At 33.8% G+C, this 71,089-nt stretch overlaps 7 protein-coding genes and 1 long non-coding RNA gene across 15 annotated transcripts; 4 read left to right on the forward strand and 4 right to left on the reverse strand.

The window, feature by feature from the left end:
• Positions 1–2,648: 2,648 nt before the first annotated feature.
• On the forward strand, positions 2,649–8,384 carry LOC141717735 (two-component response regulator-like APRR1). Its single transcript, XM_074519923.1, has 6 exons — positions 2,649–3,622; positions 4,156–4,317; positions 4,431–4,564; positions 5,214–5,375; positions 5,973–6,072; positions 6,773–8,384. Exons 1-6 carry the CDS (start codon positions 3,454–3,456, stop codon positions 7,654–7,656), a joined length of 1,611 nt encoding a protein of 536 aa, XP_074376024.1. The 5' UTR covers positions 2,649–3,453; the 3' UTR covers positions 7,657–8,384.
• A 118-nt stretch (positions 8,385–8,502) lies between these two features.
• On the reverse strand, positions 8,503–11,807 carry LOC141717736 (vesicle transport v-SNARE 13-like). The gene is made up of 6 exons (XM_074519924.1): positions 11,653–11,807; positions 11,325–11,435; positions 10,778–10,836; positions 10,506–10,691; positions 9,139–9,309; positions 8,503–8,892 (listed from the first exon to the last, which is right to left on the reverse strand). Exons 2-6 carry the CDS (start codon positions 11,416–11,418, stop codon positions 8,734–8,736), a joined length of 669 nt encoding a protein of 222 aa, XP_074376025.1. The 5' UTR covers positions 11,419–11,435; positions 11,653–11,807; the 3' UTR covers positions 8,503–8,733.
• Positions 11,808–13,767: 1,960 nt separating this feature from the next.
• LOC141717737 (putative xyloglucan 6-xylosyltransferase 5) lies at positions 13,768–17,075 on the forward strand. Its single transcript, XM_074519925.1, has 2 exons — positions 13,768–15,467; positions 16,732–17,075. The coding sequence occupies exon 1, from the start codon at positions 14,071–14,073 to the stop codon at positions 15,430–15,432; it is 1,362 nt and encodes a 453-aa protein (XP_074376026.1). The 5' UTR covers positions 13,768–14,070; the 3' UTR covers positions 15,433–15,467; positions 16,732–17,075.
• Positions 16,730–17,879, reverse strand: LOC141717738 (uncharacterized). Its single transcript, XR_012573744.1, has 2 exons — positions 17,382–17,879; positions 16,730–17,271 (listed from the first exon to the last, which is right to left on the reverse strand). It is a non-coding gene; the product is annotated as an uncharacterized LOC141717738 (long non-coding RNA).
• A 1,465-nt stretch (positions 17,880–19,344) lies between these two features.
• On the forward strand, positions 19,345–26,612 carry LOC141716650 (tRNA(His) guanylyltransferase 1-like). 7 transcript variants are annotated; one of them, XR_012573279.1, is made up of 11 exons: positions 19,345–19,594; positions 19,702–19,746; positions 21,489–21,658; positions 21,807–21,892; positions 23,600–23,853; positions 24,513–24,644; positions 25,008–25,177; positions 25,600–25,685; positions 25,774–25,881; positions 26,028–26,115; positions 26,308–26,612. XR_012573279.1 is itself a non-coding variant. In XM_074518841.1 (9 exons), the coding sequence occupies exons 6-9, from the start codon at positions 24,970–24,972 to the stop codon at positions 26,479–26,481; spliced, it is 576 nt and encodes a 191-aa protein (XP_074374942.1). In that variant the 5' UTR covers positions 19,345–19,594; positions 19,702–19,746; positions 21,489–21,658; positions 21,807–21,892; positions 23,600–23,853; positions 24,513–24,969; the 3' UTR covers positions 26,482–26,612. The 7 variants fall into 7 exon arrangements, 4 of the variants coding, with proteins under 4 accessions (XP_074374942.1, XP_074374943.1, XP_074374944.1 ...); XR_012573280.1 differs by having other exon boundaries at positions 24,584–24,644; XR_012573278.1 differs by having other exon boundaries at positions 24,513–25,177.
• Positions 26,613–27,026: 414 nt separating this feature from the next.
• Positions 27,027–27,733, reverse strand: LOC141717739 (copper transporter 6-like). Its single transcript, XM_074519926.1, has one exon. It carries the CDS (start codon positions 27,637–27,639, stop codon positions 27,163–27,165), a length of 477 nt encoding a protein of 158 aa, XP_074376027.1. The 5' UTR covers positions 27,640–27,733; the 3' UTR covers positions 27,027–27,162.
• A 1,264-nt stretch (positions 27,734–28,997) lies between these two features.
• On the reverse strand, positions 28,998–31,341 carry LOC141716651 (F-box/kelch-repeat protein At3g23880-like). The gene has a single exon (XM_074518845.1). The coding sequence runs from the start codon at positions 30,143–30,145 to the stop codon at positions 29,036–29,038; it is 1,110 nt and encodes a 369-aa protein (XP_074374946.1). The 5' UTR covers positions 30,146–31,341; the 3' UTR covers positions 28,998–29,035.
• Positions 31,342–34,876: 3,535 nt separating this feature from the next.
• LOC141717740 (uncharacterized) lies at positions 34,877–45,036 on the forward strand. Of its 2 annotated transcripts, XM_074519927.1 has the most exons (18): positions 34,889–35,103; positions 35,193–35,291; positions 35,908–35,990; positions 36,108–36,192; positions 36,305–36,391; positions 37,089–37,150; positions 37,905–38,086; positions 38,174–38,234; positions 38,958–39,135; positions 40,358–40,396; positions 40,495–40,556; positions 40,667–40,703; positions 41,847–41,896; positions 41,977–42,046; positions 42,413–42,488; positions 43,362–43,441; positions 43,546–43,614; positions 44,547–45,036. In XM_074519927.1, the coding sequence occupies exons 1-18, from the start codon at positions 35,047–35,049 to the stop codon at positions 44,604–44,606; spliced, it is 1,437 nt and encodes a 478-aa protein (XP_074376028.1). In that variant the 5' UTR covers positions 34,889–35,046; the 3' UTR covers positions 44,607–45,036. The 2 variants fall into 2 exon arrangements, 1 of the variants encoding a protein (XP_074376028.1); XR_012573745.1 differs by lacking the exon at positions 44,547–45,036 and having other exon boundaries at positions 34,877–35,103; positions 42,358–42,488; positions 43,546–43,603.
• The last annotated feature ends 26,053 nt before the right edge of the window (positions 45,037–71,089 follow it).

The following is a 71,089-nucleotide window of genomic DNA, read 5'->3' on the forward strand; positions in this document are numbered from 1 at the left end:
TGGCTTAAATAAACAACATTCATAGTTATGAGAGCTATGTTGTTTGGGTTTTTACAGATTAAAGAAATGGACTCTTTTAAGAGTTTGCCGGTGAAGGTGAATCTAGGGGCACCGAGACCCAAGGATGGGGAACCCTTCCTTCTAGCGCTAAATGATAATTCCTGGGTGTAGAGCTGCTCCTTCGACGCCGCGCGTGAATCCCTCATGGCGGTTACGGTGTAGCTGTTGTGGGGTTTCTGCAAAACTACACCGGAAGGGGGTTTGAGCCCCGCGATCTCCGGTGTGAGAGTAAGAACTCGCTTTGGGAAAGATGAAGATATATATGAATGCAAGGTGGCTGTATGCGTATATGAGTGTATGAGAGTGATTAACCCCAAAACCTCTCCTCATTGGGCTATTTATAGCCCAAAGGTAGGGTTTAGGGGTTGGTACCTTTGAATCGTAGTCGTTGGTTCTGGGAGCGAAGAGCACCTGGCGCGGGGGATGCCTTACACGTGTCGGGATGAGAATGGCTGAGGAATGTTCTAAGGATCCTCTAACACGTGCCCTGATTATTCTCATGATTGATCAATGACAACTGTCTCTATCACGCGTTTTGACATGTGCCTCATGTCTGGGGCTTTGAAGGATTGAGTCGCTGGGAATCACTAGTCCGGGCTAAGGGTAAGCGAGACTGGATGGAGTCAGGAGTCTGATCCCAGTCCTTCTAGGAGCCATATGTACTATCAGCCAGTACAAATAATTATTTTAATTATATCAAAAAAATATACTCATTTCCATGCTGAATCAAATACAAGCGGATAGATGATAATATTAATCAAGTTCGTATTTGATATCATACTTACACGATTTTTAATCTAAAATGCCTGCATTTCAATAAAATGAAAATATTTAAAATTTTAAAAAATCAGTTTTCAAATAAAAACAATATATTCTTAGAGATAGAAATTCTATATAAAACATTTATGAAAAAAGTGCATTTTCTTCAAAAATGGGGAAAAAAGACTTTGAATCATAAGAGAAGTTAAAATATAGAATGGCCTCAATTATTGAAATGGGAAGGACTGAAAGAAGCCCAAAAGAGGGTCTCAAGTTGGGGCTAGACCCACGTGGCTGGGTTAAAGACAAATAAAAATCATAAAGTAAATACAGGTAGCCTTGTACTTTTACACTTTTTATGTAATGAGATTTTTATTTTGGGGTGACGTGGGCTTCTCTCCATCTCTAACCAAACTATCTGCCCCCCCCCCCACCCCCACCCCCACTATCTTGCGCCGCTACCCCACCCCCAAATGGTCACATATCCCGGGCCATTTCTAATGGAGATATAGATACCGATATTTTTATGACCTTTCAAATTTTTTTTGGCTACTCGAGAATATAAATTTATATTATTTAAGTCATCCAAGTTTTTCAAATTTATAATTCAAACCTCCTGTTATCGCAAGATAACAAGTATGTTCAAATCTAATCCAAATTTAGTGTTGTTTACTCTTAGCAAGTACCGTAATATGACAAATTTCGTCTTCAACTTTTTTTAAGAATTTTATAAACTTTAAATATTTGATATTTTTGACTTACAAGAGAAGTTCGTTAAAATAAAAGTTCAATACAATGTTAAAAAATATTATGATAAAATGTCTATTTTTAACCTTATTTCGGCCGATTCAAATCGATTTTTTTTAACCTGATAGATATTTGGGTTGAAAAAATGTTAACCTGATTTAATTGGTTTGGATATGGGTTTCGATATTTTTAAACCGATGCAATCCAACCCGATTAAAAATATACTTACACGTTAATTTATTAATTTTATATCTGTGAAAATGTTCAAACCTAATCGATACGCTCATTCATCCGTAACTTATAACATCGATACTGAATGTTTAAAGAATATGCCACTATTTTCGTTTATCGAGTTCAATATTTAAAAAATATTTAAAGGCTAAGTATTGTATTATCACTATCTTTTGGATGTTTAAGCCATATCTGACATAGATTATTGTCATATTTTATTGAACTATTTGCAAGTGTTTTAGATTTTGAGACTTTTCGCTTTATTTTATAATTGAGAGAATTGCATTTTGCACCCCTTATATTTGGCCAAAACTCAATTTTGTATACCTATTTTCATAAATTGCAGTTTGCATCCCCTAACTTTGAAATTCGCTTCAACATGCATCATTTTTGCCTATTTTTTTAGCCCAAATTGCTGTCTCCGACTCATCTTTTTTCTTTAATAATAGATTATATATGTTGTTGAAGACAATAATTTGGGCAAAAAAATTGACAAAATTTGGCAAAAAGGGTGCAACTTGAAATGAATTTCAAAGTAGGGGATGCAAACTGCAATTTATGAAAATAGGTATACAAAATTGATTTTTGGCCAAATATAAGGGTGCAAAATGCAATTCTCTCTTTATAATTATTAATCTTAGCTTCGAATATTTAGTAAACCGATCAAATCAATCCAAACCGATCCAAATCGAAGTATTACAAATTTTTTTGGGTTATAAATTTAAATCATTCAGTTTGGTTTGAAATTTTAAAAACCCGAATTAATTGATTTGGGTTGATAAACTCTATCAACCCGCCTAACCCGATCAGTGTATTCTCAACTCTCCTGCAAGCGCATGTTAGTCAACACCACTATCAAAAACCAAACAACAGAAGAACCTCAACTCATAATATTTTAGTTGCTGCAAACCAATACAATAAGCTGTTTTTTCGCAAAGTGCCAAGACCCTCATCACCTTCCTCACGAAAAGCTGGACTGATTTGCTCCTTGCTATCCTGCGCTTCACCTGCAACAAAATGAAAAATATCTTATTTACAATCAGGTCCACCTTCTAATTTTCATTACTTTCTTGTTCTTATGACTTTTGTTAATTCTTGTGTTTCTGGTGCTAATTATCTTTACTTTCATTTCTTGAGAATTCACCCTCAAGTTTCAGTCTTTCTATAACCCCACCTCACAAATTTACCAAAGATTCAATCTTTTTATAATCCCATCTCACAAATTCATGAAAGATTCAATCTTTTTATAACCCCACCTCACAAATTTACCAAAGTTTGAATCTTTTCATAGCCCCAGCTCATAAATTCATGAAAGTTTCAATCTTTTTATAACCCCAGCTCACAAATTTAATAAAGTTTTAATTTTTTTATAACCCCAGCTCCTAAATATAGTAAAGTTTCAATCTTTTTACAACCCCAGCTCATATATGAAATTCTTGAGAATGATTTGTACTGGTTGATCTGCTCTTGGTTTAAGTCCAATTTTTTGGATTTGATTTTGTGAAGGGTGTAAAAGGATTGTTAAAGAATTTTAGCTATGGAAGTTTTTTAGTATTGGCTGTGTTTGATTAGTATTTAGGGGGTTTGATTCATCTTTGGTGTTGTGAGGATTTGTGTGGTTGATTGTTGAGTTTAGTTGTTAGAATTAAGGCGGTGATGGAGAGGAGTGACATGGTTTTGAGTAAAGGCGGCGGCGGTGGTGGGAATACTGGAAAGGGAGGTGAAGGTTTTATTGATAGGAGTAAAGTTAGGATCTTGCTATGTGATTCTGATCCGAAAAGATTAGATGAGGCGTTTACTCTTCTCTGCAAATGTTCATATCAAGGTATAATGTTTCCATCCATATCTGTAATTTTTTTTTTGTGTGATTGAATTTCGTTACGTTTTAGCTCTAGCTTAACTTAGGAATTTGAATGATTACACCGAGATAGAAGGCAAGTGACTTGTCCCTTCTTAATTTAGTAGTTATGTCTTGTAAATACAGAATTATGCTTCTGAATGAAAAACTAACAAGAATTAAATTTAAGCAGTTCTTTAATCTATAGCTGTAATGAAAGTTTGAAATTTAAGCTATAGACAGGTAAATGATATGCGGATATTTTCCATAAGTAGAAATGATTTATCTCTTCTGCAAGTGAAAATTATGTCCTCATAAGGTTCTCTATCACTTTCTATTCATGTGCTGTCGACCTTTTCGAAAGAAATTATTCTGCTTGTGGGGAAATGATAATGTCAGTGCTTTATTCGCTTAAATTTCTTCTTTAACGAATATGACGTAGGGGGCAGTACCCCTTTCTGGTTCAAATAGTTGTCCATGTCTTAATGAGTGATTTGGTATTAATATAATTTTCTTTGCAGTCACTTCTGTGAGATCTCCGCGACAAGTTATTGGAGCTCTGAATGCTGAGGGGCCTGACATAGATATTATTCTTTCCGAAGTTGACCTTCCCATGGCTAAAGGCCTTAAATTGCTAAAATACATAACAAGGGATACCAATTTGCGGCGCATTCCAGTAATCAGTAAGCCTATTTTTACTAAACTTCCTCGAGTCTTTCATCTGGGCACTTGATTATAATAAACCATTTGAATTTAGAGAGTGATGCTTATCGTTGTACTGTTTTTTTGTATCAAGTGATGTCTGCACAAGATGAAGTATCTGTTGTTGTAAAGTGCTTGAGACTTGGAGCAGCTGACTATCTTGTGAAGCCTTTACGCACTAATGAACTCTTGAACCTGTGGACTCACATGTGGAGAAGGCGGAGAATGGTATCTAGTGCTAATCTTGTCACACAATTCGTTTATATTATAACATGCCTATTCTTAGAGATGCGACTATATATTTCGACTATATATTTCCATGTTTTGTGCTTCTTGAAAGTTGAAACAGTTGTAACGTATGCAAAAGTTTTTATTGCAATGTCTTGAAGGATTTTATTGGGATGATACGAAGTGATAGTAGAAAACCGTAAGAACCATATCTCTAGTCTAGTGTATATGTAAAATAGTTTTATTGCTTATATGTATATGTGTGTAGAAATCTTCCTCGTCACAATTTTCTGAATTGTTAAAAGCAGAGATGTAATTTGAATTGAGTCATTAGGTATAACTGTTTTCTCCTAGTCGGGGGCTAGGCTCAAATGTCATGCTTCACCAATAATATGCAGTAGAACCTAACATACGTGCAGACTACTTCGAGTTAGACTCACTGATTCCACATGTTCATAAGATACTTACGGCTAGGCTCAAATGTCATGCTTCACCAATAATATGCAGTAGAACCTAACATATGTGCAGACTACTTGGAGTTAGACTCACTGATTCCACATGTTCATAAGATACTTAGTGAGGTATCATTGACATTATTAAGTTATTTGGAATATCTCCTGATTATTATCATTTATTCTCTTGTGAACAGCTTGGACTTCCAGAGAAGAACATAGTGAACTATGACTTCGATCCAGTGGCATCAGATCCTAGTGATGCAAACACAAATAGCACAACACTGTTTTCAGACGATACTGATGATAGGTCCCGAAAGAACCCTGAACCATGTTTGTCAGCATATCAGGAAGATAACGTGAGTATGATTTAGGAAACAGTGTTATAGTCTTTAAGTGACTTGTCAATATACAATCAGTTACCTTATAATCAACAGTACACTGATAAAGGAAGCTCTCTATCTTGTGAGATTACTCGGAACTGCTGTAAACCTCTCACGTTATTTTTCTGGCTATTAAAACATTATATTGTAGCTGACATCATGTAGAGCCTTCATATTTTAGCAAATCTTACAGAAGTAGGTAGTGATAAATCATGAATCTGTGTATTTCTAGGTGTTTGCTATGCTTTCAGTCGTCTGTTCAATGTAACTCTCTTATAGCGATCTTTATATAGTATCATGCTCTTGTGAGAGATGGAACCGTATTACATAATTGTTGGCCATTGACGTGCTGTTTATAATTCATACTGTTGACCCTGTTATACATAGTGCAGACTCGTATAGAGGTTATCAGCATCACAGTACACCTTGATTCATATGATTTATCTAAAGAGAATATACAGTACTATTTAATCACTATGGAATCATGTTGTACTTGTGTTAATTACCCGATGCGCAGCTGCTGGCAGGTTTGGTTATACTAACATTTTTTTCTGGATTCCAAAAAACTTTCAGAATACAATAGCCACTATTGCTGCATTGGAGGCAACACCGCCTACGGATTTGTCGGCAGCATATTTCCCTGATCCACCAGTTGTAAGCCACCAGCAAAGAGGTGAGTGGCTTTCTGTGTTATCAATATTAGCTGCTCTCCCTTAGTTGCTTGATCGGTTCTACTTTATGAGCTGTGGCGAAGCATGTTGCACTGGTTTTACATTACTACTAAAAATGATTCTTTTGAATAGAACAAAATTGATTTATAAGAGTCGTACTATAATTTGAACTAAACAGTGGAGTTTTCTTTACTAATATACATGGTGTATGTGGCCTTGCAATTAGGAGACAGGGAGTTAAAACTAAAAAACATCTGAGATGAGAAATACACATGTGTGTATGTTTTCAATGCTTGTCAAATATAAAGGTTTTGTGAAAAGTTGGCAATTGGGGGCGTCCATATCCATTTCACGAGGACAAATGTGTTGTTTTTGGTAGCCGATGAGCCTAGTACTTCAAGAGAAAACATGTTTATACTGTTTTTTTGCTATTGTTGTCAAAAAATGATGCTGTCACTTTTTTTTACTGTATTGTATCAACAACAAGATCATATGTCTATTATTTTTTTAGTAGTCATTTTATATTTCCAAAGTCATTAATACCTCTCACGTGATAGTACCTAAATAATGAAAATAAGTGCCATGAAATAATCTAGAGATTTTTCATTTAACCATGATTTTTTAGTGTTCTCTCTTTAATCTTCATTTATGATGGTAAGATTTATATTTTTAATGTGCTATTATCCCCCAAAATGAATTCAGGCCCAAAGAAGAGTGAACTAAGGATAGGTGAATCGTCGGCTTTCTTTGCATATGTTAAGTCGGGCTTGCTTAAGAGCAATTCTCAAGTTGTTATTCCTGCTGATGAGAATCCAATTGAGCAGCTAAGAATTGAGAAGAAGTTTAGTACATGGAGTGGACAAATGTTTAATGATACACAAGGGGTCGTAGACAAAGAGACACACAATAATAATATCCAGATAGATGATCTTCCAAGAAGTAAAAGCATCCCTGTTTCTTTCTCCACGGACACGCCTTCTCCATATCAGGCGGATACATCTCAACAGAGGAACTCAAAGTTGGGAGAGTGCTCTCAAATGCAAATGCATGTCCCACATGGTTCACACCATGATATGTCACGGTTTGGACATTATCCTTATTATGTTCCAGGTCATATGAATCAAGTAATGATGTCAACTCCAACAATGTACCAGAAGGACTTGCAGGATCCGCAAAATACTGCTCCTTCAACTTTGTTGCATCAAAGCAATCATGTACCATATTGTCCTCCTCATATGCCAGGAGTGGCCCCATTCCCATATTACCCTGTTAATGTCTGCCTACAACCTGGACAAATGCTTGCACCACACCCTTGGATGAATTATGGAGGTTCTTCCACTGATGGGAAGCCGGGTAAAGTTGATCGAAGAGAGGCAGCCTTGCTCAAGTTTAGGCAAAAGAGGAAACAACGCTGTTTTGATAAGAAGATCAGGTATGTCAATAGGAAAAAGCTTGCTGAAAAGAGGCCCCGTGTGAGGGGCCAATTTGTGAGAAAGCTGAATGGGCTAAACGTGGATCTAAATGGCCACCCTACTTCTACTGATTTTGACGATGATGAAGATGATGAAGATGAGGATGAAGACTGAGAAACTGCCTGATCTTCCCCGTAGGATAATATACTATTGTTTGTATGGCAAACTGTAGTATCATTCCTCCGCATGATATCTCCTTATGCTAATGGTAATACTTTGTTTATCTGGTCTGCCGTTATATGTTAGATACTGCTGATGATGAACGAATGAACGTGGTTCCCCCTGCCGTTTATGTTAGATACTGCTGATGATGAACTTAAATCGCTTCTTCTTTGTTGGTACTGTGATCGCAACAGACCAAAATCAGATCGTGAGCGCAACTTATTGCTTCTGTTATCTTGAGCAACTGATTCTGCTTGCGCAATTTTCTGCCAGACCTCTCATACCAACATGGTGCAGAAGCAAAATAGCTCCAGGTCAACTGAATGACTAAAGGCGAAGTACTGCAGTTGTTACAGTCTCATTAATATCTTCCTTTACACCTCATAGATAGCCCATCTGCTAGCACCACAGTATGTAGATGTTCAATTCGTGGACAACTTTCTAGTATGATATATATGAAGTTTTGGGGGTGTTCCTGAGCAATTTTGAAATTGATCGTAGCCCATGGTTAAATACTTAGACTGTAGCAAAGTTTCTTGTTCAGTCCATTTGTAACATGTACCTATGTTTATCCGGCAGAGTATATATTAGTAGTAGGCCTATATTGCTGATAACATGATTCAGACAATCTTCTTGTAATATTTTGCTGTAAAATATAAATCGAAACTCCTTTCAGTGAATTGCTTTTGTTTAGCTCTGCTTGTGGTGGTAAATATAGCTTATTGGGCAGTTGCAAAGGCTATGTTAATGCCAGTGTTGGATGGCCTACTAGTAGGAGGCTCGGGATGGTTAAATACATACTTGAATGCACACAGCATCTATATTTGATAATTCCCAACAGTAATAGATTGTCACACTTCCAATAGATCGAATACAGATTCAAAAACAAACCACAAAGGTAATTTAGCCATTCTGTTGAAAGCTGTTGACATTGAACACTGAGGCCATATGGAAGAAGGTTGAAAGAAAGCAAGCATATTACAAAATAGTACACACATCAAATATGTATAATGATGCAGGGATGGGGTTTCAGTGGTGGCGGGTTAGCTTATAGTAAAGGATCAATATGATTGCAAGTACAAGCACAGCAATGATGGAACCAATGATCCATTTATTCTTGCTCATCCTTCTCGACATTGAGGTCAACAGCTTCTTGGTCCTGCTAATGTTGTCATCCACTCCATGAAGCTGCAAAAAAAAATATAACTTTCTAATCATGCCCAGCTTATTGTCTTGGTCACGTTTAGAGTCACAAAATCCCTCATGGGGGCATGAATATATACAGTATGTCCATCCTCACAGAACACTTTTGGTGAAACTGTGGAAGTCTGGACATCCATAAGGGTGAAACTGTGGAAGTCTGGACATCCATAAGGTTATCAAAGAAAATGGTGTATACCAATGAGCAAGTAAAACATATAGATGAAACTATACCGTGTTGTTGGCATGCAGCAGAGACTGACGTTGTTGGTGCAGATCATGAAGGATAGAAACACCAAGTTCCTCAGTTTCCAGCATCGTCCGTCTGCTTTCCTTGATTCTGCTGGTGGAATGGTTCAACTTCTCTGTTGACATTAATAACCTTCCTCTTTGATCAGTAGAATCCTGTCACCATTTCCCCACAACATTAGAAAAAAATCAAATAAAAATTACAGTGAAATTGGTCAGACCCATTATGGATCGTACATGGATTGTAGCTGGAGTTGACGGCTCCACTATAACAATCTAGCGGAGGAAAATAATATGAGAATGGAAAGATAACCATAAAGTCTATCCTCAACCCTTAAATCATCCAAACAAAGTTGCAACAAAAGAAAGAGGATCGGGTTTATATAGTTGCAGTTGTAACTTTCATTTATGTGTTTTGTTCTAGAGACATATTAAAAAATTGTCTGCAAGTACAACAATACATAATAATGCAACCAAACTTCATCTATCATAGAAGAGGTTTCATTGGTTGCAAAACAGATACCTTGAAGTGTAGCAGCTGGTGGTATTACACTAAGAAACAGTATGACTGAAGAAAATAACAAGATGTAAAGAAATGATATGCTTAATTTACAGCACCAGGATTCCTTGATGATATATCAACTCAACACAAAGACCACAACTGTTAAGGCATATAAGAGATCCAAGCTGCTAGCGAACTGCCTATACACCTTTGCTTGTAAGATGCCTGCTACTATTCTATCCTATGTCTTAATGCTTTGAATATTTTAAAAATTGTTACATCAATATTATGTTATCTTATTTATATAAATGAAATGAATTATAGCATCTTTTAAAAAAATATATATATATACAGGATGTACTATTAAAATTTATATGGGTACATGTAAAATCTTTATAAATGAATGCGACTGTAAATGGATGTTTAAAGATTGGATGTTTAAAGATAGCAAGCAATATCCATGGTTGATTATTCAGATGCCTAATTTGCCTAATGTACACCTAAGGTTGCCTATCCTAAAGGCGTCAATTACCCCAGAGTGGGCTGGGCACCTACCTATGATTTGCCTCCTTTCTGCTCAACGATGCCTTGACATTGATAACTATGAGATCAACAAATAAAAAGCACACAAAAATTTTCACTATGGATACTGGTCCAAGTGTTTGGCTCCCCAATATCTTGAACTTATGCATGCTTTTGGCTCAAATTAAGGTGTTATTCATGCCAAGCTTGATGGTCAAGTTGTTGACATGTGCACTTGACAAATAAAGAATCCAGGCAACATAAATCAAAACCAAGAAGTAAAAAACCAAAGTGATCTAGTTCAAAGACATGTACAGAAGAGAAGTACCATGTTTGCATCTGTCAATCGTAAATCAAAAAGTTCATCCCGTGCCTGAGTGGCATTGGCTGATGTGATCTGTTTAACTCCATTTTTCAAATTATTCAGATCATTCTTATATTCACGTAACTTTGCAAGCAGCATAGCCTTTACACTTGGTGGCAAACTCCTAGCCTCAAGGTCCATTTTACGAATCTAAACATATTCACACAAAATAGGCAGTTAGCTTAAAAAGAACAAAGTAGATAATTCAAGCACAGAAAGGTTCGTCTCTGCATTACCAATGCCTCAGCATCATCCAGTCCAGACTTTATTTCAGAAACTTTCTGCTTTTTCTGCTCTGTTAGAATGTTTCATAAGAAGAGGAAAATAAACATTAGTATGAGTAGTAGTATTAGTATAATTATACATCAAACAATAACTTCATACATGCTACAATTACGTTATCACAATCATACATTTATCTTAGCAAACCTTCAAACAAGCATACATTTATCTTAGCAAACCTTCAAACATCATTGTTAGAATACTAATATAAGATCCTGAAAATGGTCTTTTTTTAACACCTTGTGGTTTTACGATGACGGGTTCCAGAATCTTATATTAGTACTCTAACAATCATCTCTAAAGGGTAAACCAATCTAAACTTTCAAGTACCAAATCATCACAACGCTGAACTTAACAATTTTATCCCTAATCACATAGTCCAAACCAAACTAACTAATTTACCTCATAAGTTGTTACATTACACAAAACACTAAAAAACACCTCTATAAGTCCAAAAATTAGAGAATAAACATGTGATCAGTAAGCCAGATGATTTCTCACCTCCCTGAAGGAGAGCAGCAGAGGTACACTTTCGCGATAAACTCGAGGAAATGTCACAGTATTGCCTCTCATATCCTTCATACACCTGACTCATCTTGGCTCCTCAATTACCTTACAAAACCACCACCAAAGACACAACTTTTTAAGTTTAACTCAATAAAGTTACAAACTTTTTACAGATTACAGCAAAATTTGATCAATTAACGAAATTCAAACGTACATTTTGATCGATTCTTGAAAAAAGATTAGGAACAATAATTGAAAAAAAAAATAACTTTTAACAACAAAAATATGCATGGAACTGAGAATTTTAAAATGAAATGTATACCTGACTTGTGTAGGTGGGTGATTGAACATCAAGATTTCACGGCCCGTGTAATCGGAAACTCGCCGGAGGGTTGTCGGAAAAAATGCTCGGTGAGTATGTTTTTATTTTATTACAAGGGGTGCACCGTGCACGTAATAATAACGTTAACAAACTCGCTGTTAATAAAGCAACACGAAAAGTATAAGCGGGGAACCAAATCTGGTATTCACGGTTTTGCCATTTTCATTATTGTTTCACTTTAACATTGTGAGGGGAAATATTGATTTTGCATGATTATGAATTTATTTTTATTTATTTAAAATAAAAAAACAAGGTTGCTTTTCGGATAAAAATAAATTAAAACAAGGTTTCTGCTTTCTATAAAAATTTCTATAAAAATGTTCAAGTGTCAAGAATTTATTTCTTGTCGTCCTAGATTATGAGTCTGATTCTCGATCATCCTTAAGATGGATTATAAATTCGATTATCACTCGAGATTTCTGAGAATAGGTACTCACATTTGTAAATAAGCATAATTATTGAGAAAATCTAAAAATATAAAAAATTGTTAAAATTTGGAAAATGAAAAGAAATTTAAATATACAAAAAATGTCGGCACATAAATGGAGTTCAGTGATAATAACGCATAGAAAGTGAGTATACAAACGCACAAAATTGGTACCTAGCTGGAATCTCAAGTACTTTGGCCTGCATGTATTTGGATAGATGTTTGGTAAATTACCTGCTGTAAAATGTTGGCACGCCCGTTATAATCTTGGGGAAACAAATAAACTCGTTAAATGGATAATTTTGTGCCGGAAAATTATTCGATTACCAGGACTTGCTGCAAATGAATACTCCCTCTGTCCCTTTATATATTTCCTATATTGACTTCGGACACTATTTATACTAGGCGATTGCTATTAATTTACGTGTAATTTATAAGATCAAATATAGTCATGAGTGATCTCGTTGGATTCGTATTTATGAATATTTTAATATAATAAAAATTTTATATTTAATACTATTACGAAATTAAAGATATTAACAATAAAAAATGTGGATTAACAAACGTGTCCAATACAAATAGGAAACGTTTTTTGGGACGGAAGGGAGGGAGGAGTAAATTGAAAACAGTATTTTATGTTTTACTAATACGTTCCCCTACATGGGTATTTGAATAATGTTATTAGCAAAGAAAATCAATATATATTGATGAAAAATGGGTCATGTGTGATGACTAAAAATCAAAATAAAGTGATAAATTAGACGGCAGGTGAGTTAAATTAGTCTGCATAAAATGTACTACTACAAAAACATAGGAAGGGGGGGGGGGGGGCAGGGGCACATGGGCTTTAAAACAAACATGATCCAGATGTATGGGGCCGGATCCTACTACAGAAGATCGGATCTTCTTCTTCTTCTTCTTCCCCCAATTATTATTAGCTTTATTTTGTGTTTGTTAAAATATTGTGATTATTAGTTTAAAATATTGATAAATATCTTGAAGCGTTATCATTTTGATTCCAAAGCTAAGTGCTCTCCCACGATTCTATGCTCCCACTTGTTGTTGTTGTTTTTTACTCGTCCCTCTTCAATCAAACCAGACCACTTATCTCTTCATTTCCTACCAATCCCTGTAATCCCGGAGATATACATTTTGTCATAAGTATAAATTTCAGCAAATTAATAAATAAATAAATTATTCTGCTACTATTTAAACTTCATTATACTCCTATATATCTACATAAAGTCATGTATTACAAATTGGTTTTACAAAAATTTCCCTATACGCCTAATCTTATATTTTTATCAGGAATATTATCAATTACTCGAGTTATTTATAATCATTCACAAAAAAAAAAAGTTAAAGTATCAAACGACTCACAAAATTGTTTTTAAATGTTAGTATTTAAGTTGCATTAATATTAATTTTTAAAATTTAAAATTAAGAAAAGGTGACAAAATTAAAATAAATTGAAAAAAATTATCGTTATTAATATTTAATTTAGCAACTTGTATATTTTAAATTCGACTTATAAATTAGATCGACAAATATTCTGTTTACGAACTTTAGTATGCATTTCTTTGGTTAAAAAAAGGGTAAGCCTCGGCAGTAAGAAGCTGAACACGTTAAGCCAGCCCGTAGACAGCGGGATTGTCCCTGTTTCATTCAAATTTCAACCCCCCCTTCCTCCTCCCCACTCTTCCAAGACTGGCCCCACACCTATCAAAATCCAAGATCACCAAAGTACAGTCGGTGCCTCTTCAAACCCAAATCATCTACAATACAATTCTCTCTTTTTTCTCTCTCAGACCTTTTATCAAACACCTTCCACCATATAAACCCCAAGCTCAATTAACACACACAAACATACATATAACTCCAAACCCATGTCAAACAACAACTAAGAAACAAAATTCACTACTTTTTAGAACATGGGTCTTGAATTTTTTACTGCACAGAAACGAGGCTCAGCTCAGCTTCCCAGCACAACCACCCCCAAAACCGCCGCCAGATCCGTCGCCGCCGGCAGAACACGCAACCGGAGTGTTCTCAAGACATTCAACAACATTAAAATCACTATTCTGTGCGGGTTTGTTACTATTCTTGTACTTCGTGGTACTATTGGTCTAGGTAATTACTCTACTGAGACTGAAGATCAAACCCTAGCTGAAGAAATTAATCGGATCCTAGCTGAGATCCGATCCGATCATGACCCGAATGATCCAAATGACCAATTTGATCAGCAACATGATCTTAGTTTGAATGAGACTTATTCACTTGGTCCCAAGATTGAGTCTTGGGATGAAGATAGGAAAATTTGGTTGGATCGAAACCCGGATTTTCCTAATTATGTTAATGGTAAACCAAGAATCTTGCTTGTTACGGGTTCACCTCCGGGTCCTTGTGATAACCCGATTGGGGATCATTATTTGTTGAAAGCTGTTAAGAATAAGATTGATTATTGTAGGTTACATGGTATTGAGATTGTGTATAATATGGCTCATTTGGATATGGAGTTAGCTGGGTATTGGGCGAAACTTCCGTTGATTAGGAAATTGATGTTGGCTCATCCGGAAGTTGAGTGGATTTGGTGGATGGATAGTGATGCTTTGTTTACTGATATGGTGTTTGAGATTCCGTATGGTAAGTATAATGAGTATAATATGGTGATTCATGGTTACCCTGATTTGTTGTATAATCAGAAGTCGTGGATTGCGTTGAATACCGGAAGTTTTTTGTTTAGGAATTGTCAATGGTCTTTGGATTTGTTGGATGTTTGGGCGCCAATGGGACCTAAGGGACCGATTCGTGATGAGGCAGGGAAGATTTTGACGGCGAATTTAAAGGGAAGGCCAGCATTTGAGGCGGATGATCAGTCTGCATTGATATACTTGTTGATATCTCAGAAGGATACGTGGATGAATAAAGTGTTTGTTGAGAATTCTTATTATCTTCATGGATATTGGGCAGGGCTAGTGGATCAGTATGAAGAGATGAATGAGAAGTATCATCCAGGATTGGGAGATGAACGGTGGCCATTTGTCACACATTTTGTGGGGTGCAAGCCTTGTGGTAGCTATGGTGATTACCCAGTTGAGAGGTGCTTGAAAAGTATGGAGAGAGCTTTTAATTTTGCCGATAATCAGGTTATTAAGCTTTATGGGTTTAGGCATAGGGGATTGTTGAGCCCTAAGATCAAGAGAATCAGAAATGAGACAGTTACTCCTCTGGAGTATGTAGATCAGTATGATTTTCGACACTCGGTGCAAGGAGAAGTTGGATCAAACAGCTAGCATGTAACAATACTCAGACACAAAAATTTTCTTAGGTATTGATTTTCACTTAACCTGTCAAAATTCAATGTTAATTAATATTTACTCCTCTCTCTATATTTGGCATTTAGCATTTCAAAAGTATAGTTGCTTTTTATTATATGCAAATTTTGTCATATACCAAACACAGGTTATGTTCATACTAGCACTGATAAAGAAAAAATATATATGTTTACATGAGAATAAGGATTCTAAGGTTAACCTTAGGATATTTTTCCTAAGGTCATCACAAATACATGTAAACAAGTAATCCTAATAATTTTTTATTAAATATTTACTTACCATATATTTTGCATGTCTTTGAATTAGGAAAGTAAGCAATTTGATAACAAATATAATACACTCAAGTCAACCATTACCTTAGGAAATTGTCCTAAGGTTAACCTTAAGATCCTTATTCTCATGTTTACATATGAAAGGAAAAGAAGAAATTATCTCATCAATCAGTTAACCTTGCTGCCTCCATTATTATATGTGATGACAAATTGGTAATAGTGGGAGTAGATTCCTGCAAGTTGGTGAAACTACTCCATCTGATCTGAATGGTCAGTGGAGGTGTAAAAAGCTTGAAACAGTGCATGACCAACCATTCCGTTTGTGTGCAATATGAATTCGCCTGTATTCAGAGTAGACTCTACCTATAAGGTGTTGAAGCTACTTCATTGTTGCTTTTACATTGGTCATACGAACATAAAAGAAATAACTAGCTTTTACATTGGTGGTTTTTGGCCTTTCTCTGTGCTAAGCATCTATTTTTTTGAAAGATTTTTGTTGCTGATACAGTCCGCAGACTACAGGTTTAATCGACACCCAATTTATTTAAAAATGAGAAAACTTGTTTATATTTGTAGCCTTTTTAAGTTATAACTAAAAGATTTCCTGATCTGTTACAATTATGGATGTGATAATGACCTTTAGTCTTTCATAGTACCAATGCACACTTAAGCTTCGAAGTTTAGACTTGCCGAGTTTTGGCAAGGATGGCAATAGCAGTATAGTTCATTATCAGTTCCCAGTTGGTTCTATAAGATACATCTAAGGAGGTGGATGAGTTTAAAAAAATTTAAGAAGCTAATGACTTCAGTATAGTCTTGTTTTCCCTGTCCTCGCTAGGATATTCTTTCAATTTGGTACCTGCCAGACAGATTCCCTTTCCTCCATGATGTCACATTTTTGAGTTGTGATATTTTTTAACGTGAACCTTGAAAGAGAACCTTTTGCTCTCTTAATGTTCCTAACTTGAATTCTCATCTTTTGCAGTGCATCTAATACTCTTTCACTGGTGGGGCAGATGATAGATTATCTCCTTCACGAAGGGTTTACAGATTTGATGCTTTTGCGAGTTGCTTTTGGGAACTCTTTGTGTGGGATCTTGTTTCTAAAGCTACATGCATAGAAGAACCTGAAGCTATTTTTGTTTATTCAGGGTATATGTTAAATGAAAGAATTTGTAGATTTTACATTTGTTTACAGCAGTGTTTGCACCTCCAAATGGAGACGACAGGATAACATTGGCCAGCACACTTGTACCATTACAACTACATGAGCAACTTTCAAATTCTATTACATTCCAAATGGAGAAGACAGGTTTTCACTGGCCATCATACTTGTATCATTACCATAAAGTGAAAAAATCAAATTCTGTTACATCATGATTCATATCATTACATTACAGAATTTATGAATTCGATTCGATGTAAGAGAGTACCTGGAAGAGGTGGAGCCATTGTTTTATGTTGCCCTAGGACCGCACAAAAGTGTATTCATCTGCGAGATTTGACGCATTAGTCTACTGATCTCCTGCCCAGAAACAAAATTCCAGTACAACACCAAATTAGTCGAAGCATTTCGTTATAGACAGTTTCAATACAATACTAGTTCTGTACACAAGGCTGAGCCAATTGATTTACCTCATCCCTTTCTGCAACAATCCTGATCAAACCATCGCGACTTTCTTTCAGCAATGCCTGACGACGTCTCTGAACCCTTAAATACCAGAACACCAACAACAATACTGTAACCGGAGAAAATACAACCGAAATGATGTTGGAGACGGAGTAATTCAGAAGCCCGGAGTGAATGTAATCGATACTCCGATGCATAAACTTGAACCATAAGTTCCAACAACGGGTTACGTTAAGCCGAGAATTTGGAATGTTGGAGGGACAAGTTGTAGGCTTAAATTGATGCAAAGACTGAGGGAATTTTTGTGAGTGAATGTGAAGGCCTTCGTGGTTAATTGGGGGGAACACGATGTTGTTTAGGATGGAGCTCTGGTTGTCTACACCAAGCATTGAAGATTCATCAGTCCCTGGAGATTCAGATTCACTAGATTCCAAATCATAAGTGGTGTCTCCCATAACTAACCCTTCCCTTCCTCGTACGCCCACCACAGTTTCTGTCTCCAGTTTAATCCTCGTCTATCAAGTATTTTTTTTAATGTAAGAAAAATTTAGATACTAATCTGACATTTGTTTGAAAATTATATTTTTTCAACAAGGATTTGTGTGCATAGATTAAACACTAATTTGGGAATTGTTGGGAATTGTTGTAAATGCAGGAGTACGTAACATTTATGATTGAAGGCACATAAAAAATATGTTTCAACAAAAGAGTTAAATTTATTTTACAAAAGAGGAGTGAGATTCAAATTTAATAATTACGATAATATTATTTTGTTATTAAATTTAACAAAAGTATTATATATAAATACTTCTTCCGTCCCTCCCAATTGTTATCGTTTCTAAAAGGATGTCCGACACGTATTTTAAGATAAATATAAAATATAGTTCTATAATTTTTTTTAAAAAAAAATTCTTTTTTTGAATAAAAGTTTAAACATTTTATTTTTGTTCAGAAAAAAAAAATAAAAAAATTTATAGAACTATACTTCACATTCATTTTAAAATGTGTGTCGGACATTCTCTAAAAAACGATACACTCTCTAAAAAATGATAACAATTTACCGGAACCGAGAGAGTAGCATTTTACAATTTGTAATTAGGCTTAATTATAATTTTGCCCCTAAAATATAACATGATATATAGATTATAATCTTGAACAAAAAAATTGTTCATTTTGACCCCTTAACTATATGTTGTGTACACTTCAACCCTTTTGCTAAATCTTTTTCCAATATTATCCTTAAAGGTTGTATACTTCAACCCATAAGTTATGAATTTTGTACACTTTAATCCTTTAATATTTTTTAATAATTGTTTTCATTCTTGCAAAAAATTATTTAAAATTATTTAATTAATAAGTAAATTTTTAATTATATTATTTATCATATTAATTAGTTTATGCAATCAAATAAGTTTTAATTTATATTGGTTATAATTGCATATATCCTAAGATTTTAATAGTATATTATAATTTTACCAATTTTTATTATAGGTAAAATTTATAATTTTTGTAAGATTCACCGAAAGTAAACTAAATTTAATAATACATAAATAATTAGTATATTATACATTTATATATATATATATATATATTATTTAATAAATAAAAAAATACAAGAAAATGAATGACGAACAATGTTTCCCTTGAATTATGTGATTGCGGACATAATAACCCTAGATATTGAGAGCAGTATTGGAAGAAATTTTTATAAAAGGATTAAAGTGAACAAATCTTGAAGGATTAAAATAAACGATTTTTTTAGGAGTTTATGTGTACGGCTGTCATAATTTAAGGGTTAAGTTATAATTATTACCTGTAATTATTACAAATATTTTTTAAACTGAGTAAAGTACATTTTATCTCAACTAACACAAAATAAAAAATATATTGTTTTAAATTTTAATTTGAGTTATAACCTGATTTAAAAAAAATGAGTTATAAAGTTATAACTACAAAGAATTTCGGAAATTGAATCGATTGAATGTCAATTTCGATTTTTTAACAAAAATTCCTAATTAGTCATGCCCGCCATCTGTTTGACAAAGTTCCCTGAGAAAAAAACACATAAACTGAACTAACTAACAACAATGGCAACCGACAAATTTACCAGATTTTCTCAAATGCATGAATTTGATCAACACAATGACGAGAAACCTTTGAATTTGACGAATGCTTGTGTAACTGCAGTGTTAAAATAGTATACTGATATCGTTTTCTCGTATGGTTTTCGTGATGAGTGCAGATTTATTATCTCATTATTATGACCTCATTCCATCGTTTTTTGTTAAGAAATTGTGTAATTGTTTTTTATGTTTGTTGTTGCAGTTTTGTTTTTAGTAAAGGAACCAACTTTCATCAAAGGAGGGCCAGGTAAATAGTGATCTTGTTGTATTTTGGCTTTGCATGTTCTTTTCTCGTTGCTCGTAATCTCTTACACATTGGTTTAGTTTTTGTCTGACTCGAGTGCTTAATGAAATATCATAATGTTACAGTTAAGTTTGTTATACTGTTTAAGGAATTTTAGCTTCTTTTTTTTGTGTGTGTGTTGAATGTTTTTAGCTCTCTTTCACCTCGAGATATTTCAGTTTCATAACCGGTAATTCCGGTAATTCATTAGTGTGTATTGTATGAAACCTTAGCTGATTGATGTTGATTTTGCAGCAAAATTGTCCCTTGCTAGAAATTAAATTGTAAGAATTTTTTTAAAATAAAAGATGAATCTTTGTGAACAATGTGGATATCATTTGAAAATGGGTAGTTCAGATAGAATTGAACTTCCGTTCGGGGAATTGAATTTCATTCGGAAGAGGAGCCTGACAGATAGTATTGATTCTTGTCAATCAAAGACATGATTAACTATTTAGCAAAAAAAAAAAAAGACATGATTAACTGAAGTAGTTTGAACAGGCATTGGCTAATTAAACGGTATTCCCATAGCACTTGGGATTATGGATTCTTTCTCAGCTTTTGGGGGAGGGGAGGGTTTTGCTCTTCACATCTAAATTTTGTAATAAATCAAAGAACATTATATTCCTCATAAGAAGTTGAAATCTCATCCTGTAAGTTAAGGACAAGTTCATATATTCTACTCTAGAAGCAAGTAATTAGTGTTGAAGCCTTTGCCGAAATATGATATGGTAACACATATGAGAAATTTCTTGTGTTACTTGTAATCCTCATTCCTCACGTTGAGTTATCTTTCACAAAAAGAATAACCTATGTCTCACCTCAATTTCTCGTGTTACACCTCAATTTCTCGTGTTACTTGAAATATGATAAATACGTAAAAGAATTGGTGGTTGTTAGAGATGCAAATAAAATCAAGATGACAATAAAAAAGAAAAAATGCACATACTTTAGTCTTTAGGTGTTTACAACAGGAAAAAAAGTCACCTTCACAGATTGCATTAATATTGGCCAGGTGTGCTCTAAAGAAGAAAGAAGAGCTGGTGGGATATTCTTCCAGTCCAAACTCACCAAGTCAGTACGAACAATTTAGCCCCTTACTGGCCTATCGATTTTTCCACTTCCCCGTTTTCCCAGTAAATTTCTCCGCCTCGACGCAGAATGAACTTCAGCTTCTCTGTTTATCCTCAACTATACCTTTTGCTCGAGATTCAGTGTTATGGATTCATTCTTCTGCTTTCGCATATATTGTTAATACTTCTATCATATATTTTTTAATCAGACATCATTTTATTCTTTCTCCTCTTTCGGATTATCTTGGCCTCGTGATATTAATCTAGGCCGTCATACAGTTCAGGTAAGGGACTAAGCTGGCGCATCATAGTAATCCAAATCCAAGGGACATGAATGATGAAACTATGAAAGTGCTACAGCAACAAAGAGAACCTGTACTCTTTCGAACTGTTTTAAGGAAGAAACGGCAACTTTGGACTTCGGTTTCTTCACGAACAACCATAGCTCTATTGTTTAATATATATCGATATATTAGGGGGGGGGGATCCGACTGCTAAAAAATTAGATATTATACGCCTTCCCAGAACTCAATTAACTCCACAATTTTCTATGAAATTGCATCATGGTTAACCTTTTTTTACCCACCATTGTGAATTGCATATATTCTTAGCTACTTGATATTGATTTTGCAGCAAAATTCTTTCGCTCATTGTTTCTCTCTTCACATCCAAATTTGTAATATTTTGGAAATATTACATTCCTCAGAAGGAGTTAAAATCACTTCCTCAAATTCAATCACGGATCATATGTTGTGCGTCTGTAGAGGTTCTTCAGACATATCTTGCATGCCGACAGAGAGAATGTAAGTGGTAACAACAATGTGAAGAATCAGAATTGATATGCTACTTATCGCATGTGCTGCCTTGGCTAATAAATCCATACATGATTATATCTAATTCTTTTCAAAATTAATATTACTATTTTAGTAAAATATCATATTATTCTTATAGGCCACACAGAAAACCAACATTATAATTGTCTATGGAATCTGATCCAAAGTGAAAAGACAGAACTAGAAGCTCGAGAAATTTTAAAGGTACTTGCATTTGCTTATACTATCCTGCTTTTTATGTTTTTTGTTCCGCACTCCTTTGATTAATCTTTTCACCTATCATAGGCGTTGGTACTGCATGATTGAAAGTTGTAATTCTCGTGATTTCAAACAAGCCTTTGAACATAAATCCACTGTACATTGACCATGTATTTTGTTTCAATTTTAGACTTGTCTTGCACTATTATTAAATGCTTTGGCAGAATGCAGAATTTGTGCGTGTGTGATCGCCAAAACTTTTCTTGTTTTACTGCTTGTATCTACTTGGTTTCGGAGAGTAACGTGTAAAAGGGATGCCCTAGCATATGCTCTACGATAACTGTTTTATTGTTAACTGACGGGTTGAGCTATGCAGGAAGCAAATAAGAACTTATTGTCCAATATAGCACTCCACATGAGTTAATCATTACATCAAAGGCATCAACTTAGACCTTGTTCTGGAGTTTCTTCGCTTGCAACCCGAAAAAATTAATATTTTCCTAGACCATACTTACTCTTATCGCTGAACGAACATGAAACTTTATTGCTCAAGTTCTTAGTCAGGATCCAGATATTGTACATGAGTTTAAATAGAGAAAAAGGAGCATTGGGAGAATCAAGAAAGTCTGAGAAATATTTAGAAGATATATGGTGTAAGGAGGATAAAATGTTAATAGAAAACACGGTGAAAATGAATTAAAGATTAAAATTTAAAAGAGTTGCAAAAATATAGAGAGATTTATAGAGAGGTAAAGGTAGGTAAGTTTTTTGTTTCTTGTATGTAGTAGCCACATTGTGATATCTTGAAATTTGTCATCCTCATTATGAATACAATTGCATCTCTTTTGAAAAAAAACTAAATTCCCTCGTCTGAATGTGAACTGGATGATTATTATTATGTACAATTTTATCTATTAAAGACATTATCTGGTCTTACCTCTATCTTTAAAACATTAAAATGCGTAAAAGCCAGTTGTTCTAGTATGTTTCTTGTCTCCAAACTAAACATCTTGCACTTACCTTATGTGGTACCTATATCTGTAGGGAACTCTTAAGCAAGACAAAAATGAGCTGTTATTTCAATAGTTTAAAATTGATCACAAGCTAATCTATAAAATGTTTCGTCAAGGATCCAGTGTTCTCAAGACTGAGGTATTATCCATGCCAATGTTTATTGTTATAGTGTTCTAGTTTCACTATATTTTGGTCGGAACGTATTCATTGTTATTATACCTACTTATATTATAAACATAAACCTCAACTTATCTCAACTTGTCTCATTATCTACCTATCACATTCAAATATTATATTCAAGGCATTTATCAATGAACTCGTATTAAATTAATTTCTAATATTACTGATTGCATCCTTGTTAAAATATCTTCCGATTCTCAAAGAAAGTTGGACTACATCTATACGAAAGTGACAATTGAATATTAAACAATTTGGGCCGGATAGTTTGTAAGTTAGCAGTTAGCACATAAATGATTTTATCTTGTTAATTAATAAGGCATTATATAGCTTGCAGCTTATGAAGGATCAGTTTAAATAATTATTGACTTAAAGTGATGTGGAAAATAATATAACCTAACTGTAATGATAAGAGTAGGGAGGGTCTTGAAGTGCATTCTTGTTTGTATTGCAATGCTTAGATTTCATCAAACCTTGAAATTTAATGTGGTACAATAAGTTACTAATTGACTTATTTCTCAGATTGGAGCAATCGTGAAGTATATCAGTGAGACTCCTGTTAAAAGATTGCGGAAAAATGTTATTGTAGAGCACACTGAAAATATAGCCTCACGAAGCTTTTGGAACAAGCATTCTTGTTTAGTAAAGGAGATAGGTAGCTTTATAGTGGACAACAACAATATCAAACCAGAGTTTGTCAAGCCCTTCATATTTGAGAATAAGTTCATGCCATCTACCTGTATTGTTTTCAGAATAGATGGCTGCCACTTTCACAGGTATATTTACCCTACTATATATGTGTGTGTGTGTGTGTGTGTGTGTTTATGTTTATTTCCTTTTCTTATATTGACTCAGAAAGTAATGATTCGGTGGCCTGGAGTCGAATTCCATATAAATTTCGTCTTAAATTCTGTTGGTAAATTCATATTAAATATGACTACTTCTCAACTGAATAGTTATTGCTTGCGGTTATATGATTCATTCCCCTTTTCCTGTTCAAACCCTTTATCTTTCTGTTAATCCCTCTTTTGCCCCTTTTACTCATGATGTTGACTGAGCTCTAATTGCTGTAGGAGCTATACCATTTGCTCTTCTGCTTCTTCCTAGAACAATTCAGCATTTTGTTTGGTTTATGGTGGTGCATTACAATTTAAGATTTTTTATACTCAGTTGTAGATATTTGTTCCATTTTAGCCAAGCCAAAATGGTAGAAGAATATGGGTGTTGGGTGCATATTGTCTAGTTAGAAGCATTGGGCAAATACAAATTTATTTTAGAAGAAAATTAACCGAATTTTGACTTGCTAAAGTATTTATATTCTTCTTCTAGATCCCAAAACATAATGATTTTTTGACAGAAGTGCAGCATGGTGTTGTATATCGATATAATTATGTCAAATCTGGATTTTGAAAGTTTAGCTGATGGCTTTTGCTAGGTTCTCTTAGATACATGAATTTGAGAAGCCAAACAATGAGCAAGCCCTGAACCTAATGAATTCATCTGCAGTTGCAGTGCTAAAGGAATTCAATGATGTAGTATTCTCGTAGGGGGTGAGCAACGAGTACAGGTATTTTGTATTTTTTTGGCACATTTATTAGACCAACCTTTCTTTAGTCTCATGTTTGCAGCTTCGTTTTGAAGGTAGATTTTCTGCTCTATCAAAGGCGTGCTAGGTACATACTGTTATATAAATTATCTTTTACTCTGTACAACAACATATCGGAAGTGAACTAAAACTGGGTACAGAGTTCTCAACTATATCCCCCTCTGTGAAATTTCATTTGTCATATTCCATGAGAGCAGTTTGGTCACGACTTGCGTTTCCATTAGATGACATTTACCCACTCTCTTATCTTGCTGTTATTGCATCTTCGGATGTCAGCTAATTATCCATGCCTAAGATACTAATATATGTGTGTGTATGTTTCAGCTACAGAGTGTCAGCAATTTTGTCATTATTTTCTGCTGTTTACGTCAGGAAATGGGGACACTTTTTTCCTAATAAGAAGTTAAAGTGCACACCCTTATTTGATGGCCGTGCTGTGTGCTACCCCTCCTCTAATATTCGTCAAGATTATTTGGCATGGAGACAAGTTAATTGTATGTCCTTTTCCTTTTCTTCTTAATACTGCATAAGTATTGAAACTGTGTCCTGCATATCAGCATTGTCATTGCCTTGTTGCTTTATATTTAAGGAATAAAAGATCTTACTATTTAAAACCAGAAGTTTGGGAAGAGGAAAAATGCCAAGATGCTTATTGTTTCTTTTGTTTGGCGATGAGAACTATATATCTGTACTTTTCTATTGGCCCCTGCATGCGTGTGTTGGCGGAATTTATGTTTCTCGTCTTTGCAGAGAGATAGCTACTCTGTTTTGTGCATCTTTTTCTGCTTATTATGTGTACTCGCCTATCAATAATGACAGGACAAACTAAACAAAAACAATTCATTTAAAGTGTATCTTCTGTTACCGAGACACTTTCCTGTTTCAAATTCTATATCACTTTCCCCTGGATTTGCAGGCCACATCAACAACCAGTATAATAACTGTTTTTGGGAGTTGGTCAAATTAGGAAGGACTAAACAGAAAGCTCGGAAATATTTGATGGTGTTTCCTACCTCCACCCCCATATTCTGAATGAAATTCCTGATTCCGTACACTTGCAGTTTCTTATCTGAGTCCTTTGAATATGCAGGTTACTCAAACAATTGAGAAATATGACCTGCTTGCCCAGCAATTTAATATAGACTACAGTAGATTACCGATCATGTTTTGCAGGGGATATTCTGTCTTCCAAGAACAGGTTAACTCAATCTCTTTCGTGCTCCTACAAATATATATACCCGTTAATTTCACTGACAGCTACACATTAAAGCGAACTAAATCACAGAAATAACAAGTCATCTCCCACTATTAGTTACTACAATACTGACCAGCACTAATTTATAGTTGTAGGATTTCTTCACACTCTGAGATTTGATGTTGAATTAACTGGCTGGAAGTAAAATATCGTTGTAAGATGCAGCCTGATTCCCAAGTACGTTAGCCATTATTCATTCATTCACCAAGCACTTATAGACGTTAAGGGGTGTGCAAAAATAATTTTTCATTTTAATCCATGTAAAGTTGTCATGTATTTCATTTCTGTTTCCTATTCACCTGCAATGTTGGTATTCCCTCTGTCCCATTTTAACTGCTTTTCACTTTTTAACGCATCTAATTTTATTAGATTGATAATGGATTGCATATGTGGAATCACCACGAAGTAACCAATGAAGGAACTAAAGGAGAAACTCAAAATAGAGCTGTAATAAAGCACTGTAATATAATAGACCGCAGCTTTTGGGAAGCCAACACAAGCATACTCGCGATATGCCTCTTTAGAGATCCCTGCGGAACATGATCGGGAACAAACACATTTTTCGGTTTATAATATACTTGCATTACAGTGCATATGTTATGAAAAGCTAAATAAAGCTACATGATTCCAGCTTTAAATTTTTGGCCATGATCGTATAGAGGAGCCTTTTAGAATTTTCTCCGATATTCTTTATTTGTGACTGGAAACGCACCATTATGATTGCATATGTGGCTCGCTCTCGTCAGAAGATTGTTTCAAAAGATGACAAATGAAACTGCAATTACTTTGGTAGATTAATATCATTCCTTAAAATTTCCTTAATTTTGCATTTCATTCAATAGAGTTGCTCCTCAAATCAAACAGTCACATATAAAAATGTATTAAGATTTCAGATTTAAAAGCTCTGTTATAGAAATCGTTCAATTTTTCAAAAATTGAGGATAAATCGATCAAAAATATTTGACCGATTCGTGAAGTCGTAGAGTTCTCAAAAATTGCCCGAAAAATCATAAATATCTTTAACCACGGTTAAAAGAACAATGAATTGAATATTAAAAAGAGAATAAGAGATTTTATAAAAATATAAATACATATTAGATAATCTATTATTTTATTGTCTAAAACGGTCTGGTACATTCCTAAAAAGGACAAAAGAAACACATTCCACAATCCATACCAATCCATAAAATTTATAAATGATTAATGCAATAATAGATACATAAATCAACAAGTCATCGGCGGCAAGTCGGTGGTTTTTCCGAGCACCGGCGTGGGAGGGTGTTTCTTAAAAACCCTAGTCCCAAAAAACAAGAAACCAACAGCATGTCCAAACACGGCAACAAGAAAAACACCAACGTTAAAAGACATAAGAGCCAACATAACCAAATAAGCCAACCCTACACGAACCACATGCATGAGAGTCCTAACCAGTCCTGTAGCCACCACACGATCCGAACCTTCCCTTATCAAGTTACAGTTTGACAGCCACTCCACAACAACAGCAAGCACAAACACAAGGAAGAGAGCTAACACATAGTGACCCGAGTGGGATCCGGGCCAGCCTGGGAAGAGAATCAAAGCGTTTTTGCCCCAGAAGAAAGTCATGTGCATCATTTGATGGTCATGTGGGTGCATCATGTTTGTTGTCTTGGTCGGAGGTGGAGACATTCCGGCCATGTCACCGCCGTTCATGTTATCCATGGTGTGCAGAGGATTGAAGAGAGAGTGTGTGGTTTTGATGAGGCAAGGAGAGAGTAATCCATAAATAGGGTTGGTTGGAAGATAGTACAGGATGAATAAGTAATTTATTACTTTTTGATTTGTTAGGTAGTAGTAGTACAAATATGACAAGTACAGTATAATACGGTTAAGTTTTAATTTATTTAATTTTAACTTTTTATTTGCCTTGAATTCACAAAAAATTGTTTTGTCTTAAATAATTAGAGTTATATAGATATATGTTTTAACCATTTCTTAACACCCAAGTTCCTAGTCAAGAAAATTTGAGATTTCTGTTCAATTTTATAAGGCAAAATACCATTATTGTTTGTATCAATAAATCATGATTTTTTGAGGTCTTTGTTGAACTAGTCGTTATACAAATTAGCTGCATTTGAAACAATAGATTTTGGTTTTTTTCGAACTCAAAATTGAGACTTGACCCGATTTTTTAAAAAAAGTTCGTAATTTGATTCAGGTTATCATAATTTCAATTTCGCAAATCAATATCATTTAATAGTGTACAAATAAAAATATTTGAATTTTATTGTTCTGACACAAAATCATCGCACATGTTGCGGGACGACATTCCCATTTGGTAAAAACTAAAAAGATAGCTTTAATGAATATCTTTTGATAGTGTACGAATAAAAACGTTTCAATTTTATTATTTGACACGGAACCATCGCACCTGTTACGATACTCGACCACATTTCTCGTTTGGTAAAAACTAAGAAGATATTGTCAACTACGTTATTCATTCGGTAAAATGATACTCCCTCTACTTTTTATTATATTTATATGAATTTTAACTTTTTGCACATACTTTAATATCCTTTAACTAGATAGTTATATATATTTATTTTATTTTATTTTTTATTAAAAGAAAATAATAAAATCCGTTTTAAGTATTACCTTTGTACATAGTTTTAAATTTGTCATTTAATCAGCATGACTAATTCATCGACCAAGATGGCCAGATTACAGTTGTGACTTTTTTATATCTAACATTAAGTGTTGCCAAAAGTATGAATCGGAATTTGCCAATGAGTGATTAATAAAATAATATGAGTTTCTTAAAAAAAATCAAACAAAACCAGCTAGTCTATACAAACACTAATAATAATTAGTCAGATTTTCAAAATAGGACCAATAATCAATTGTAATCGAGAACTCTAAAATCCTCAAATATATCTACTCATGTTGCAACCATGAAATGAAAAGCATAAAAACTTTCAGAACACACATTTTGGAAACCACAATTTATATAATTAAACAAAATGGAGCAACCTTTAAATTTGCTTAAAATATTTTTTGTTCGTATTTACATGATTGTTTTACAAAACTGGTTTCTACTAGTCTACAATATTGAAGGAACTCATGAAAATTTTGAGGTTGAACAGATTGAAACTAGGCTCTCCTTGTAAACAAGAACTTCTAGTCTGTCCCTCTTGCCATGAACTCCAAGATATCTAATCTTGTCAAGACTATCATCATACAAAACCAGTTCCCTGCAACTATTTTCCAAAATAACTTCTCCATTTTTCCAAAATCCCAATGGTCTCTCCACCCTGGAAACTGGTCCAATGCTAGGTAATCTTGTCCAACTTTCGTTGTCATCTAAACTCTTTATCACCCAAACATCAAACACTTTCTCAACTTGTTTAATTGCATACACTAAAACAGCAACTGATTCACCAAATGGAAGAATAGCCCTTGTTACTCTATCTTCCCCTTCGAGGTCTCTAATGTTTACAGGCAATGCCTTCTTTTTGAACTCTTCACTTTTCATGTCAAATGAAAGAACCAACTCCGTTTCACCATCTTTTGCCCACCAGCAAAATCTTTCATTCTTATAACATGTACTCCAAATGTTTCGATACATTATATTAGCAGGTAGTTCATCATTATATTTTCGCCATGCATCTGTGCTGGCATTATAGATTTCCACTTGATTAACATTTCCTTCATTCTTGGAGCAACAAAACAATATTTGTATCACCTTATAATCATTTGTTCTTGAATCATATCCAAAGCCAATATCACCTCCAAGTACAAATTTTCCCAGTGGACGTGGTATAGTTGATTTTGGGAGCTTTTTGAATTCCCTAATGGCAGGGTTCCATAATGCAATACTATCTGGATAACCATATAAGCAGACAAGTCCATTGCAGGGTCCTAAGAGGCGAATGTGACCGAACGTTTCATTTATAAATGGTGGTGAGTTTTGATCAACAAATGTGTCAAGTGCATTATCTGTTGACAATGAAATTACTCGTTTATTTGTTTCATCATCGCGCCTGCTGATGAGGAGATGAACATTGTCTTTGTTTGTTGATGAGTTTGTCCAATTAATCAAGTGTTTGGAGATAAAATGAGGCTCTTTAATAAGATTGTTCCATGATTTTGAGACACATTTGAATCTTGAAAGAGCTTTTACATGCAGCCTTGACAAAATCTCAGTAAGTGCATCTTCTGGAAAATTCATTTCTAACGTTTTATTGATGAATTTTGTTGTTTGGTTGAAGAAATGTAAAAAGAATGTAGTAATTACAAAAGGAAAGGTAGCCAAAGAATTGCTAAAAGAAATTGAGGTTAGCTTTGCACCTAACCAAAAACATAGAGGGTTGTTAGCCACAAACAAGTTTTATTTTATAGGATATGGATATAATTTTTCATGCCCAATGTATAACAACACAATTGTGGGGCTTAAAATTGTTCACACTTGGTTTTTGTGATGGGTATTTCATGTATCTATGATGTGACAATGAAATATATGTAAAAAAAATGTGAAATTTAATTACAAAAGAATAGTTGCTTTAGTTGCATTTTCAGGCATGAAGCCATCTTCTAAATTTTAGTTACCGGCGGGGGCGGGGATCAGGCGCCAAGTATAACCTTTTACGAGACGCCGGACTTCCTTGAGATCTCATTAGCAAACACCTATATATAAACCGGACTTATATATAAAATAATTATTACATAGATTTTGTGATTCACGTCTATTATTTTTCAATTTCAATTACTGTATTAATAGTTGAAAAACTCGTGTTGTTAAAATAAATCTGAATTGATAATTTTATAAATAATTGTGAACAACCTTCTGACTAAATTATTAAAAATCTTATCGAGGAATGGACAGCATAATGCAATCATATTGATGCGTGTTTCAATTACATGGGATGTAATTTGAACCGAGCCGGTTTAAATTTGAACTCGACTCGATAAAATGGGTTCGACTCGACTCGAACTTGTTATCGAGATCGAGTGTGAACACATTTTCATACTCGATAAAACTCGAGTTGAGGCCGAGTTTTTTTAACTCAACTCGAACTCGATTCGATAAACTCTAACTCGATTTTTTCCTGTTTTTTTTAATATATTTGTATTTTCTAGTTTACGTGTCTTACAATTATCCGGTAAAATTAATTTTACAAGCTAATTTGCTATTTTTTTCATATTTTACGAGGATTATTATACTTTTATTATATTTGGTGAAACTCTTATATTAAACTATTTTGTTATAATATATTTATTTATCTCAACTCTTAATATTAATTTTTGTAATTCAACTTTAATTTTTTCACGTAATAATACAAATTTTCAAGTGACTAATTTATACCCCATGATCAAAATAAATCAACTCCAAGGTAATTATAGGTAATTATGTATATGATATAATACTTACATAATAGGTCAATAACTCGAACATAGACTTTTACGTACTTAAAAATATTCAACTAGTATTATAAATTATTATGAAAAGATATTTTTTTATAAATAAGATAGTTAGAGTTATGTATAATAAATGTTATTAGCATTATTAAAATGGGAAAAATAAATTGAATCGTCCCTTAACTATTGTTATTTTATTGTTTGACTGCATAAACTAAAGATTCCATAATTCAAGTCATTTAACTTTAAATTTTTTTCTTAATTAAGTCCCTCGGTTAAAAGGATTCTAACCGTCATCAAAATCTTGCTCAAAAAAATCTGGTCACCGAAAAATTTTAAATGAGAAAAAAATAGGAAATCTTAAAACACCTTGAAAAAATTAAATAAAAATATCATTAAACCCACAATTAACAAATATATACATATGCATCAATGAAATCAAAAATAGGCTCGATTAAAGGTTTTTTTGGTCAAAACTCAAAAATTCCGGCAAATATTATAGTTCGACCACCGGAAATTTGATATTACACCAATTGTAAAATTCGAGATTAGAAATAGATAGAGTTTGATTTGAGTTTTGATTTTGTTACTAGAACTTGTGAGTTGGGCCTCACTAACACCTTTAATCGGACCATCGATTTTCTGAACCGTTCAAGAACTTAGGAAGAGACACATGCCACGTCAACAAAAGTAACGCCCATTATTGATTTACTGACGGAAGGCTTGAATTAGAAAAATTGAAAGTTAAATAAACTGAAATACACATAATCTTTAGTTTAGGGATCCAAATAATAAAACAACAATAGTTGAAAAATGATTCAATTTATTTTCCTTATTAAAATGTATCCAATATCTCAATTATTATTTTGGTTAATCTTTGACTTGTCAATACATCAATCACACAGTTAAATTTGATTACTCATTATAAATAACTAGTATAATAACCCGTGCGAGGCACGTGTCATTTTCTAAATTTTTTTTATGCATCATGCAATTTATAATGTTTATAGAGCAATTCCAACAACATCCTTATATAGACTCTTGAGTCAAATTTTGAAGAAATGGAGATAAAATTTCTCTCCAACAAGCTCCATGCCCCCCTTTATAATATTAGGAGTTTCGAATGCTTACTCAATTGTAGGAGTGAATATCTCCTTAACTATTATTATATTATATTTTTCTCACCCATTATCTTATATTTAATAAATGAATATAAACAAAGTAGTAAGTGCACGTTTAAAATGAAATGATTAAACTTAATCTGTAGAATGCTGTTAGTATGTTTACAAATAAAAAACTACAAATTAACATATATGTTGAATACAGAGTTGACCAAAATCTTGAATTTTATTTACATAAACTATATGTACTGCTCAATATTATTACTCAGTTCACTACTAACTTACAATTAACCTACTCAATTTAAAAAGATATAAAATGCATAATTGAAGTTATAATGATTTGCAATCATAATATACAATAATGTAAAATTTACATTATTGTTAATATTAAAGTTGATTTTAATAAAAAATATTAGTTTTTGAAATTCAACGTATGCATATACGGGAAAATGTTAGTTTTTTTATATTTACACTACTCTTAACAAAGTAAGATTAAGTTATATGTATGTGTGTGCTAGCATGTAAATTATTGTGTGTTACATCTCTTAGTAAATTATGATAGTTTCAATTATTTATATGCTAAATATCTGATTTATGTACATGTATAATCTTTATTAATATATAGTGAGATAATTGATTATTTAAATAACATAAAATTATAATTATTTAAAAATTAAAATTATGTAATAAATAAATTGCTATAATTTATATATGGTATTCACATTATCACTCACAAACAACCCATATCTAATTTTTACGCAACCGGGTATCAATCATGGTTGTACCATAAAAATGAATTATATACTTTTAAGGCTTATTATTGATATTCATGATTTTTTTCAAGAATTCGAAAGAAAATTGTATTTATATTGTTATTTAAACCGTTTTTAAGTTTTTTTAATTACGACTTTAATATTTCTTCATACAATAATTTGATAACATTTTATACTATTTTTCTAAAATTAAAAAATTTCACTTCGATAAAGTTTTATAAATATCAGTTGAACTCGTTAATTCCTTCAAAATATTGAACAATATATGGTTTTTTCCTTAAATAATATAAAATGCATTGAATCAAATGCTACAATATAGTATAAATATAACCTTTATTTGAATAACTCAAAATATTAAAATAATTCAAAATATTAGTACAATATTATTTTGATCAATAAAAATTACTGATCCAAAAGAATCCTTTTTAAAAAAATTAGTTTTTTTTAAAGTGAAAAATGAAAAATAAATCAATTTAATATATCATCGTAGTTTTAACAAATCTAGTGAGATTTCATTTCTAATTTTAAATATTCTTAAAATTGGGACAAATCTAAAAAAAAAATAACGTGTTACCAAAGAAAGTTAGTAATTTTAATATAAATAATCAATTGATTTATAATCATATAAAGACCTCAAACACATTAGTTTATATTAACATAAGATATTAAAAATTTCACATTATTGGGAAGATATTTTCGCCGAGTTTGTAATTTAAATTTACTAAACGTAGAATGTGACGATATTTTTCGGATGAGTCATGTAGTCAAATTTCGAGTATTTTTTTAACAATTGGTCAAGTTCTAAAATGCATTGACTCATAATAATTCAAACTTATCTAAATATGTAATACCAATATAAGCGATTCTATTTTCAATATTTTAAAAAAAAATTATATATATACATTTTAATTACTTTTTATAATAAAAAATATGTTAAAAATATATGAGATATATTTTTAAACTAAAAAATGATTAATAAATAAGATAATAATCCATTTATGTATTATGCCTAATTTTATATCTGGAATTTAATTCTTTAAAATTAATTATACAAATATTCAACTAACTATTTTTTTTGCGGAATTCAAATAAGTATCTTTAAAGTTAAATAAAATATTCATTTAGCACACTTACATATTATGTGTATGATAAAAAGCACATGTGACAATATGGTGTACTAGTAAGAGGTTGAATGAAATAACTTGAGTTCAATTTCCACAAACTACATTTTTATATAAATATTACAAATATGGGTAATTTAGTCTTTTCAATGAGATATTTTAATCTCATGAAATTATACCATTGTTCTCCTATTATATATAGAAGGGATATTTATAAGTCGTAACCTAGTTGGACCCCTAGTTGGACTTACCGACAAATCATTTTAGTAAATATAAATTTATAAAATTACTAATAGTTTTTTATTCAAGGCGCGAATTTTGAATAAGCAATAATTAAATTTGTCCACGATAATAAAAATTATAATTTATTCTTATTATTACCATCCTTTATTTATTTTAGTATTTACGATTAAATATAGTTTATTTTATAAAAATAATGCGAATTATACATGGCTAGCAAATAATGTATGAAGAAGTATGAACTAGCTCCACAGAAACAAAAAGCAAAATACAAAGAGTGTGTCTGTGATTGTGACTGTGCGTATTTTTATACACACAGTCTGCAGAAGAACACGTAATACTAATCAGGTCCGTGTACATACACGGCGCTCGCTTAACTTCCTTTACGACTTACGTTCACTAATATCTCTCTCCCTCAACTCTCTCTCTCTCTCTCAACTATCTCTCTCTCTCTCTCCAATGTCGAATCAAGCAATCTCTCTGGAAGCAATCGACGACGTTGATGACTTCGTATCGGTATCCATCTCACACCTTCATTTATACCTGTATATATACATTGTAAGTAACTATTAAGTATAAATGTATAATTGAAATTTGAATTGCAGGAGAATGAACAAGAGGATTATAATACTATATCACATACGCATCTTCATCAACTTGTTACCAAAGCTAACCAAGCCTTTCGTCAAAATCGCTTCGAAGAGGTTTTTATTTTTTTATTTTTAATTACTGCTCTGTAGCTTTATTAGTGTTTGTTATAACTTACTCACTGCTTGCCTGTACTGCTTTCAATTTGATTTTAGTCGAATCACGGATTCTATGGTTTAGTGATCTAGCTTTCGAGTAAAATTCAGTTATATATTTTTCATCACGAGGCTTTATATTTCAATTGATGCTCATTTTGTTAGAGATTATTGAATAATATGTTTTATCTTATAATTGGAATGTACTGAAGTAAGTAACCGGAAAAATGTTTGCACATTTTTTGTTTATTCACGTGTAATGCAGGAGTGTTGGAATATGTAATAGTTTCCTTGTTATGTGATTTAGCTTTCGAGAAAAATTCATTTATTTATTATTATTCATCATGAAGCTATATATTTTGATTGATGCTTAATTTGTTATAGATTATGTAATAATATGTTGGAATCGTCACGTTTTCAATTTATCTACGTGTGTTAAATAGGAGTATTGAAATTTGTAATTAGAGTTTCAGTGTGATATTGTTTGTTGTAGGTTAATGAAAATATCGTGGTTCCAAAGATAAGGTCACTCTTGTGTGTTATCATTTGTGCTGATAATTTGCGTTTATTTTTTCAGGCAATCAGTTGTTACTCGAGGGCTATTAATATTAAACCTAATCATCCTGTTATTCTAAGCAATCGATGTGCTGCCTATCTCAGGTTGCAGTCTGGATACTTCAATTTGATATCACATTTGTTATGAACACAACCATCTTAAATATAAACAGATATATTTTGAATTCTTTAACAGTTACATCTTGAATGAATTGTTACCAGGATTTGTCAGTTCCTGGTAGATCGTCCTCCATCAGATTCTGAATATCAACCATTAAGCGGGCTCGATCCAACTATACATGCTGGAGTATGTAACTTACTTTTATTGTAATTAATGTGGTATTCCTTTTGAGCTTAATGGAATCAGTACAATATCCATTACTAATACTGCATTAGCATGTTTATAAATGTTTTCCTAGCTTGCTCTCAAGGACGCTGACAAATTGATAAACCTTCAAAGCGATTCAGTAAAAGCACATATTTTGAAGGCTGATTCACTCATTTTGGTACGAAACCACTGTTATAATCCTGTCATACATTTAAATTGGGTTTCACAATTGCTACTTGTAGACTTTAATTGGGTTTCACAATTGCTACTTGTACAATTCTCTTGCATTCTTTCAACGTCACCTGATATTTTGCAATGATCATAGTTACCCTTTCCTTAGGGTCAATCTTTCCCTGTCCATGTCGCCGCCTTAACGGGGCGTTTTGATGCATCATGAGAATGGGAATGGGGGGGGGGGGTTTGGGATGGGAATGAAATGGAAACCCAAAGGGTATGATGGTTTGATTTACCCTCCTAGAGGGAATGGGTTCCCATTCTACAGTTCACACCACTAAATCACTAATCCAAACACTCTCATCTGGGTTTAAGGCTCCGATATCCGTAAATGGGCACATTCACCATGAACCAAACAACCCCTAAATAGGACTAACATGCTTCTTGTCTACTAACTTCTTCCCAAGTTTCTTGTGAACTTTCATCTGATGAAACATTTCCAGCATGCATAAAATTGGATCTCAGATATAGGTATTCATTTTCTTGAATAGACACTGTTTCAGATTAACATTCACTTTCCGGAATCTTAGACCTTTATATGGTCCTCACATGCGATGCATTACTAGTTCCTTGTGATATCTGTCGAGTGGTCAATGATTTTTATAAGCTAAAACTCACTTTCATATGATATTTTTTGGCAGTTACAAAGGTTTGAGCTGGCCCATGACGTAGTTCTCTCGGGACTCCACATTAACCCTTTAAGGTAATGTAGGGCCCTTTGCCTTACCTAAAACCAAGTACTGGTTACTCAAAGTTGGTTTTGGAACTTAAATTTTTTTAAAAGAATTAGTAAATTTATCACTTATAAGTTGTTATCTTTTGGATAGTTTGATTAATAAAAAATTACTGATTAGCAGTGTTGTAAAGTCACTAATTGACACGATAACGTTCTCACAGTTAATCGGATAATATAAGATGATATGATAATATCTGTGGCAGGGTAATATAAATTCTTGTTGAAAATTTTAAATATAATTTTGAAAGAACATACTTTTGACCTACTTTTATCTTATGAACCTATAAGTCAATCTAGCACCCTCATAAATAAAACAAAACACCATCATAATTAATCCAGTAGGTTGTCTTATTATTAATTTAATTCTTTATAATTAACCAAAATATGCGAGGGTGGTCAGATGTTCTTCCGAACACATTCACTCAATGGCATGGAAATATAGCCCTCTAATCTCTTTATAATGTGACTATGTGAGGGAAGCTTCCATGTTATCCCTCACGTGGCTAACCGATATATATAAATAGTAGGAAAAATAATCAAAGCTTAGAGCATATTATTTTGGTTCATCATTTTACCTATTTAGTTGCTTGTTATTTTGCCAGTCTTCGATATTGTACCTTTTAAGTTAAATATAGATAATGGTCATATTTTGTACTCGTAACTTTAATCCTCTCATTTGGTATATATAGAGTACTCAACATTTGTTTCTTTTTGGTGAAAGTACTCATCTACAGAATTTAGCAAGAATGACAAGTAGTACAGTGGGGAGGAGTAATCATGAGATAACTCTACGTAGCGACGACTTTGATTGTACTGTTTGCTTAAAGCTAATTTATGAACCTGTTACAACCCCTTGTGGACACTCCTTTTGCCGTTCTTGCCTATTTCAAGCAATGGACCGATGTGAGCGTTTCTAGCGAGTCCTCCATTTTTAAAATTTAATCAGTATTTACTTTGTTTATTTAAGTGATCCATTCTTGTCATTGATAGGTAACAGATGCCCATTGTGCCGAACAATTCTTTTTATAAGTCCTAGAACTTGTTCAATCAGGTGAGTATAATATTGGAATTTAGTTCATACTGTTATACTTGTGTAGTTTTCCTGAACTTCGTGATGAGAACATATCACTTGGCGCTGTCAAACTTTTTGTTTTCCATATATTTTATTTTAAATGGTCTCTCATTATTGGCTATCCTTTTCGAATCTCTAATTCTGACTTCAAATAATATGCCATCAACCTTTCAGTATAAACCCAGTGATTGTAACCGTTTCTGCTAAAGGAGCGGTTTGAGATTTTTATGTATTAAACGGTAGAGGAAAAAAGATCAATTTTTTTGCTGTTTCTTTTAGTCCAATTATTCTATTACTTGACATGCACAGAAAAACCATGTGGATATGAATTATTATTAAAAGTGTCTACTGACATTTTTAATTATGCTTTTCATAAAATTACTTGTTCTCTAGATAGACCTCAAGAACTACAAGACATTGTAAGGTTCTTATAGAAATTTAGAACTTCCAATTTTAGATAGAGCGGAATAGGATCGGAATATCTGAAAGCAATCAAATTTGTTATATGCTTCAATTGTAGTAGTTTATAAATGCTTAATGGTATTTCTGGTTGTCATTGGTTGATTGGCATCTAAAATGATAAGTTTCTGATACACTAAATCTTTGCGATGTGTTTCCACTAATTTTTAAACACAGCTTACTTATTTCCTGACTCTAAATGATGTTTACACTGTCTCATAATTTCTGTTTGTTTATTTTAAGTGTTACACTGAACAACATCATACAAAAGAACTTTCCAGAGGAATATGCAGAAAGAAAGTTGGAGCATGAAAATTTAACAACCATGGGTGCTGATTTGTTGCCTCTTTTTGTCATGGATGTTGTCCTACCTTTCCAAAAGTTACAACTCAACATATTTGAACCTCGGTATAGACTTATGGTGAGTTCAATTTATGGTGGTTAACCCATTTAGGTTCCTCTAAAATCTAAATAAATTTCCGTTATTTAGTTTAGCATAAAAATAGAAATTTCGTGATTTAGCAGAAAAAAAGTAAAAAAAAAAGATCCTGGTACATTGCATTAGCAGAATTTGAGATAGTAGGCCACAAAATGTGTAAAGTGGTGTAGAGTACCCTAGACATGAAAAAAACATTTAAATTGGATTCAGTAAATTTGATCTATTGTTGAACATAGTAAGTTCCCATCAATTAAGATTGCTTTAATTAATTTGAGTTTTGAATAGGACTGAATTTTAATTGAGCTGGTAATTCTTTAACATCAATGGGATGAAATGGTAACCAGGCATTAGGATACATTGATCATAGTTGATAAACTTATATCTGAGTCTTGTCTGGTTCGTGCTGTCGATATTAGCACAGTTCTTCTGTTGTGTCAGATATCACCAGAGGCCATTAAAGGGATATATTGATGTATGTATTTAGGGGCTAGTGCCTATTTGTGCACCTTACGTATAAGTTGAGAGTATTGAAACCGGCTTATATAAGTTAAATTATGAAAAGGAGAAAATATGTGCTTATATCAGTCACCTATTCTTAAATTTGCAATTTGACTCGAGGAAAAATCAATATTTGTTTTTTTTACTAATAATGAGTATGTGTTCTAAGAATTCTCAGGTGAGTCAGGGTCGAACCCAGGACCTAGGATAAACTCTTAACCACTTGAGCTTTCCAACCGTGCTCAATATTGTCCGTTTTAATTGAAGCTTGTAGCCTTTTTTTTGTTATATATGTGTATTACCTCTTATTAGTTATATTTATTTAAATAAATGATCTAAATTGATAAATTTGCTTGAAAATCATAAAATAACTTAAAGTAGCAAGTGACTTTTTTCAAGTTAAGCCAAATGGGGGAAAAAGGATATATAATTAAAGTTAAACAACGCTAAAAGACTTGGGTCTTAAAGATATTAAATGTAGATTGGACTTGGTTACAAGATTCCACAAAGTCCTCAAGCCAAGTTCAAGAGAAAGGGTTGACAAACAATAATAATAACAAAAAGAAAAATTTTAACTTGAAGCATAAGGAGCATTCTTATAATGCTCGTTTGATTCATTCTTTTTGAAATGAATTGTTTTATTTAAAAACTCTTTCTGGTTGATAATACTAGTCATAGTAGCTTTTTCTTTTTTATGAAATTGTAGGTAAGGCGGATAATGGAAGGAAACCGAAGAATGGGAATGGTAATATATCCTTTTTTTCTCAATTAATTGTCTATTTTTAATGAAATGGTAAAGGAATCCTCTTACAATGTCCACGGGGATGTCTCTGATTTATATAGGTTACCATTGATTCTAGATCCGGTTCAGTAGCTGATCACGCTTGTGAAGTTGAGATCACTGAGTAGGTTTAGTCGATCCCTTGTCCAGATTCTATGATTTACATGCTATCTTACCTAAGTTATATGTAATATTTGTGGAGTACATTAAACATTTTCTGGTTAAACTTTGTAGTTGCGAGGCACTTCCAGATGGACGTTTCTTTCTAGAGGTAAGATATGGCTTCATCACATTGCTTATGTCAGTATTTCATGAACATGCTTATTGGCTCCTTTGCAGATGCATTTGCCACCTGTTAATTATGATTACGGCGTCCTTTATTGTTATCTATGTCATGGAAATTTTATTCTCTTGGTTAGTTTGGAGATAATATTTTAAAAATTACTTTGTCCCCCCTTTCTTTTTTATTTTAAAGTTTGGAAATGTTCTTACAGTCGATGGTTGGTTATTTGAGACTCTATGATCTACTTGATATCTCTTCTGTCTGACTACTTATGTACAATTTAAATAGATAAAACATGTAGGGTTTTTATTGTGTCTTGTCCTCACAAGGAAGGAGTATCTATCACTTGTCAATTGTCACCCTTCAAAAAAACAAAGCTTCAAGTTGTTCGATTAATACTTTTCAATTCAGAGCACCTTCATAACTTAATACTTTTTATATATTTAGGAAGTATATCCGGGAAGTATAGTGTACTACCTACACTTTACAATGTCTTTCGCCTTTTGATACTTCCTGCACCTCAAAAATTTTCCAACATCTTGCCAAACCTTAATTTCATCACAAAAGCTAGGGGTTTTTACGGCAACAACTTATCTACTTCTAGGTGTAGGGATAGTCTCTGCATACATCCCACCTTACAGTGACCTTATCTCCAGGTGGGTCATACGTATTTCTGGAAAGTTTTGTTTGTTTTTTCGTTATAAATGGATAGTCCATTTACTGAATGTACATGATCCTACAGTGAATACGAAAGAATTTGTACCCAATTTATTTGTTTTTAAATTAAACTTCGCAACTCTAGTCACCATTTTGACAGAATAACAACCTAGTCATAAATTAACTTTTCAACTATGTAAGGATCAACCAGATTTTTAAAGTTTCGCTACTCGGGTCACCATTTTACATTTAGCTGTGATTTTACTATTTAAAATTGGGTTCTTCTACAATATTGTACTGAAGTTGGTAGGGTGTTGGATAAGTTGACACTTGACAGTTAAAATTAAGAAACCCAAATCTGAGACCTAAAGAGAGAGCAGTCCATCTGCATCATATGGACTTATCTGCGACAGAGGCTATTCATTTCTTCATAGTGCTGTGATGGCTAGTCATGTAATATTACTTTGTCAACAGGTTGAAGGCCGTAGAAGATGTCGCATAATTGAAAACTGGGATCAAGATGGGTAAACCAATCTGCCATGTCTTCATTAGTCATAAAGTTTTGTGATGGTTGCTACATTAATGCCCTTTTCTGATTTTGAAGGTACCGGGTTGCTGAAATTGAATGGATACAGGATATATGCCCCGCCGAAGGAACAGAAGAGAGATTAGACGTAAGTGCACTGTAGTTTTGAGTTTACATGGAGGAGAGTTTTTGTCAGTGGCTTGCTATGTTAGTAATTCTTTTTCCTCAACTTGCGTAAGATTGAGAAGTAATGCAATGCTCTTTTGAAAGGAGAATTGTAGATATTGGGCACATAGAGCATTGTAGATTTTGGGCAAATCAGTTAAAGAGTGAAAGACCTTTATCTTTTGGATTACTGTTTCTGAATTACTTGCACTACAGGTGCACTGATATGTTTTTGAATCTTATAAGAAGTCGTTCATGTATGATGTAGCAAGCATGATCTTAAACTTAATGCAGAATATGTGTCCAAGACCAACAAGATGTCTTGACTATAATATATGGATGCCTGTAGTTACAGGAAACGGTACAAAAAGCAGAAGAATATGCTAAATCATGGATGAGGACAGCACAAGAGGCAGCTCAAGGAGGTAATTCATCAGAGACAATATTCTATAAGATTTATTATCAATGTTGCTTATAAAAAGCTTTTTAGGAGGATAAACACTGTACTTGTGCGAAGCATTTCCATAAGTCATTCACTTCCTTTGGTTTCTTTTCTTGAACATAAATATTACAATCATCTGATGTGCGATCATTCAAGAAGCAGGTCATATACAAATTTGACATGGTGGCAGGCTAGCAGCTAAAAGTTGTTTAGGGCTTGAATTTTGAGATATTTTAAAAGTTTGGACTTGATCGTGAAGTACCTATAAGCAATATGATTCACTAAAGTTGTTTATACCTAGAGAGAAAATTCCACATTTCTCAGATTATTGCATATGCATGTGTGTGTGTGTATGAGAATAAAGTTCCTGCAGGGAACTTTTCCTAAGATATGTATGTAGATCAAATTAAAATATTATACACTTTCCTTGTTACATAATTTCTAGTTATTTTATTTCATTAGCACATATACATTTGACCCTACACATGCCATGTGTCATCCTTGTATTGGATTTTTTAAACTTTAACTCAGGAAAGTTCCCTGAGGAAACCTCAGGAACTTTATTCTCATATATATATATATATATATGCATGTATCCTTGTTCTATTCTCTGAATATGGGCGTATTTGTACTTGCAAACCTGAAAGCTAGTGAACCTTAAATTGGACGCTTTTTCATGTGCTGTAATTTTTTGTATCATCGCCTCTCTTTAAAATTTCTTTTCATATATTTTAACTAGTTCCAGGAACAATAGACCTTATATTATCTATTTGCATCTACGTGATTAGTAAGATTATGACCATGCTTTCAGTTGTATACCTTTGCTTAGTGATGACAAATATGATTTTATTTGTAGATCAAGTACGCCTAGCGCAGCTCCACAAGGCTGAAGAATTGATGCCCACAACAAATGATCCGGAGCACTTCAGTTTTTGGGTATGTGTCCGTGCGCAGACGCACTAACAAATTCAATTTAAGAGTTAAAGCCACCTTTCCACCTTTAATTGCTAATGCTTGTTACTGATCTGAAACTTTTTCAGCTTGCAACTCTAACTAATCGGAGACCATCAGAAAGACTAGACCTCCTTCGCATGAGAGATACGAACGAGGTAACAATTCTGTAAAGTATTGAACCTCCATATTGAGACACATGTGTTGTGGTTGACAAGTCAACTCGTCCATGCTTAGTTATTCTCAAAACAACTGAAGTAAGAACAGCATACCGGTTTCCTATAACATTTTTTGTATCAGAATTGTATGATAATTATTGCAAGTCAGAAGAATCAAATAAACACATGAAATCAACCCATTTATTCAGAATGGTGTACTATATATGGTCATATATCATCGGATTAATATATTAATCTTGTAATGGGCATTCAACTATTTTAAGACAATTGAATTTTATATGCAAGGAAACCGAAATAAGAAAAAACAATTGTAGTTGGATTATTTGGGCCAGAAGGCCCAGAACTTTAGTTCCATTAAGTCTTTTTAAACTAAGCCCTGCAGCCTGTATTGCAGTTATATTGTGTTTATCCCTAAAATCTATTGTTTTTATCCCTGAAATAACTTCTACTCCTGAAATCAGTTACGATTGAAAGATTTATTCAGAAAACATTAATGTATTTTGTGAAAGGTGGATAGCTATAGAACTTTTCTTTTTGCTTATAAGTTTTATAAAACTATTAGACTTCCTTGCTAGACCTATAGTTGTAAATATAATTGTTATTGTTGATACGGCAACATCATAATCATTTTCCTTTAGTCCAAGCTTTTCTGGGGTGACTAATAGGACTTGTTCTTGAAATTGTGCGAATAGATTAACTTTTGTACTTGTCTTCCATGATTCTTTTAGTAACTACTAGTATAGTAATAGAAAGTATGTTAGTGGATTGAAAATGGTAGATAACTAGAAGGTGCACACTACTTATTCCCTCGCGGATACTTTACAATCTAGCTTTGCAGTACATAGTATTTTCACATCAAAATTGTGTTGTACATTTTTTGATGTGTACTTATATATGGATTTAATTTGCAGAGGTTAAAACGAGGGCTCATTTACTTGAAAACTGAAGAACAGTTCTGTAGATGCCAATAGTGACAACGTTTCTGCACTCAACCGTTATATTGTTTATATGTTATTCAAAATTCTTATGTACGCATGTTGAGATTTTGGGAAGAAGAAATAAAGAGAAGAGAACAGAAAGAAAAGCCCAGATACATATGTAATAGATTTTAAAGACCCCATATCCCGTATTCTGAAGTATGTAATTTATTTTAAAGTTGGTTGCAATGTTGCTTCAGAGTGCAATGCTGTTATTAAACTGCAAATGTGAGATGCAATATAGTTGAAGTTGTCAATAGACACACAGAGGTGTATCAATATGTTCCATTATTTTTTTCCTCTTCGTGCTAGGCATGATGAGCATTTACTAAAGCTAGTTACCTAGGGCACTATTTCCAGAGTTTAGCTAGACGTGTAATATAGTTACTCTGCAAATTACTCTAAATTATGTTCCTCGTGCTCCGGTTTTGTATTGCAATTTATCTTATGAAATAGATAATTATCTAGAATCAGGCATAAAGGTAACACATTAAAAACGAAAAAGAAAATTTGACCTTGATTTTCAATATGATCCAGGATGGTAAGCCTCCGGTTTACAATAATTTACATTTACAACAACTCCATTAATATGAATTCTGACACATAGAAAAACGAAAAAGAAAAGTGCACCTTGATTTTTAACTACATCCATGCATTCAAGTTCTATGGACTATAAATAAATTCCTTTTTTTTTTAAAAAAAAAGTTGTCTTAATTTGTTTACGGAATCATTCCTTCAATACTGACATAGCTTCTTCCTTCAAACTGCATCAAATAATAAAGGAATGAAGGAGAGCAATTCTAGGACCATAATTATGTTATTATTATTTTTATATCAAGAATTAGATTATATTATAGATAACTAAAAGATACTCTACTAATCATTTGTCTTCATTCGTTGCTTATCAAGCCTAGTCTAAAATGTACGGGTTTTTTTATTAACATTCTCCCATTTTAAAAACCCATTTATAAATATATTCATCAATAATATTATTTGTAAATATATTCCATTTTCAATTTTTTTAATTATTTTAAGTTATCATAGTTAATTTTACTATTTCACATTTTTTAATGACAAGTTTAACATTTACTTAAATATCATATCTAATATGTTACTATTTTAGTATCTTAAATAATTATATACTTAAATATCAATATTTTTATATTATATTTTTTGGTTAAGCAGTAGTAAGATTAATAAAAAGGTTATGTTTAAGGTCACAATATAATATCCCTAATTTCAAATCAACAAAAACTAACAACTAACATATTTTATATCATATTTTATGATATCTTGCCACGTCCTAATAAAAACATAACATTGGATTTTTTTGATGAAGATTGATAGAAAAAAATTGAGATAAAAAATTTTAAATCACCCAATATTATACTCAAACTCTCACGAAAAAATTAATTCAAAAGTGTGGATCTACCATCATTGAATTTTATTGCCATGTATATTATATTATTTGGAATTTTTTGGTCAGTTCAAGTACAAAAAACATAATTAGTTACATGTATATGAGTTATATAAGAATTAAAATTTAACCTTGTGATATTTTTATAACTCTTAAAAAAGATGGGATATATCTGTAAAGTAATCTATTAATTTGGGATATATTATACAAATTCCCGAAATATATATTTTTTAATTAAATTAAATTTAATATTTAAAGATTAATTTAGAAAAGATTTTTTTTTGAAATAAAATAAAAATATATACTTATCGTTAATCTTAAATGTGTATCAAATATCGGAAACAAACTGTATACAAGTAAATATGAATGGGGCTGGGGAGGAAGTAGTTGTTTATAGATTAATTTTGAAGTATACCGTTCTATGCGAAATATCACGTTAATTTAATAAGACTCTTGGCGGAAAGAAATCGTATTTATTAGGATGAAGTTCTTATAACAGTCAAAATTTAAGTAGATGTGGAAACTCTAAATATTGACTGAGACTTGAATATTACGGATGAAAATCTTGTTTGTTACTAGCTCCGTCCCTCCAATTATTATTGTTTCAAATAAAAATGTCAGACAGGTATTTTAATATAAATAAAAAATATAATTTTATAACCTTTTATAAAAAAATTCATTTTCTGAATAAAAGTTTACACATTTTATTTATAATCAGAAAAAAGAAAATTTTAAAAAAATTATAAAATTATACTTTATATTCATTTTAATATATATTTTAGACACTATCTCAGAAATAATAACAATTAGGTTAACCGAGGGAATAATTATTACACAAATGTATCTATACCTGTATTTCAAAACAACCCGAGTTACATGAAATATTGTCGATACTTCATTAGAATGAATAGAAATATTTGTTCTACCTGTGATGTCAGATTGATTAGTCAATCCATGCATAATTTAAACCTTAATTTGTTTAAATTCACTATAGGTGTACTAATTGATTTAGAGCGTGACTTTAAAAGTATCCCCGCTACTAGCTCACTTTATTCATCGGGGCACGTAAAAGTTAAAACGAGACTATACCATATATTGTAACTGAAATTGCATTGTAGATGAGCTCTAAAAAATGGGCAATCACACCCTCCTTGGACCGTCCCATTTCCTTTACGTTTACTATTTTAATGCAAATAATAAACAATGCATGGTGTCTGACCTCATGCTTTTTATGTTTTCAATTTTTTGAATTCTAACATTATTATAATGTTAACATAACATACATATTTTTGTAACAGTAACTTAAAAACGGTAATAATTTTTTTCTTCTATAAATACTCAATTCTAGTACCTTATTCATAATCATTACATCCTTAAAATTATTTTAATTTTTTTTAGAAAAAGATGAATCCAAACAATTCTAACAATCCTTCACCTTCAAATTCTCAAAATTCAAACCCACAATTCCCATACCCATATCCAAATTCCTATTTCTCAAACCCACAAAATTTTAATTTTAATTCTCAAAATCCGAATTCTCAATACCAATTTCTATTTTCTCATAATTCTCAATTTCCATTTTCATGTCCTCAAAATTCTCCGTACCAATTTCCATTTCCTCCGTTTTCAAATCCACAATTTGAAACCCAACAAACAACCCCCGATAGTCAAAATTCTCCACGTTTGCAAGTTCCGGCCTTTAATAACCCGAATTTTATTGATTTAAATGATGATTGTGAAGAAAGTGAAGATGTTCGAGAAAATAGTAGTCAGTGTAAGTGAGTTGAAGACCAACTTTTAATAAGTGCATGGTTAAATGTGTCAGTTGATCCATTATTTGGCACGGATCAAAAAGCTGAAGCATTTTGGGAACGAATTCATCAATATTGTGAAGAAGATAATTCTGGTGTTATCAAGAGAGGAGTTGTGGTTATGAAAAAACGGTGGAGCCGGATAAACGAAGGTGCTAAAAAATTTGGAGCGTGTTATGAAAAGGCAGTCAAGCTAGTCGGGAGCGGTTCAAATTTGGTTACTATATCTGACCAAGCTCATGCATATCATTTAAGTATATATAAAAAGAAGTCTAACTTTGACAAACACTGGTTTGAGCTCCATAGACATCCTAAGTGGAGAACTCTTTCAAGTACTGAAAGTTCGAAAATAACTACATTAAGTAATTCCAGAAATTACTCATCATCGGGAGATAATGATACACCAACACATGAGAATGTTGTTGAATCTCCGGTTCGCCATGTTAGGAAATGAATAACACACAGGGGGGGTTAATATGTTTTACTGTTTTTGAGCTTTTCTTGAATCTTTTATGTTTGAACAAAGTAAATTAAATCTTGTAATAATAATGTGTTCATGCAGAAATTAAGCTTGCAGAAAATAAAGAACACAAATCTTCAAAACTCACTTAATTTTATATTAAAATTAAAAATATTTTGCTATAAAATTTCTAGGCTGTTTGTTGATAAAGAGCTTAGCTTTTTCTTGAGAGTGTTACAAGATTTTTTATCTAAAATTGTTACAACTAACTAAAGGACCAGTGTTAACTTTATAATTCAGTTAACTGCTGGTTTACACATTGTACAATAAGACATGCTATTAGCTTTTATAAACAGTCACTTGTCATTTTCATTTATAGAAAAATATATCTTCTATTTATGGCTTAGCATATCTTTAACATTCTGTGATTATCTTAATCTTCCTTTGTCAGTTAATCTTCACCATTGATCTTGCACATCCTTCAAGCTGCTTTTTGTAGACTTATCAATCCAGCTGTTTGGATTGTTTGTTGATTGTTAATCTTGGATATTGAACTGATCTGCAATTTTGTACTTTGAGATTTTACCTCGAGATCTCCATTTGATCTATAGAGAACTTGACATCTCGATAAGTATATTGGCTTATCGAGATCTATAATACTCCATAGTAAATTTGACTTGTAGAGGTCTCTGAGTTCTCTATAAGAGAATTTAGCTTGTAGAGATCTCTAGACTTCATATCTTCACTTTGACTTATCGATAACTCTGAGTTCTCTAGTGGCTTATTGACTTGTCGATATCTCAGAGTTCTCTAGTCAAATTTGACTTGTCGATATCTCAGAGTTCTCTATTGAATTTTGACTTATCGATATCTCTGAGTTCTCTAGTGGAATTTGACTTATCGATAACTCAGAGTTCTTTAATAAATGTTGACTTGTCGATAACTCTGAGTTCTCTAGTGAAGGAATAACTTGTCGATATCTCCAATCTCTATGTCTTCAATTTGGCTTGTCGATATCTCTGTGCGTTCTCTAGTGCCTTTCCTGACTTCTCGATAAGTCATTTTGAATTCTCGAATGACTTCTCTATAACACTAAATTTGTGAATTGTAGAGATCTTGACTTAGAATATTTTTCCTAAAACAGATTTATTCAACTCCAAGTTTCTTCATAATTCTTCTGAGGCATGATCTTCTTGATCTTCTTTCAGATAGAATCCTTAGGCTTGACACTGTTTATAGAAAAAAGACTCAAGTATGCTCCTTTGAAATTTTACAGACTTTAAGTGTTAAAAGTACAAAATACAAATTTAGATAACAATACAACTTACTTAGGGTTGACAGATTGTCTTAGTCTTCTTAAGGTACAGGCATGTCTTGCACAACAATCTCCCCCAATTTGTGAGAAGATTGCTTAACACAAATTCATGCCTGTTAACAAGACTAACCCCAAGTCTAAATTGATGGAAAATAAAATTAATACACAAAGCTTGATAGAATTACAACTTTTGTACAACATAAGATTTTCAAGTTTCAATGGTTACAAGTATCATGTAAAGACAGTTTTTGTATCTGCTTCTTCCGTAAGAACATCCTTCAAGTGATCTAGAATTTCAAGTTCTTCTATTATGGGTGTTCCATTTAGAGCTTTTACAAGTTTTTGTCTTGCTACCTTGGGATAACCACTGTCTAGCAAATCTATTCTAAACCTTGAGAATTCACCAGCTTTGATGTTTAGAAATTTCCCATCTTTAGAGATTCTGCTCATTCCTTTGGCCTTTAGCTCTTCTGATCTTTTTATATACCTCTATATTTCTTCATCATACTTCCTTCTTCTTTCTTCAGCTTCATCCTCATTTCTTTTCTTTGTTTCCTTTCTTTCAATCATCCATTCAGCTAGAACTGATCTCCATGCCCTTGTAGCAGTATCCTTGTCCTTTTAGCAAACTTATCACTCTCTTAATTTCTGTGGGAGGCAGAGAATCCATTAAGTCATTGCCAAGAAAAGTGAAGGACCCATCTTCAAAATAAATTATAACTTCTCTCAGGGATACAACCCAGACTCTAACTATTTCTTCAGCTAGATGTTGGAAATAATCTTCATCTGAGGTGCACCAATTTAGAGGTAGAAATTCAGACTCCTTAAAACAGTTCCAGATGACCCTTTCAGTGACTTCTTCTTTCTTTATAGGATTAACATTCTTAGGCTTTCTCCTAACAGATTTGTGTTTGATTTTCAGTGAGGGTTTGGCTAAAGGTAGGGTTGTCATTTTCTTGAGATTTGTCTGGCTTGTGGTGATTGGAATTTTTAGGAAAGAGTTGGATGTTTGTTTGTACAGAAATTTTGGCTTTGAGATTTGAGGTGGTTTGATGTTTGAGATAGTTGATGTTGTAGGTTGAGATGAGGTTTGAGCTAGTTGTGTTTGGATTTTTAGGGATTGGTGTGGTTCCGAGCCATCATGAAGCTTCTTGCTCCTCCTCTCACCCCTTCTCTTCTTTTCTTCATCTTTCTTGTCATCCTCCTTCTTCTTCTCTCCACCCTTGCTGCCAGATGGCTTACTGGATTGACTTGTATTTGAGCCCTAAAGATTTTGATCATCTTTCTTCTGCTCATCATCATCCAAATCATCCTTGTTGATTTGTATTTTGGGCAAGTTGGCTTCTGCATTATCCAGATATCTCCTCAGTAGCTTTATGATTTCCATATCATCATTGTTCTTGTTCTTCTTCATTTTTAAACTAGTTTCTAGGATCATGATAAGCTTCTTGTTACTCATGACACACTGTTTGGGGATCTGAAAATGTTTGAATTGTTGGTGTTTGGACAGATGTATGCTATACCCTTGCTTGGCTGTAGATATGCTTCAGGAAAAGCAGCTACTTGAGCATTTCTCAATTCAGTTAATAGCAAGGTATCTTCATGAGTTATAACTTTGACTTTGTTGATTAAGATATCCAACTCAGATGCCCTCCTTGAGACAAGGTAATTGAGGGACACCTGCATACATCTGTCTGTCCCTGAGTCATTTACATTGATCACTATCTTCTTTTGTAAAAGGTTGTCCTGATTGACCATGATCACTCTTATGAAATTAATTGTCTTTTCCAGGGCCTTTTTGTATCTGAAGTGATTGTTGTTGAGAGGAGCTTTTAAGGCTTTGAGTAGTTCATCAAACTCTCTGCTCAGACTAGGTCCTTCAACAACCCTGATAAGTCTCTCCATGTCAAGATCAACTTCTTTAGTTAATTTCTTTTCAGCACCCTGGATTTGTTGTTGAGATGACCTTGATTGTACCAACCTAGCCTCTATCTCCCCCTTAGTCTTGTTGGCAGGCATGAGAAGGGGAGTAGGGATTTCAGGCCTTACCTGTTCAGGCAGAGAAGGGAGTGGTATGTTGAGTTTGCCCATGATGACTCCCAAAGCTATAGAATTATGCATTTGAAGATGCTTATGGGAGTCCACCAGGGTCTGGATATCTGTTTGTTGGCTCTTGACTAGGGATGTCAAGGCTTGAACTTGTGCAGTGAGAGAAAAATTGGAGTCTTGCAGTGCTGAGACTTGGCCTTGCAGAGTTTGGATTTGTAGGTTTGTGGAGATGGAGCCAGACTGAAAAGAGCTTGTAGATGTACCAAATGTTTCATCTACAGCCTGTTTGATGCCTTCCATAAGCAAAAATGATGGCTCATATCTGCTCTGGTGAAGTTGATCCAGCTTGACCTTGGTGTCATTTGAGTGAGTAATTTGTTGCTGGATCAGTGTGTTGAGATTGATGAAAGATAATTTGAGATTTTTGACTTTTTTCTTAATAGAGGCAAGATCCATCCTAGCCATTTGCTCAGTAAAATGCTTGAATTTAGTAGAGATATGTTCATGAGATGGTATAATCTTGTCCATCTTCTCATTCACCAGTTTTCTGATTCTCTCTTCATGACCAGTAAGCTTGATTTCAAGAGCCTTACCAAACAGATGAAATGCTTTAAGCTGAGCCTTGTATATATCTGTAATGGCATCATAGACAGCTTGTGGACTCAAGTCTTTTGCAATTCTGCCCGGAATAGTAATGTATTCTTATCTGAATCTGGCCAAAACTTGATCCATTTCTAAGGCAAAATTATCAGACAACCATGCATCCACATTCCCATCTTGCTCAGCATCATTGACAATCTTCTCCTTTTGCTCCTCAACCTCTTCATTGTAAGTAAGCATGATAGCTTTATAGTCCTGGTTGCTCATATTTGAAGTCAAAAGATGCTGTGAGATGTTGGTTAGTCCAGAAATCTGCTCCACTAGTAGATCATCTACAGAATTTGGTTGAGAGCCAGATTCTTGCAGCCACTGAGATAGAATGTGTGGTTGTTGAGGTTGTGAAGTTGAAGGTTTTGAGGTTGATGGTTTTGAGGTTGATGGTTTAGAAACACCTGTGATTGAAGTCACAGTTGTACTCACATATTGCTCTGTGGTTATGGCTAGTTGGTGTTCCTCACTAGGTGTGGGAACCTCCAATTGAATTGGAGGGGATTTGACTGAGTTACTGCCATGTGCACCGGTCTCAAACCCTTGTGTGTCTTGCAACACACTAGCACCTAAATGTGCTATACTTGCCTCCCCTATGACAGGATCATTGACAATTATACTCTTAGCATCAACTGCCAAGGCAATTTCTACTAGGGTTTTAAGGGGAGTTGTCCCTACATAAGGAACCTCCAATTGAATTGGAGAGGATTTAGGTAACTCCCCCTCAGGAGTACTACCCTCAAACCTTACAGTCTGTGAAGACTAATTGGCTCATGAAGGTGCATTTTAAGTTTCCATGGGGTCTTCAGTGAAAACTGATGAATCCTCCATGTTTGTGATGGGTGTCATCAAGATCTACCCCAGCTAGTAGCCTCTCACCATCTAATTGAGGTGTCTGGGTGGTGAGCAAGGTTTCTAGAACCAAGTCATTTGATTTTTGTTGTACTTGAGAAGTGGATTCAAGTGCAATTGGAAGTGAAGAAATTTTAGATATAAGAAATTATTGCTCAGTTATGAATGTTGGCAGCTCCCCCTGAATAGATGAGGGAGCTTAAGAGATGTGTCCTCACAGTGTGTGCCTTCCTTATTTCTCCTACCATACACTTGAATTGCTTCTTGTGCAGGCTGTGCAGACTCACTACTGGGTGCTTTTACAACTGCATCTTGTTGGGAGGATTTTGAGGTGGCTTGAGCAATCATCTCAGTTTTCTTACTCCTTTTAGATCTCTTGACCAAATGTGACTCTTTTTCAGCTTGGTCCTCACCACTCTCAGTTACAACAGTTAAGGTTGCCCCCTTTCTCTTCTTTTTACTCACCTCATCCTTTTGAGAAGATGAGGTGATTGGTTTCCTAGCTTCTAAAGGTTTTGAAAGAATGGTTGCAGCTCGGGAAGATCCCTGTTGGTGTTCCTGTGCTTGTACCTCCGCAGGTTCAGAGATTATAGCTGTGCTAGATTGTATGTTAGATCTCATGTCAGGCATAGGGTAAGGGTACGTCCTAAACCTCTCCAACATAAATGGAGTGATTTTCAGACTTACATTTACCTTATTCTTTGTAGTAAGTAAGCCAAATATTATTTTGGACTCTTGCTTACAATTTCCTATCTTTGTGCTATCTATACCATTCAATAAGTGTATGTCTGCTACTTTATGATTTAAAGTGGACATAATAAATCTAGGAAAGAAAATTTCCTTACCTCTAGCCGTCAGGGGCATTTTCAGCCTGGTTGCAAGTTCTTCCAGGATCAACATACCAACATTCAAGTGTCTGTTGCGGGAAATTGAATACACCAACTTTTACACAACACTTGAAATATTGTCATATCCTGTCTTCCTGCATGTAAATGCCCTCACCACTGAATCAAAGATGAAAGACCACTCCTTCCTTAGATTGGTTCTGTTTAAGCTTGACAGATTGATTCTTCCACCATAATTGATGAAGTCCATAAACTCAGTCAGCTCATCAGGAGTTGGCACCTCCACCAGATTCTCAGTTGGCAGCCCCAAAGCTCTATTCACATCTTGGTCATTGAATTCTATCAGTTGGCCTCCAATTGTGCATGTCACCACCATAGAAAGAGAGTTGTCATTCATATCAGTTCTCACTACTGCTGTAGTCCAGAATTCATGCAGCACATCTAGGTACAGGACCGGATTTGCAGTCAAAGCTCCTGCAAGATAAGACTCAGCCAAAAGTTTCACAAACCCCTTGAAACTGTTAGGAGCTTGGTTAACATCAGTAAAAGCGAGATAGTTGGTTCCTTTATATGCAATAGAAGCTCTTGCAATATTTTAGGCCATTGTTGATTGATGAGAATGAGTGGGTAAGAAATTTTTTTGAGAAAGGAGTAAAACTGAGAGAGAAATCGATTTTTGCTTGAAAGGCTAGGTCACTTGAGATCTCGAAAATTATAAGTATGTATATGTATCGAGAAGTATGAGTATTTATAGTAAAAGCAAATGACTTGTCGAGAACTCAAAAATAGACGCTTGGAATTTGTCTATCGAGAAGTCATTTTAAGAAATGAAGAACATATCGAGAAGTCATTTTTAAATTGCTCTTATAAAGAACTAAAAATTGACTTATCGAGATGTCAAATAAATACCCAGTTTGTCTAAAAATGGACTGAATTGATTCCTACTTTATTTGAATAACTTCAAAATAAAATTAGAATAAATTTCCAAAAGTATTTTACCAAAATAATTTATTAAATTAAATTAATTCAGTTCTGAGTTATTGATAAGTCAAAAATTATACTTGTAGAGAACTCTGTGAATTAACACTACTAGAGAACTCTACGAGGACTTATCGATAAGTCATAATTAAGCTTATCAAGAAGCCACTCGAAAAGTCAGTAAATTTACTTGTCGAGGACTCACCCGAGAAGTCTTAAAATGACTTGTCGATAAGTCAGTTAGACTTATCGAGAACTCAACTCTTTATATACTTTTGACCATTATAATTATGCCTTGTGTTAATTTTACATATTAAGGATGTAAATTAACAACTGAGCAGTTTACTTATAATTTGAAAAATTCCAAGTTGAATTTTGAATTTTGTAGAATAAATATGCAGAGATTTATGAAATATTTATAATTCATATTTCAGTTAATTTCTAATTAAATCAAATTAATTTTGATTTACTGGAAATTAATCTGCTGCAAAACATTAGCTGAGTTCTTGCCTTAGGATGAAGAATTAAGCATTCCAATTTCACCTACAAGTCTAATGAAAGTTGCTTCATCCAAAGGTTTAGTAAAAATGTCATCTAATTGTTTTTCTGTTGGAACAAAAATGAGCTCAACGGTACCATTTGTAGCATGTTCTCTAATAAAATGGTACCTTACATCAATGTGCTTTGTTCTAGAATGATTAACTGGATTAGCCACTATAGATATAGCACTAGTATTGTCACACATGATAGGAATTTTATGTAACACTAGGCCATAATCCATTAACTGATTTCTAATCCAAAGCACTTGAGCACAACAACTTCCTGCAGCTATGTATTCAGCCTGAGCTGTAGAAGTTGATTCAGATTGTTATTTCTTGCTATAACAGGATACAAGTCTTTTTCCAAGAAATTGACAGCTTCCACTAGTACTTTTCCTGTCAACCCTGCATCCAGCAAAATCTGCATCTGTGTAACCAACAGCTTCAAAACCAGTTCTCTTAGGATACCATAATCCCAAGTTTGGAGTTCCCTTCAAATATCTGAAAATCCTCTTTACAGCCATCAAATGTAATTCTTTTGGATTAGCTTGAAATCTTGCACACAGACATGTAGCAAATATAATGTCTGGTCTACTAGCAGTTAAGTAAAGCAATGAACTAATCATTCCTCTATAGCTTGAGATATCTACACTCTTGCCCTTTTTATCTTCATCCAACTTTGTTGCAGTTGACATAGGTGTAGATGCAGGTGAACAATCAACCATACCAAACTTTTTCAATAGATCCTTGACATACTTAATTTGGCTGATGAAGATACCATCACTTCTTTGACTGACTTGAAGTCCAAGAAAGTAACTTAGTTCCCCCATCGTACTCATTTCATATTCACTTTGCATAAGCTTGGAGAATCTTTGACAAAGCTTCTCATTAGTAGAACCAAAGATGATATCATCCACATAGATCTGAACTAGGATCATATCATCATCATGTTTCTTGTAGAAGAGAGTCTTGTCTATGGTACCTCTAGTAAAACCATGCTTCAGTAGGAATTCTGACAGTGTGTCATATCAAGCTCTAGGTGCCTGTTTTAGTCCATATAGAGCCTTGAGTAACTTGTACACAAAATTTGGAAATTCTGGATCTTCAAAGCCAGGTGGCTGTTGCACATAAACTTCTTCTTCTAGCTCATCATTCAGGAAGGCACTCTTGACATCCATTTGATACACTTTAAAATTTGAATGTGCAGCAAATGCTAGAAAAATTCTTATTGCTTCAAGTCTTGCAACTGGAGCAAAAGTTTCATCATAATCAATTCCTTCTTCTTGTGAGTAGCCTTTTGCAACCAACCTTGCTTTGTTTCTGGTAACTATACCATTTTCATCCATCTTGTTCCTGAACACCCATTTTGTTCCAATTATGCTTCTATTCTTTGGTGCAGGAACCAATTCCCAAACTTTGTTTCTTTTAAACTGATTCAGCTCGCCCTGCATGGCAGATATCCAATCAGGATCCAGTAAAGCTTCATCAATCTTCTTAGGCTCTACTTGAGACAGAAAACATGCATGTTGGCACTCATTAGCAGTTGCACTTCTAGTCCTCACACCAGCAGTAGGATCACCGATAATTGCTTCTCTAGTGTGACTTCTATCCCACTTCCTTGTATGAATTTGTTGACTTGTGCCTTCATTATTTTACTCATTGTTGGTATGATTGCTAGATCTTTCTTCTCTTTCTGTTGCCCAGTAAATACAATTGTTTAAGGGGGGTTGGATACAATTATATAAATGTTTCGAACAAGTAATAAAATATAACAACTTTTTATATTTCTGATAAAAACTGTTATAAAATCCTCTCAAGAAATACTGATGTTCTTGAGAGCTGCTAGGTCGAATGATACTCGAGATCGATACACTAAGTGATGACCTAAACTGTGTTTATATACTACACAGCTATAACAAATCAATCTAAGATATGCGTTATCAAAAGCTAACTGAAACTGATACATATCTTCAACTGAATAGATAAAGTCCTATAACTCAGATGTAAAAAATATCTGCTCCACATTACAAGGAACAGAACAAATCCTTTTAGCAGACTGGCTTCAAATACTGATGACATCCAAATGCTGATGATGTATCAAATCCTGACGATACATCAGATACTGATGACACCTGAACAGCCAGATCCTGAGCTTCTTCTAATCATTGAAAATTCAATATGTAACAATCTCTCCCAATTTATGATTAATGTAATGAAGCACAAATTCCATTCTCAATGATGCCAAAACCAATCTTACAAATTGTACAAGGAGTAAAGCTTACTTCAGTATCTTCAGATAACTGACAATTGTTTCTAGAAAGTTTTTCAACCTTTCTTCCTCCTTGTCTCGTAGGACTCTAACAAGCTTTTTCTTCAACTCTCTCTTTTCTTCAGTGTCTTCTCCAAGCTGATAGATGGCTGATCTCAACTTAGAAATTGAGCTTTTGCTTATCTCAAAATCACCAATCAACATGAAGCTCAAATCAACATCTTCATGATCAGGACTGAAGGATAACTGAGGACTGTTGAGAAAAACTTGTAGCACTGCAGCTCCCTTTTTCATCTTCATTTCTTGACCAGTATAAGTTCTGTACTCAGGAACATAATCACCATTGTATTTATCATCTTTTGTCATGACTCTTCTTCTGATAACTTCAGTATTATAGAAGACCAGTTTCTGGTGACACTGTTCTCACCTTTAAGAAGATAGTGAATGTATTTCAATTCTGTCACAGTCTTCATTAAGAATTGGTGCAATGTAAAGCTCTTTACTTTACCATCCCTGAAAAAGTACAGAATCTCTTCTCTGACATCATTATTATTTATCTTTCTATGAACAATCTTCACAGCTTCAACTTTTTCAAAATATGAAGGAGAAATTCTTTCACCAAGATTCTCTGTCAGAGTATTTGTATCCAGTAGATCAGATCTTAAAATCTTCATATTAGAATGACCAATGCCTCCTCTGGTTCGAGATTTGACAAGTTTTAGTTTTTCATTGTATTCCACCCAAGAAGGTTTCTCGATGGACTTATCAACACCTTTCTGTTCTGGAATAGAATCTCTTACCCAGCTGACACAAATTCAATATGCTTGAACCCTTTAGGATAATTGAATGTATGAATATATTTCCATCTTCTATCCTTCTTGCTGAGAGGAGCATAACTTGTAGACAAAGCGTGAGTCTTCCCTTTTTCTTTATGCCATAGCTCCCTCTTTTATTTTAAAACTCTCTGCAAATATTCTTTGCATGCTTGATCAACTTTCCTTCTGTCAACCTTTTCTTTTTCATCAACCTCTGAAATATGAGGAGTGACTACTGGAGTAAGTGCTGACTCATTTAATGCTTCGATCACCTTTTCATCAGAGTTAAAATCAGTCATCAGGTTCACAGTATCAGGATCTGCTTTTACCTCAGGATTTGTGTCTGCATCAGGAGTTACATTCTGATTTGCTGTATCAACTTGATCAATGTCAGTGGCTGATCTTTTCTTCCTTGGTATAATCAACTCTTCTGGCTCCTGAACTTCTTCAGCTCCTTCATTTCCTTGTACAGGAACATAACCTTCTCTGGATAGAAAATTCAGAAAAGTAGAGTTGAATGCAGTCACTTGACTTGATTTAGAAGTTCTTCCTCCTCTTCCTCTTCCTCTTGCAGATCTACCACCTATTTTTCCTCTTCCCTTAGAAGTGTTAGCTTCAGCTTCAATTTGAGCCAAAAGCTCCTTTTGTTGCATAACCACTTCTTCAGGTGTTAGATCAGGAAATTCTTCAGTTATATAACCAAGAGCACTCCTAGCATTCTTTTGCTCAAACATCTTGTCTTTGTAGTAAAAGACAATCTCTTCACCTGTTTCCATATGCATGTAAGGAAAGAATAATCTTTTAGCATTTGCTAAATTAGAGATTGTAACACCATCATCCTCAGGAGCACCACAGTAGTCTTGTGCTTGAATTTATGAGTGCCAGTAGACTTTCTTTGTCCTGAAGGATCATTCTTCTTAGAATGTTGAGGTTGCTGAGCAGTAGAAGCAATTTGAACATCTGTAACTAGATTATTATCATTTTTATCACCATCATCATCAATATCTTTATCCTTTGACTGAATAGAATCTGGTGTACATTTTGTAGCAACTATCTTCTCCCCCTTTTTGGCATCAATATTTGAAAGAAGAGAAAACAGAGCATCCAGTTTGTCACCAATAGAAGAGACCTTTTCTTCTAAGGAGGAAATTCTAGAAGCCATGTTGTTTTGAGATTCAACAACATCTATGATAACATAATTCACACTTTTGAATTCAGCTGAAGTAGGTGTGTGAAGCAAAAATCCATCAATTTTCTCCTTGACACCAATATGAGACTTTTTCATTTCATCAAGATCAGAGTGAATCCCTTTAACAGAAATAATGGAGGCCTTAAGATGCAATTTTAGATCAGGAGTTTGAATTTCATCATAGGCACGATGAATATGTTGCAGGCCAACAGCAGATGAGATAGAAGAATTTGCAAGTCTCCATTTATAATCCCATTATGTCTGTCTAAATTACTCAGCATCAGGATTGTAATAAGAGGGATTTTCATTGAAGTGCGAAGAAGAACCAATATTGGACTTCTTAGATGCATCAATTGCAGACTTAAGCTGGATGAGTCAGAATCATCCTCATCACTGTCATTATCTGAATCAGATAGCCCATTAGAATAATGTGCAGATGCAGGCAGAATTGCCTTGCCTTTATCTAGATTCTTTGCCAGAGATGCCTGTGGCTGATGAGATCCAGAAACAGAAACATGGTAACACCTAAATCTCTATGTTCTTTTCAAGTGATCTCATCACTTTTCACACAATAAATATTACTTTTAAGAGTAATATTGTTCTCACAGAAGAAACTTTATAAGTAAAAAAAACTTATAAGATTCTTGTCACAAAGCTACCTCTCCTTTTTCAGTACAGGAGACTGTCACTCAATTTTTTTTAACTGATATTTTCACACAGTCTCACAGAAAGGCTCAATCACACATTTAGCAAAGAAATAAGAGATGACTGAGAAGAGTTGCATGCTTGTCATATAAATAGAGGTAACCTCAAAGAAGAGACTATTTATACTCATACAAACATGAGAATATATGAGAAATTAGCAATACCTAAAGGTGAGTCCTCAAGTGGAAGTGATGAAAGTGGAGGAACAAACAGCACATCAGGATGCTTGTTCAAACTAGAAACCAGTAATGGTTCATCAATAGTAGCTAGTGTAGTTGAATGATGATTCTTAGTAGGAGTTGTTGTAACATCAGGATTTGATCTGTTAGGAGAAGGTAAAAGACCAGCATCAGTACTTTGAACTGATGGTTCTTGTGGAGTCTGAGACATGTGAGCTGCTTCAGTAATGCTTGGTGAAGGTTCTTGTATGCTCTTCTCAAAAATAGGATCGTTTATGATTGCATCCACCTTTGACAATATCTCCTTATGAGTTTGATTTTCCTGTAGTAGTTGAACAGAGTCAGCAAGAAGATCACTCTGAGTAATATTAACAATAATCTGTGCAGCTTCATTGTCTGCATCTTCCCTTTGAGAAGATGGTTCTTGTGTGACTAGATGTATTGCAATTGCTAAATCACTTTGAGACTTAGGTTCTTGTGTACTGACATGCTTGGCAAGAGGCTGAGTCTTCTTCTTCTTTCTGATGTATCTAACTACGTCTTCACTTTTTCTTTTCAACCGACTCTTTGAATTTTTCTTGTGTTCAACAATTGTTTCAATTACTGGAAGCTTGTCAAACAGAGCACTAGCATCAGTAGTTGGCTCCTTGGTTCCAGTGGTGTTAACAGAGTTATCAGGATGTTGAGCAATGGACTTCCTGATTTTTGATAAGGACCCTATTGGCATCTGATTATCTGAGTCAGAATCATTTTGTATGATCAGTCTTCTTTTCCTGATTGGAAAGTAGTCTTCTTTCTTCCCACTCTCACTCAATGAGGATTGTTTAGCGATCTGTCCATATGTGACAGATTTCTTAAACAACCTTTTCTTTGTTACAACTGATGTCTTTTGAGAGACAGCAGAGGAGGCTAATTTAGAGGCTTGGTGTGTTTACTGTTTGGAAGAAGAAATGCTTTGGTTAGAAACAAGATGGGTGGTTTCTTGATTCTCAGCATCAGGAATTGTGACATAGGTGCCAACATCAGGATTTACAGGAACTTGTATATGAGTAGGTCTATTTCTTAACAAAAATTGTCTGACCTCTCTAGGAAGAAAGGGTGGTCCTGAAAATTTATTCTTTTCATCCCTTTTAATATGATCAGTGACTGCTTTTTCAGAACTTTGAAAAATAGGGAGTAATTCATCATCATCAAAAATAGCATTAGGGCATAGAAAATTAAAAATCAGTTGTATAAATCTAGTATACCCTATTACTCCTGAAACATCTGCTCTCCTAGCAATTATGAACCGTAATATAGTATTACCATAATCAAAATTACCAGAGTAAAGAAGAGAGTACCCAATTCTCAGAGAAGTGGATGGAAGAGCATCAAAGTTTGTTGTCTTATTCAAGAAACACCTACTGATGTAGTCAAAGAAAAAGTTTTACTCTCTTTTCAGTTTAGTCCTGGTCAATTTTCCAATGGTTGTGATTTCTCCTTGATAGCCTAAAGTCCTTAGCATATCAAACAGCTGCTCAATGGTATGAGTGTCAGGAGCACCATCAAGGGCAGGCAATCTCAAGTCTTGAAGCAGAATATCAACATCAACTTCATATCTTTGGCCCTTATATTCAAAGGAAAACCAGTGTTTGTTAAATTTATCACAGCTGTATTCCAGACCTGCATGACATCCTTGTATGACAGCTTAACAGGATTCGTAAGCGCATACCCAATTGGAAATTGAAGTAGAAAATCCTGAATATCATGAAAAGATGATGGTAGCTGCTGATGTGTAAGCAGATCTAAGTAATTGTTAGTGCCAAATGTATTTCCATGAATGATTGTGGTTTGGATAAAGAGTGGTGAAACTTCAGACGTTGTCATGATGTGAATAGCTTGTGAGAGAGAGTAAACGTGAGATGTGCACAGTGAAACTATGTGTATGATGAATTGTGTCACAGAATTTCTTCTGGTTTTTTAGCTTCACTATTCAGAAATAGGTATAACACACTTGTATGAAGAAGGTTACTTAGTGAATTTGACTTCGAACAGGGAATAATTACTGAGTAATAGAATTCGACGGTGGAGTAAATTGCGGAAGTAAAGACAAAATACATACAGATATGTCAAGACACAACTGTAGAAATTATTTATTAGATAATCCATCATTAATCATTAATTAAGTGAGACACCTAATTGTAGCAATAAAACTTACTCAGAGATTAATTAACACTAATAATCTGAATTAGAACATGCTGACCTGTTGTCAGTATTTGAAACCTTTCTTCTATCAGGATTTGATAATCTCAGGATATGTCGATTCGAATTCAACAGTTGATTATCAAAGTAGCATAAATTATTAGCAAACCATAATTTTAATCAAAACAAGCATCAAGATATATAATTTAAATAGATGATGTAAAGATTAACATGCTTCAATAAGAACATTCACATGCATATAATACGAGATAAGCATAGACTAAACTTGCAATCAAAAAAATTTCATAAATATTTTAGAAGAGTACATTTCATGGAATTTGTAGATTACATGCAAAAGATTACAAGATAGTCCTAGTCTAAGATGGTGAACATCAACAACCTTGGTCTAAGAAGCCTGGCAAAGCTGATGGTGAAGAGAAACAGATAGAGGATGTTTAATGCTTCTTCCTACTTTCAACAAAGAGAACAACAAGACTAATAATTTTCACCTGCTGTTAAAGATTGTGGAGATGAAATTCTTTTTGGAAAAACAGAAGATTATTTTTGATGACGTCTGGAAGTTGAATCTAGATGTCGTGTGGAATGTTGTTGATGGGATATTGAGTTTGGATTCCATTTCGAAAAATTGTCACACTATTTATGCCGTAGCAGTAAAATCAGCTTGAATTCGCCATTATGTGTGAGAAGCAAAAGTGAAGAGATGTGTTTGAGTATGAGAAGAGGTAAAATGACTTAAGAATGAGAGGTCATTAAAATAACCGAGAGAGATAGGGAAGGAATATCAAGAGACTAAAAGATTGACCAATTATTAAGTGAATAGTTAACTTAATGAATTAACCAAAAGATGTCTTTTATAGGCGCGTCTCCCTAGACTGATGTGAAATAATGACAATGATATATTTATTCATACATGCACATTTAGCAAATAAATTTACTTAATTTATCATGCATAATAAAATACATCAAATATTTCTGGCTTAACATCTAAAACACAGCATTTAGAACATATCAGGATTTGATCAGTATACATCAGGATTTGATCAAATATAAATTGAAATAAATTTACTTATCCCAATTAACCATACCAAGTTCATTCACAAGCTTTGTAAATGTTGCTTCAGGTAATGGCTTTGTGAAGATATCAGCCATCTACTGATCAGTAGGAACAAAATGAAGTTTTATGGTTCCTTCCATGACATGCTCTCTTATGAAGTGATATCTGATACTGATGTGTTTTGTAAGAGAGTGTTGCATGATAAGTGGCATTTTATACCACTTTGAGCGTCTCATAACGGCTTGAATTGGTGTTTTGAACTCGAGTATTTTGTGTATTTGACGCGTTTTCGAGTGTTTTTGCATTTCAGGGTATAACTTGCTTAGATAGGTGGATTTCATCAAAATAAGCTTAAGGAAGTGCTTGGGATCAGTCTAGGGATGATGAGCGAAGAAATCAGCAAAAACAGAAGCAAACTGAGGATTTTTCCAGAAAGGTTGCAGGCGCCCGCCTGATGGGAGCAGGCGACCGCCTGCTAGCAGGCGCCCGCGTGGAGGATGTAGGCGGCCACCTGTGTGCGGAAAATTAGAATCTGGGTTTTATAATTCGAGTACGATTGGGCTTCTGTTAACGCTGGTTCTTTTGGGTTATTATATAAACCTTATGGGAAGACGTTTTCTTTATCGAGAGCGAAGGCAAGAAGACCGAGAAGACCGTTTTAGCACGCAACAACGAAGAAGAGGAAGCATACGTTTATCTTGTGATTCTTTTAATTTAATGTAACCGTGGATGCTAGTTTTCTTTATGCTTTGAACCTTAATACTCTTGTGACGTACTTCATTATTTATTAAGTATTTTTATTAGTTTATATCGTTATGTTATTATCATGTTTTCATATGAACCCATGGTGACGATGAATTCTATAATGGGCTAATCGTGATCATGGGATCCTAGCGGATTTACTATGGATTTCTTTAGTTAATTGTTTAATACCTTGGTATGTGGTGATTGTATGATATTTAGCATAGGTTGTGCTTATTCGTCTTATGTGCGTCGCGAACATGTAAGATAGCCTGTTAATCTCTTGTGAAGCGACAGTGAATCTTGAGATTTAGAACTTACCATACTAGCATAGGTTCGTGTATTGTATGCATGAGTAGTGGGTAACTCTAACCGTTTTACTTGCCCTGTGTAATACTCATGAATAACTTGTGCTTAAATCATTATGTTGTCAAATTCTGTAGACATATAGGGTCTCAACATAATTGATGCTTATTCAACTTCTATCTTAATTGTGGATGCTTGGTAGAATGGTATTCGTACAGCGAAAGTTGGCGTTTATCAGTTTCGTGTTGTTCGATTAATATCATCACCATTACATGCTAAAATTAATGACAATAAATATTGAATGAAGTAGTAATGAAGTTATGATCTTATGTGTGTTTAATATTATTAATTCAAGTGTTTAATTCTCGTAGTAATTATTAGTTAACCAATCTTAATTGTTATTGTCTTGACATTGAAGAATAATCATACATTGGTGAGTAAGTGTTAATTAAATATAATTAATCAGAGTCTCTGTGGTAACGAACTAGAAATCATTCTATATTACTTGCGAACACGTATACTTGCTTGATTTATTTAGCGCATGCTTTGTGCCTAATAAGTTTTTGGCGCCGCTTCCGGGGACTCGGCGTTAATTTTTTTAGTTTATGTACTTGCTATCAGTGGTCATTGGGATTCATTGTAACACCCCCAAATCCGGGGTCGGGGATCCGGGTTGTCACGAGTTCCATTTCTCTTAACGATACTCAATCTTAACAACCAACCAACTACTGCGTACTGTGACCCCACGATATACACACACACACACCACAAGTTATAGTCTCAGAGATGAATACCAAACAATAATACAAGTCATTTTATTCCACAATTATAAGTCATTACACCTCAAAAGGGTTTCTGAATAAATTTACATATTCTTTGCCATTATTACAATTCATAAATATACATAAGTCTGGTACATCAAAAGTTGAAAGCCTAGCCTATTGGTAGACCCTACCTCAGCTACAACGACATCAACGCCTACAGGAAACTGCGGAACATTTCCTATCCGCTCACGAATTGGGAGCTTGATCCTGTTCATCTTGTCTATCTGTTATTGTGTGATGAAAGAAGAAAGCAAGGGTGAGCAACAAGCCCACCAAAATAATATGTATAATAATTTACAATATATGAGCATTCTCATAGCACTCATGAAAGTCTTGGTCAAAAAGAAATGAACCAAGTTTGATATCTTAACGCGATCAAGTCGTAAAATATTCAGTATATATGTATATATACTTTTTAAAATCTTGGAAGTCCTCTTCCATGTATAATATTAACATAATTTATTACTTTCTGCGAATGCATCATTGCAAACATACCTCAATCACCCGTACTCATATGCATAAACAAATAAATTATTTATGCATTAGGTAACAACATAATTATATCGTCAATAATTACAGCAAAAATAGTTTCAATAAGCACAATCAAGAACCCGTGCATTGCACAGGCTATGGAGCTAGTATACTTGAATTAGTTGAAATAATATAAAATTTTGAACATTAATATCTACCTATCTTCAATTTTATAGTATATCATGTATTCCAAAACTTTTTAGTATAAATAATAATAATAATAATAATAATAATAATGTTATTAAGTGGTCCTATATGGTTATCTTTTTTTAACAACGTTTTGTCTAGTATTTGTTCTTCTTAGAGACATAATTTTTTTGTATTTTGAGTTCAACTAATTTTACTAAGAAAAATGATAGAGCTCTCAAATATTGTTACAAAATTTTTTTACAAATACTTTACAAATATTACCTTTCCTCAAAATAATATGGACATGCGCCTGCATTCTAACAGTTTATAACTGTATAAAAATATCGTTGCAAGGTGATCTCATATCTAACTTTGTCTCAACGTTTTTCTAAAAACCTTTGTCATGCATAAGATAATCATTAACCAGATATAAGTTGAAAAGGTGAAGTTACGAGATACTCCAATATACTTATATCTTTTCCGAATACTACTTGAACTACCACCGTTCAAGGTATAATCCGTTTCAAAAGTTCATCACATAGATGAGACTACAAGATAAGATTTGAATAGATTCAATCCTTGAAATATCGTTATAAATAATGAAGTTACGAGATACTTCATTAAGTCCTGATATATATATATATACACCTATATAAATATATTTCATACACTCCTTGAAAATCTATGTTATGAAAATTATAAACAGAGTTGCGATATCCAATGAATTTGGAAAGGAGAAAACCTTGGCATAAACCTGATATCTTGTTGATCAGGCAAAGATACCAATAAGTAACCTTTTCTACTAGTAGATGGACGAATTCCCCACTGGTCATCACCCTGGCCGTATTAGGACCTGAAAGGCATATGTCATAGCCTACTCGTTTATTCGAGTATTTAACTCAACTCAAATAAGAATGTAATAAGTAAATAGTGGATTAATCATCAGAGAGATCTCACAATGTAACATCTGTCAAAGAATAAAGAAACATTGTTCATCTGCAGACTTGAAGATTCACTGGAAGAAGTTCAAGAATTTGATCATGCCTCAGTGATATAAATCAAGATCGTGGATTTAATCAAGTGACAGAGATCTCGTCAAGGTATCATTTATTACAAGGATTCAATCAGAATATAGAAGTCAAGACATGAAGAAACGTCATGAAAGTTAGTCACTCATGAACCAGACAGTACATCGAGTGTCAGTATTCAAGTGGCGGAATTGATTCATAAGTCTCAGTGACTTTCAGAAGATTGTCAGAAGAATGGATGCTGCTAAGGGTTAGTATTAATTCTCTATTAATTAATTAAGTCATATAATTTAATTAAGAAAATAAATTATATCTACAAAGATTAATTTATTGATTAATTGAATTAAATTGATTAATTAATTTAGAATTAATATTAAGGATTTACAAGATTTTAATTGGTTTAAAATCTGCTTAAATTCAGCAAGACAATTCATTTGAACTAGTATGACAATCGGTATGACAATTGATAATCATACCGAAAGTCATGCCAATACATTTAATTGTCTTATTAGAATTTCTGTTTAGATTAAAATCTGTTATTAATTCAGCAAGACAATTTATTTGAACTAATATGACAATCGGTATGACAATCAATAGTCATACCGAAAGTCTTGCTAGCTCATTTTTAATTGTCTTGCTAGTTGTAAACATTGTCCTACCGAAAGTCTCACAAGCTTAAAGGATTGTCATTCCAATTCAATCTACTCGGCTGTGTTGTTTAAAAGAAGCAGAAGACCAGTTCATAAAAAACAGGCAATCAAACAGAATACATACTCAAGAACAAAAAGAAAAAGGAGCAGAAAAATATTACATCTCATCTGCAACTTCAAGATCAATTTCTAGATTGTAAAGTTAAATCCAATCAACTAGAAATACTTATCTTGTTCTTGTGTATCAATCTAGCGGATTAAAATCCCTAGAACTTAATCTCAAATCGCATTTAGCATTTGATCTTTTAATTACAAAAATAGAAAAAGTTCATGTCGAATTTATTCTAGATTTGTAATAATTGATTTGAGATTAATCCCTTGTAACCGATACCGTAGTTGTAACACCTTTCAAGTTTAATAAAAGTTTTATTTAACTTGAATTTTGTTTCACAATTTTATTCCGCATTTTATTCGATTAAACGGTATTGTTTGCATTCAACCCCCCCCCCCTTCTACAAACAAATTGGGACCTAACAATTGGTATCAGAGCCTTCTGATTAACGTACAAATCTAGATCCTAGACTTTTGTGTTTCTTTCACTTCTTGAATTTTTTATTCACTCAAAAAATTCATAATGACTACACAAAAAGTTGGAACCGTTAAAATTCCACTTTTCGATAAAGAAAATTATGTTATGTGGAAGAAGAAGATGCTACTGTTTTTACAGGTTGCTAATCCCAAATATTTGCAATTGTTGAAGAAGGGTCCAAAAATTCCTATGGTTATGGAACCAGAGGTAATAGAAAATGATGTGGTGATCACCAAAGCGAGAACTTATGTGAAGGATCCTGAGGACTTCTCTCCTGCTGAAATAGAAGAAGCTTCCCTGGATGCTAGCCTTCAATTAATCTTAGTAGATTCCCTTAATCCCCTGATGAATAGACATGTGATGAATTGTAAAGATTCCAAACATATCTGGGAAACTATTGAGATTATTAATGAAGGCACAGAGGAAGTTAGGGAGAACAAACTAGAAATCCTAACCTCTGAGTATGAATACTTTAAATCCAATCCAGGAGAAGGAATCACTGAAGTGTTTGAGAGGTACAATGCATTGATCAACAACCTGAACATTAATGGTAAATACTATTCCATCAGGGAGGTCAACAAAAAGTTCCTTTTAACACTGCCAACTCATCTCGAACATAGAATCACTGCCATAAGAGAAGCAAGAGATCTGCGTGAGATTTCTTTGGAAAGGCTCTATGGTGTGTTAAAGACTTATGAGTTGGAGCAGATTCAGCAGAAGGAAGTTTACGGGAAAGGAAGAGTGGTCAGCACGTCTACTGCTCTAGTAGCTGATGAACAACAACAACAACCACAATATCAACATCAATCTCAACAGTCAGAAAGAATGGTACAGTCTTCCAAGGTTGAAGATAATGTGATAGTAGCAGAATTTGATTCTCCTACTACAAATCAATCAGGAGATGATTATTATTCCTTGGAAGAACTGGAGCAATTGGAGGATGAGTCAATGGCCCTGATTGTCAAGAGATTCTCAAATGTCAGATTCAAAAGGAATCCCAAGTTCAAGTACAAGTCCAACTACAACAGATTCCAGAAAGGTGGATCTTCATCCTCTAACACCAGCAGTGGTGGGTATAAAATAGGGATGGTTGATCGAAGCACCATTCGATGCTTCAACTGTAATGAGTTGGGACACTTTGCCACAGAATGCAGGAAGCCAAAACAAGCTAGGAAGAACTCTTACGATTCTAATCAAAAGAGTAAATCTGAAAGGGCGTACCTGGCAAAGGGAAGAAGCTGGGATGATACTGACAGTGAAGATGAAGAAGTTGGGAATCTTGCTCTCATGGCTAGTAATGCAAGCACCTCATCGTCAAGAAAAGAGGTAAAATTTACTGATGCTGAATTAGTTTATCATCTAGGAGGTTCCTTAGATTGTGCTCGTCGTGATAATGAATTGTTAAATCAACAAATCAAAGACCTTGAGAAAGAGGTCAATGAATTAAGACTTGTGCACATTAATCAAGATAAACTAAAAGAACAAGTATCTTTTCTAGAGAATAGAGTTGACTGTTATAGACAACTCGAAACTATTCTCAAAGACAAGATCACCGGTCTTGAGGCTAAGGTTAAAGCTTACTTTAATTCTTGTTCGAAGTCCAAAAAGTTTTACAATAAGCAGGCTGTTAATCAAACACATGGAATAGGTTATGATTACAATGCTGCTATTGGAAAATTAGGCATAAACTCCCCTCCTCATGTATGTGCTAAAGGCAGGGAAGTACCACATGTGCTTAAGGGTGTTGATGAACCCCTCTATAAAGAATCAATTGCTGAACCATTTGATGAGACCTCTTTTATTATTCAAGAAGAAATCCGTGCTGAAGATAATGCTAATGGGAAAGCTGTCTCCAAGTCAAGTGTGTCAAAAGTTCCAGTCAAGGTTGTGAAAGCAACTGAGACTAACTCAGACACACATGAGTTGGATAACACAAATGCCATGTCTACCATGCATAAGTTGCCTATTGTTAATCCTTCTCATAAAGCATGTGGTGTTCCTGATTGTATGTCTTGTGCTTTTAATCTGTTGTTTGCTTATTTTAATGGTAAGCATGTTTCTAATGATAAGACTACTCCTCGTCAGCATGTGAATAATAGAAAGCATGATAGGTCTAAGACTTCTAGTCCTCCTAAAGCTAGAAAGGAGATATTTGTGCCTAAGCCTAAACAGAAATTTGATAAGGCTGTTTTAAAGGTCAAATGTTCAGTCATTGAGAACGTTGAGAATAGTGAATTTAAGAATGTTGTTTTGCCTGATAAAGGCCAATTTTACAAGTATGCCGGACCCAGCCAAGCTTGGGTTCCGAAGAAGTTCTAATCCATTTGTATTGCGGGGCATTAAACAGGTACA

This window comes from Apium graveolens, chromosome 4, assembly GCF_009905375.1.
Source record: "Apium graveolens cultivar Ventura chromosome 4, ASM990537v1, whole genome shotgun sequence".
NCBI lineage: Eukaryota > Viridiplantae > Streptophyta > Magnoliopsida > Apiales > Apiaceae > Apium > Apium graveolens.

What these genes read in the sequence shown, in the direction of transcription:
- LOC141717735 (XM_074519923.1), top strand. Translation starts at nt 3,454, where the DNA reads ATGGAGAGGAGTGACATGGTTTTGAGTAAAGGCGGCGGCGGTGGTGGG. An exon ending in GCGGCGCATTCCAGTAATCA is followed by an intron (nt 4,318 to 4,430) that starts GTAAGCCTATTT and finishes TTTTGTATCAAG; the next exon opens with TGATGTCTGCACAAGATGAA. An exon ending in TGTGGAGAAGGCGGAGAATG is followed by an intron (nt 4,565 to 5,213) that starts GTATCTAGTGCT and finishes TCTTGTGAACAG; the next exon opens with CTTGGACTTCCAGAGAAGAA.
- LOC141717736 (XM_074519924.1), bottom strand. Translation starts at nt 11,418, where the DNA reads ATGAGTCAGGTGTATGAAGGATATGAGAGGCAATACTGTGACATTTCC. An exon ending in TGGATGATGCTGAGGCATTG is followed by an intron (nt 10,692 to 10,777) that starts GTAATGCAGAGA and finishes GAATATGTTTAG; the next exon opens with ATTCGTAAAATGGACCTTGA. An exon ending in TGCTGCATGCCAACAACACG is followed by an intron (nt 8,893 to 9,138) that starts GTATAGTTTCAT and finishes TTTTTTTTGCAG; the next exon opens with CTTCATGGAGTGGATGACAA.
- LOC141717737 (XM_074519925.1), top strand. Translation starts at nt 14,071, where the DNA reads ATGGGTCTTGAATTTTTTACTGCACAGAAACGAGGCTCAGCTCAGCTT.
- LOC141716650 (XM_074518841.1), top strand. Translation starts at nt 24,970, where the DNA reads ATGCCTAAGATACTAATATATGTGTGTGTATGTTTCAGCTACAGAGTG. An exon ending in GGCATGGAGACAAGTTAATT is followed by an intron (nt 25,178 to 25,599) that starts GTATGTCCTTTT and finishes CTGGATTTGCAG; the next exon opens with GCCACATCAACAACCAGTAT. An exon ending in AAGCTCGGAAATATTTGATG is followed by an intron (nt 25,686 to 25,773) that starts GTGTTTCCTACC and finishes TTGAATATGCAG; the next exon opens with GTTACTCAAACAATTGAGAA.
- LOC141717739 (XM_074519926.1), bottom strand. Translation starts at nt 27,639, where the DNA reads ATGGATAACATGAACGGCGGTGACATGGCCGGAATGTCTCCACCTCCG.
- LOC141716651 (XM_074518845.1), bottom strand. Translation starts at nt 30,145, where the DNA reads ATGAATTTTCCAGAAGATGCACTTACTGAGATTTTGTCAAGGCTGCAT.
- LOC141717740 (XM_074519927.1), top strand. Translation starts at nt 35,047, where the DNA reads ATGTCGAATCAAGCAATCTCTCTGGAAGCAATCGACGACGTTGATGAC. An exon ending in ATGGACGTTTCTTTCTAGAG is followed by an intron (nt 40,704 to 41,846) that starts GTAAGATATGGC and finishes CTTTGTCAACAG; the next exon opens with GTTGAAGGCCGTAGAAGATG. An exon ending in CGGAGCACTTCAGTTTTTGG is followed by an intron (nt 43,442 to 43,545) that starts GTATGTGTCCGT and finishes AAACTTTTTCAG; the next exon opens with CTTGCAACTCTAACTAATCG.